Here is a 56922-nt window from a genome sequence, read left to right as displayed (position 1 = left end):
CTGCGTGGTTGGTTAAACCACGACACTGACCCACGGCAGGTTCAAGCAAGCAACGTGCGCACAGCACCTTAGATAGCTGGCCTTCACTAACCTTTGAATGCATACAGCATTAGAATACTGAGCGTAAATTGACAATAAGTTTATTTTTGTGGTTGGGAAAATACCTACAGACCTTTGGGGCATGGCCTCATTTCTGTTACAGACTGATGGATTCGCCCAGTTCATACAGCTAAATTTGTGCACCTTACAGATAATCCATATACAGAGCTTACTGTTACCAGAAGTACCACAGGGACAGTCAGGGGAGGTTAAAAAAAAAAAAAAATTTGATGCAGACTGCCAAGCCCCTGTTGCTTGTAGAGTATGTGCACATTTGCTGCACACTGCAAAAGCTCTCACAAACTTCCATCCGGTATCAATCACGTCAGCTGAATAAAACGAAACCAAATTTGAAAGCAAACAGTGCCACTTACTACGCAGCATGTCATGGTACGCGTTATCAGCAATGGAGAAGATGTGGGGAGGAGCCTCCGAGCGCCTCTTGCCTTTGTATGCAGCAACGACCTCCGACTTGTAGACAGGCAACCACTTGTAGGGATTTATAGTCACGCAGAATAAACCAGAATACGTCTAGAGAGGAACACAAAACAAGAGTGAAAAAAACCGCTCAAGGAATAAGAAAAAAAGTCCTAGTTAACCAAGCAGGACCTGGTGTTGCCAACTTCTGATTTGAGTTTGAATTCTGACTTGAATTTCAGCCTTTGATCTGAATTTCTAAAGCTAGTGGCCTGCTAAGTGACTTCCTATTGGCAATTGATATCAAAACTACAGATATTAAACAGTTTCCCAAAGGGGGAAAAGTATTCTCAAGATGACAGCCAGAAACAGCCCCTTCAGCAAAACAGAGGAGCAGCAAATAGACCTACGTCTGATTTTCTGCCCTGCTACCCCACAAGAGTTGTTTCCTCTTGAAACCAGTCATTACGAAGGAAAGAAAAGTGACAGCTTTCCTGTTTGAACTCCATTCCTAGGAGGAGAAACAATCTCCCATTATTAAGTTGATGTGAGCACTTTGGGGCAATTTCTGCTGGGTGTTCAAAGAGAAAACAACTTCATAGTGTTATTCCCCAAAGCTGTGGAGTTTTTTTCAGCTTTTGGAGAAACACAGTTGGTAAAAATCTACCTTTAAAGTCACTCTTTGGGCTTTCTACATCAGTTAGCTGGGGCCTGGTCATCCTGAGGAAGAATGAATTTTCGGCTGTAACCCCAGGGAATCGGTGTTAGCTGGTAACTTTTCACGTACTTAGTCCAGGTTGAAGGTAAAAATCTTCAAAGAAAGCCAGTTATTATATGGGCACAAGCACCATATGCATGCAGATTAATGAGCTTAATTACATTCTAAAAGTTTCAGGTGAAATCCAGGTGTCTTTCCTAAAAATAACATTAGACCTGCTCCAGAATGGCCTTGGCATGTGTCCTCAGTCCTATTTTCTACAAGGAAAAGAAAAACCCCAACCAAGTAAACGGATTAAGGCAAGATGACAAATTAAATTTTCTACCTATACTGATCTGCAAGCAAAGCTATGCTTAGGGCCATACATGTCCATACAGGGGTTATTAGAGAAATGCAGAAAATGTTTAACAATCAGAATTTAAATGGGAAAAAGTTGGATTTGCTCCTCTGATGAACACCGAAAACCAGAACAGGGATTGACTGGAAAATCTAAAGATTCCCCTGACTGATTTCAGCCACAATTGAATGCAGCAAACTGAGAGCCAAAGTTTGGCCTCATAAAATTAGATGCTACTGAAACTTGTTCTGGTGCTGACAGAAATTATGTTAATGATGTCTTGGGGAAGATACAGAAAGCAAGGGAAAAGGCCAGTGCGAAACAAGTCAGCACTGAAAATGAAGGGAATAAAATCACTGAACTAAAGATAGAAAGGCTCATACTTAAAAGAAGTTATGTGTGTACTCTAAGCTTGAGGCATTGTTTCTTAACAAGGAATCTCCATGGCTGGTATTGATACGGATTAATATTAGGAGAGGCAAAATAAACTAGGTTTCCCTAACGTCTTGATTGCTGACAATATGTCCCATGACACCCGTCTCCTAGGCAAGCAAGCAAAACCAAAGAACTAGACACCATCTTAGTCATTCAGTTTTGTCTGTCTGTACTCAGACACGAGCCAGCTCCAAGCAACTTCTTTCCCGAAAAGATGAGCAAGACCCTCAGTTTTGTGACTTATCAAAGTTGTAAACTGAATATGAAGAACACAACATGTTCAAACATGAAATCTGCGCTTGAAATGCAGATTTCTAAATATACCCGTGTAATGACCCTTACATAGATCATCCAGTTGCTGTAGCGCTTTCTCAGATTGTACAGCACAGACGCCTCGTTCAGATGGGTCAGCATAGCCATGTCCTCGATCATGTCAAATTTAGGAGGATTCATTGACTGCACGTCATCTTCTTTTATAGTAATGGTCTGCAAAGACAAATAAGTATGGCAACACTGGAAAACACTGGGATTTTCTGTTGCTTCACACACCTTATAGGAGAACATTTTTTTTTCCCCTGCAGAGGGAAGTCCTTCAGCTCAAACCCAGCCTATGCACGTAATACTGTTTGTTTTCACGGCTATCAGAAGAATGGGGGAAGGCTGACATGATAAAAGTAAGGAGCGCGGAGGTATATGGCTGCGAAAGGAGCCATGGGATTTATCTAGAGCCTGGGCTTTTACCTCTGGGCCCCAACCCTGAACGGGCTGGTTGCATACCTCTGCTCACACGCTGCTGTGCGGTGGCTGATGCTCGCTTACCCGCCACCGCATTGCTGTTTTGCCCTTGGCGGTTGTTCATGTGTCGTTCTGATATGGCATCAGTTACTGGGGCTTCCCATTCGCAGCCCATTTCATGAAAGAGGCAACTGAGCTTAAACTGGGACAGGTAATTTCTGGAGCTTGCTGCTCTGGCCTTGTTAGTCAGGGATCAGACAAAACCGGTTTTGTACCCTTCCATCTGTCGTCTGCACGGTCACTTTGCCACCGCTGGTTTCTGTAATTTCAGCTTCAACGTAAGCTTTCTTTTCATCGGGAACCCAACACTTCTTCTTCCCTGTGAAATTAAGGAGACCGAGGGTTCACAGCCTTGCGTCGAACAGCAACACCGTGCCTAGCTAAGCGAGGTTGCTGGGTTACTTTTTCCGCACCAGCGACACAAAACCTCTGGGACTGCAGCAGACCGGCAGTGCTGGGGAGCTGCCTGCCGAAGCAGAAGGCGTAGGGCTCCCAAATGTTGTCTCCCCTTTGAAACTACCACTTGGCTTCCTCTAGATCCTTCCAGCACAAGGTGTCAAAATATTTCACAAATGCTGGCTAAGCCTCAGCCTCCACGGGAAATCCATAATCATTATCACCAGATAATGTGCAGATGGACGAACTGAGATCCAAGCCCAAACTAAGGCGTCTGCTAAAAAGCCACACAGAAAATTGCGATCTGAGCGAGGAATAAAGCCCGCATTTTTTGCTTGCCAGCTATCAGATTTAACCTTATTCCTGCACATTCTTCTGAGGTTCGTCTTGAAAAATATTAATATTAGCAATATTAATAACTCACAGTGAATTATGTATATGGCTTTTTAGAGTTTGGAGTAGCTGCACTAGACTTTAGGTCTTTAGTTATAGCAATTATTCTGAATAGCGAAATGCTGTGGTTATTGGTGTATTTATACTTACTACTACACCTCAGGGCTCATACAAATCCATTTCATGAAAAATAAATTATGGGAAACTAAAAGCTAACATCAGATTGTCACACAGCCTGCAAATCAAACAGATGTACAGGTACAACATAACGAGACATCTAGTCAGGCCACAGAATCTCTCTCATTACAGGAACATCAATGTATGCCGTTTCTCTTTCAAATGGACAGCAAAGTGATCCCCCTTTAGCAGAGCAGTACAACTACACCTTGCTTCTAAATCTAGTTCATTACTTACTTACCATAAATTGGTAGATTATTTCTATTTAGTACTACCTGGGGGTTTTTAATAGCTCTGCAGAGTAAAGAAACCGGAACTTGGTTGAAGCAGCTACCTCAAAGAGCAGCAGCAGCAGCAGCACAGCAGCCACAACAGAGGCTTTGCATCCTGCTTTGCTCTGCATTCCCACAACTACACTTGGATGTAACCCTTATCCCTCTTAACCAGCCACCGGCAGCACAAAGGGTACTGCAACTCACCATCGAAGGCGACGGTCTGTGCCATCATCAGCTCCTTCTCGCTCTTTCGGAGGAAGGGAGCAGCCTCCCCGAATTCCGACATGTCCATCATCTTGGCAAAGGTTCAAGGTGGCACAGCTCAAAGAGGAAAAAGAAAGGGACCTGGTCTACCAAAGAAAGTAGGGGGGGAAAGAATCTATTTTGTGGATGATCTGAGGCAATACAAAACACTCAGCACAATGTGGCAGGTGGCTGATCAAAGTGATGATCAATTTGAAACGCAAATACCTAACACAGATTTGGGGCTGCACCCTTAGCTAAACCCTACCCTGGCTCAGCTTACTTAAAGCCAGCCAGGTCCTGTGTGCTTCAAAACCTCTGCACGGGTCACAGTTATCTCCACGGGAGAATTTAATCTCTTCTTTGTGGCACGAATAGTGCTTAAGAGCAGGAGATAAAACGGACCACTTGAAACTGTGATTTTAAAAACCACTTAGCGGGGGCCTGTTCTGGCCCCTTTCAAATTCGCCTAGAGCAGGCTCTCCAGCACGTCTCTCTGGGGCCATGCCACTCAACCACTTCAAGCATCGTCTGAGGCAGGCGTTTTCTGGGAATCATGGAACAAGACTTCACTGCTGCAAACTGAGACCTGCTGCAAGGGTGTGCGTTACACCCTTGGTGTGGCTCCAGGAACATATGCCCACGCTCGTGCTGGAGAAAGCCAGCACTGGAGCTGGAAGCAGCTCTGCTACCTGCAGCACACTCCTCTGATCGCACAAATTAGCATGTTAGAAAAACCAGGACTAACACGCCTCGGGGAGGTCCTGTGCTGGTATGGCTTCCCAAGTTGCTGTACCTCTCAATTCCCCAGCTTGGGTATTCCCCTGCAGCAAGGCATGGCGGAGGGCAAGTATACCTGCAGTATTGGTGCAAGGGCTTCATAGTTTTTGAGATTGATTGGAGCTTTTTAGTCCAGCTTAATATGTATACTTGTTTTCTCAAATGACAAGACCACGGTATTTAGCAGCTTTTTAACATGAAAGAGAGGGCAGGGGACATGGGTGTAAGTGAGACCGATTTGCTGGGTTTGTACTGCCAAGCAATTAATTTGATTGTTATGTATTCTCTAAAGTGATCGTACAGATACGGTTTTATATACATTTACTTTTTTACACACACACACAGAAATACTTACACACGCACACATACATAAAATACTCAAGGTGCTGTCCAGAGAACATCTAAAAGAACTTCCACTACTAAAAGGTGTACGCACACACATGCACACAATTTAAGAATTTCAGGGTTTTTTTTCTTTGAAGTCAAGGCACTGTTTTATTACTATTTGAAGCTGTACAAGTGACCCTCAGATATGATCTCTTCCTTTATTTTATTTACTGTGCAATATCCAGAGCAGCTGGACAAATTTTCAAGAGCCCTATCAAGACAGACACTGTAGTCTTTCAAAATCTAATTCAATTTCTTTCTAACAGAATCCTGGCAGGGATAAAAACTTTTCATCAACCAAGGCAGTTTTTTTTTTTCCAGCACATTCCTCCTGGGGAATGTAAAGCCCTAAGACAGCAGAGCTGCCAAACATTTTACATTCAGCCCTCTCCCGCTGCTGCAGTACGAGCTTGAGACCTTCTGTCATCTTCTTGTAGAGCAAAAACCTTCTTCCTCACAACTAGCCCTAACTTTTTCCCTTTTCAAAGATTAAAGGCCTACATAAGCACAACTATCGCCCATTATTTTAAGACCACCTGAGCTGACCAAAATTCCCAACTGGAGGCACAACTCAAAACTAGCATGGCAAAGTCTCTCTCCCATGGGAGTGTCTCTTAGCTCTAGTGGAGCAATGAAATTGCATCAGTTCATACATTTAAACAGAACAGCGTTAGAGCATGTAAGTGTCATTTCACATTAAACGTGCAAATGCCAGAGGAGCCACTCCAGTGTTAATCTCTAGGACTCAGGACAGATTCTCACAAGTCCTAATATACACTAAAGTACTCTGAATCACTTCTGTGCGACCTAGCTCCATTTGCAGACCTCTTAGGGACAGTCGCTCAGCTATCACCTTCTTATCTCATTTTATTTTTTTTCATATATATTCAGGGCCAACCACTATGGCAAACACGCTATGGTGTAAAGAAGCACTATGGCAGCTGGGAGAGAATCCCTTTTTCTTCAGCAGCCTCATGTGCTTGGAGTTATGACAGAGGTCAGAGCCCAGGCAGTGCACACCTTGCAGGTGCAGAGAACTCAGTGAGGCAAATCTGTTACCAGACATGAGAAATTGGGAACATTGCTTGGTTTATGGTCATAGGATTATTTTAAAAAGGCAGTATAGTCGGGAAAGACAAGGCAGAGCTAAAGACGTTCGCTTTCCTTTCAGTCTGTTCTAGCTAACAACAAAAGGAGCCGGCCCTTGTATATGAACTTTGGAAGATCCTTGAAAACACCTACACCCTGTAGAAAGCCAATATTGTTACACAAAGTTAAGTGGCATGCCCAGGACCACCAACAATTTGGTGGTGCGTTCAGACTTGGAAAGGAGGGACCTCATCTTTCTTTGCTGGGGCTGTTGGAAGAGCTACTGTAGTGCTAACGGGTCGTCCACAATAGCAACGACAGCAGACATCGCCTGTCTTTGAAAGGGAACCCAAGTAATTCTCCAAGGGTGTAACTCAGGTTGGATTAAAGAACTCCTTGGACCAACAAACTGCTTAAAATTGCAAACTGCATAAGCCATCAACCTCTGGTGGATGACAGAGAAGACAGAAAATATGACTTGCAGGTACTGGCTAATCAGTCCACCCAGATGCATAACTACAAGGGACCTGACACTTTCCTAAGCACTTATTCTACCTAGCTAAATGAATGCGCTGATGTTAGAGAAGAAACATATATTTGTCATCCTAGCATTCAAGCAGCATCCTACGATGACTAACATAGTGCTATATGTTTAGTGATATTACTACTAAAACCTTAAGCCACATGAAAACTTTAGTCACATCAAAACCACGGTACAGTGTTAGAGCACAGCTGGCTACCCGCATTTAGAAGTGAGAGAGGTTGGTACTCACCCTGGAGAGCACACAGAAAGTGTCACGGCTCCGCCTGGTCCAGGCTTTATATGCCCCTATCTCAAGGTCACTGGTGATAACTGTTTAAAGGCATCAGCAGTTTTCCTCCATGCCTATATTTGTCCTCCGGATCCCGGGTGAGGAGACAATGCCCGAGGAGGGGACACGTGTGGCTGCGCCCTGGCGAAGGGAGGGGGGGCAGGAATGTCAGCGGGGAGCGGCACGCTCCTCGCCGGCCGCCCCTCGCCACACCATTCTTGCTCCATGACTTCATGCAAGAAGCTTTTCCTGCCTCTGTGTTTTCACAAGGGCAAGTATTGCTTTTCCGAGTGCCTCAGAACTTAATTACCATGGGCTTGGGGGAGGGGGCGTGGGGTGGAAATTAAGACTATTCACGTGTAACTCCCCTAGAAAATAAAAATCAAAGCTTCTTGCGCAAGGTACAAGTGATTTTAAAGGGAATTTGGTTACGTGAACCAAACTGCCTTCAAGCAACAAAACTAGGATGCGAGTTCTCACATCCGAGTCAAGCACCTTAAATCCCTTTCTTGGGCCCCAGAGGATAAAAGCCAAGCCTATAGGCTCAGGTTTGGGATACACAGGTACTCCCCAGTTTATGAGCAAGGCAAGACAGTGAAGAAATTTAAGAATATATTGATTCTGCCTGGAAAGTGCATCACAGATAATGAACAAAGTAGGCATCAATTTTAGTGAGCGCTTTGCCTCGGGAAATTCATTTATGAGACTGAGTTTAAGCAATGTCTGGCCTTCTTATCGTAAACTAATTTTTCCTGTAAAACAAGTGCCGTAAGTAACTCAGGTCTCATTTCACTTCAACCCATTAATAGCAAAACAACTGACACATCCAGATTGATTTGCTTTTACCAGCATGGGTAGATATATAGGTTTCCTTTGGTTCTAGCATAAAGTGAATATAAAAGCACAAATGAAACTAAGTGTTGTGGGTAATGCTTGTTGGCCGCAAGGGAAGACAATATATTAGCACTTTAGAAAACTCAATTCCAAGGAAACAAGGGGGAGCAGGGAGGGAGCTTATCCACAGCTTCATCGAATTCTTAGATACCCGCAGGAGCAAGTGGTTTGGTTTGTGACCAGGCAAGAAGAAAAATGTTTGCATACTGAGTCTGCTATTTTTAAAGCTGTTGTCCTGATGACTGGACGGTGACAGGTTGCACAGACAAAGTAGATTTTTAAGAAACAGAGGGATTTATGGAAGTGATAGACTCAAAGACAGGAGATTGATGTGGCAGGTCTGAGGATCCAAGTGCTTTAGTGACCTGGTATTTTTAGCATTTGGGGAATGCAACCAAGAGACAAAGAATCACTACTGCTTTACCAGAGACGTGTCTACCTCCAGACACGCTTAAGTTGAGGAGAGGACCCTCTGCTAAAGCTAGGGGTGAGGTTTTCAGTCCTGGTCTGGATACATCTGTGAAAGGAACCTGCTCTTGAGCTGAAAAGACGTGGTGCGTGTCACACTCCAGCGCTCGACTGACTGTTGTGCTCTTCTCGCTCGTTTCCTTAGACCAGAGTCGCTTCCCATCCCTCCCAGCCTGCTGCTTTGGAGGTGTTCGGTGCCCCACAGCATGGATGTATGTTGATGTCGGATCTAACTCATCGCCTTTTTGCTTTATAGCTGGCGAAAAAGAAAATAGAGCTAGTGATCTCAGCTACATAGTGAACAGTGAGTGATTGTGTAAAGCTCAAGCAGATGCTCCTGATCACGTAATTTGAAACAAGGTAAATGGCATGCATCACCCAGATTTATGGATGCTGTTACTCTGCTGTGAAGACTGAGAATATGATTATTTCATGCCATGAGGGTATAACGCACCGATACTCTCTCCCTCCTGCTCCTTTCTCACATTGCCAGTAACTTACTTCTAAACACAATATTCCCATTACCACCTACTTTGCTTAGAAGGCATCTTTTCACAAATACACTGTTATCACTTACATTTTTTCTGTTCTGCAAATATTCAGCTTTCATCAGTCCTGCACGAACACTACAATCTCGCTCCCACGCCTCCCTTTTCTTTTTTGGGGCTGCAAACAACTGTTTCTGTAACTGATGCCAATGCAATTTCAATGCTTGTGTCACTTAGAAAGGGACACAGCCAGCACTGGTTCAAACATGATCAATTTATTTTCCTTGCTAGCCTGATGTGAATTGGTATTGCACATGTTATTCCTGCCTTTCTGGAGTTTATCTGCTTTGTCTTAATACGAACCAGGATTTGCAGCACATTTCCCCTAGATTAAATTTGTAACAGTGACAACCAGAGACATTTGTCTCTCGCAGGGGCTACTTTTAGAAAGGTTAATGCTGGTCACTGTTTCTAGGGAAACAAGGGACTTTGATAAGAAGCCCTTGCGACTAACCTATTTTTAAAAACATTACATATTAGAAAGGAATGCAATAACGTTTATCAGCTCTAGACACAGATAGTGTCAATGTTGTGGTCTTATATAGAAAAGTTGGCATCTAGGATCTGTAAAAGCCCAGTTATGAACCCTCTCTATTTCCTTAGAAAAAAAGATCAGCCAGCCAGCTGTGTTTTGACAAAAGGTGGCCTTTAGACTACTCTTAATAAAATGTGCACTGTAATAACCTGGCACTCCTGAAAAGCAAGATCAATGAGATAGAAGGATATAGATGTCCTTCTATCTAAAAGGTTCAAGATTTAGATGCTTGGAGAAAGCATCTTCTGGGTCAGGATCCTCTGGACTTCTCCATAAGCAAGCAGAAAGACTATCCCCTGTGAGATGCATCTAAGCAACTGTATCTAAAGAGACTGAGAACCTATTATCTACCTCAGGTTTTTTTTGGTCACTGGTCCCTGCTGTTGCAGTCTCCGTTTAAAGGACGAATAGGGAAGAGCCAAAATGATGTAGTCGGATGCTCTTTGAAAAAAAAAGGTCATCCACCCAAGAATAGTTTCAGCAGAAGAAAAACGTGAACATCGTACCCAGCAGCAAATTCAGGCCCGTTCTGTACCAGTGGATGTATTTTCTCTTATGAAGAATTATGGTTTAATTCGTCAAGCCGTTGATGCCCCAAAGAGAAACTGGAGGGGGAGAGAAGTTTAGCTTTTAAAACAGTTGCACTCTGCTACAACTCTAAAGGATAAGAAAATTGGCACTAAACAGTACATTTCAAGTGTGTTTACGACAGCTAGTTTCGCGTTATTAGAAGTGGAGATTTTCAGGTTTCTGCAAGCCTCTGTGCTCCCCCTGCTGCAGTGCACACGGCTAGGCAGTGGACGCACGCGTCTGCAACCTGAAGAGGTATCGGGAGCTTCTGTTCATGCTCCTTTCAGAATCATCATTTGAAATAGTTTCCTCCAATTCATTCTTTGCTGATAGCTACCGCGTGGTGTGATAGTATAAAGGAAATTTAAATTTCTCTGTGGAAAGCATCTGCTTTCATGCAAACAAGCCTGGGGAAATAATTTCTAAGCCACCAAAAATGTTTTAAGTGCCTTTTAAGCCACTGAAATCCGTGATCTATTGCTCTCAGTATGCAGACCCCTGAAACAGAATACCTCTTCCCGCTTTGAACAGCCTGAAATCACCAGCGACTGCGGAGAATTAACGCACGAAACCAGAAGAGAGAGTAGCTGATTTTATTAGCTTGGTAGCGCACAGCAGCCTCCGTCCCTCGGCCGCGCTGCCAGCAGGGCCCCCCCTCTCATCCCATGCCAAGCGCCAAGCGCCGGGCTGCATCGGCACGCTCCCCTCCTAACCCGGGCTAGGATAATAAACATTTCAGAGCTGTCATTGCTGCCTCTTCCTTGCTGACATTCGATCATTACGGTATCTTAAGAACGTTTAAATAGGTCAGGGTTTTAATGGGAGAGCTCGGCTTCTGGGAGCGAGACTGACAGCGCTTTGAGAGCGGATTAACAGCACTGATAAATCAATCTCAAACTGACTCACAGCCCTAAGAAAAATAGGAAGGTGAAAACAGTAAAAAGTGAGCCTAATTAAATAACTGGTCTCAGCTCTTTGGCTCTGGAGATGTGCCGGCAAAGGGAAAGAAGGTTTTTGTCATGTGCCTTCTCACTCTTCTCTCTCCAAAAGCTGACGTTCCCCCATCCCCTCTGTGAAAAGTTTTCAGTCTCCAATAATCTTGAGCATCCCACCCTGCCCATCAGGTCAGAAAGTATGTAATGGCGTGTTTTCAGAATTGCTGTGCATCCTTTTCCCGACTTCCACATATCCTAATTGCCATTAGCGTGTTTTGGGGTTTTTCCCCCCCCACCTTAAACAGCTCTGCGTTATCCATAACCACTGGGGGAAGGCAGGGAGTTAAAAGCCCTAATAATGCATGTAAGTAGTTCAAGTTAATCTTTTCAGTATTCATTAACTAAGCATTTATTTGCACAGCACGTCATTAGAATTACCGTAGCCCATTCACCAATGCTCTTATGCCCTTCTGAAGCTAATAGTCAGGATTATTTTAGCCTTGATCAATGCAGAAAAGAAAAAGAAAAATCCATAAACGTCTCTCTAGGGTTTGTGTTACGCAATCTGGCTTCAAAGACAGGGTACTTCATTACCCTGCTTCAGCCTGTGACTATGATGCACTCTCTCTGCTCAAGCAGCCCGAAAACCACATTTCCATTTCAAAGGCAGCACTGCCCTAAAATACTCCTAGGCCTTCAGACACAACATATTCTAGCTCGTGGTGCCAAGCTCCTGCAAGACAACTTGCCTTTCTTTGCCTTCTTTACACTTCAGCTTCGAGGATTCAGAGCCTGCCTTTCAGGTGTGGGCAGAGGTGGTACAGCCCTTGTTGATGGCCGCGTTTTGCTGCTGTGGAAGTTTTTTTTCCTGAGGAAGTGAGGGGGAAAGAAAGGAAAACATTCATGCCTTTTTAGACACAAGCGATTTTTCAATTGTTTGCTTCTGTAACTCTCCGAGTCGTAACTCGACTTTCTGTCAAGGATTGTTTGCTATCTTGTGTTTACCTTATGCCAACTGCAAACTGTGGTAAAAAATGCAGCGACAGTTTAATTGGTGAGATAATTGCCACGTGGGGATACTTTATTAACATTGCAAGTGCCGACAGAATAAACCCGATGTGATTGGCAGGACACTAAATAGCAAGAAGACGGTGCAGGAAGCAGGCTGTACGAGTTTTTCAGCATTTACATTCTGTAAGCAAAGACAAGACACACGGTTTGTTTCCAAGCACAGCTATGCCGAGCTGGTCACCTCTGCCAGGAAACTCAGTCAGCAAAGCTCCTTGAAAAAATAAGCCCAGTTTTTCTTTTTTTTTTTTTTAAATCTGTTTCCAGAGGTATTATTTTCTGCCATGAGCCCAAAAAAGCACAAGCCTGTGCTTCTCACATGGTCTAATGACTTGATGCTTCTTGTCAGTCAAATTTAAACACATCCAAAAATGGACATGACATCCTTCTCTCCAGCAGCAACATTCTGGAGCAAATGGCTTGTGTGTGCATGTAAGTATATATATATAAACACACGCATATATATTTATATGTCTGTGTGTATGTCTAAACATATATATACATACATATATATAGATTTATGTACGTGAAAACAAGTTTGTTTTCTAACCTCTCTGCTCCCAGCTATGATGCTCCATGCTTACAGCTTCATACTGAGTAAAATGAACGTTTTCGCTGCTGAACTGATCCTGCGAATTGGTGCTGTACTGCAGCCAGGCTGGACTCCACCACCGCTGCAGCCCCTCCGCTTTCACCACACCAGGCTCCTGCTACCCAGGCTCAGCACCAGCGAGACACAGAGGCTGACGCTAGAGCTGAAATCCAGCAAAAACCCCTGCAGCACCTTAGGCTCAGCCCCTCTTCTGCACAGGGCATTTCTCTTTTGCTGAAAGAGCACATCATGTCTAAGCCCAGATCGGTTTCTGAAAAGGCATGGCAAGGCCATATCAGAAAGGGGTGAGGTGCAGCACGCCGGGCTGCTGCAGACTCCCACTGCTTCAGTGCTCTTCGGGAAGGGCAGAGGTGGGAGTGCTGAGATGCCAAGAGTTACAAGAGAGAGGGTTGGGGAGGCCACGGTGAGAAAAGGCCATGCTGGACCACCCAGAGAAACCCACGGAGCCCTCTGGGGAGAAGCTGTGCTTTGCGCCTAAACCAAAACCCACCGAGACACCATCGCTGAGATCGGCCGGGCATTGCCTTTGCGGAGGAGGACCGCCTTTGCCACAACAGCGAGCAGCAGCTGAGATTTCCAGTGAGGTTACACGCATAACTCCCTTTAGAGTCACACCGGCTCCCCAGCAGCAACTAATCCTGTTGTAACGGAATTGATTTTAAATACTTTTTTTGTAATTGAAATACACATTTTGTCTTTACAGAAAAAAAAAAAAAGAAGGAGATGGGGAGAAAAAAAAATCAGATTATATGCTTGAGGCTTATTGCACAAAGCCAAAGTACCTGCCACATACACAGTTCTAGGCACTTTGGTCTCACACAATGGCCTAGAAAAGAAAAGGGAAAGAAGAAAAGAAATAACGCATCTGGTATGATCATGCAAAGCTAGACTGCTGCAAAAACACTGAGCAAGAATGGGAAATATGCCCTGCCTCAGTGGGGGCCTCTGAAGCTTCACTTTAAATACCAGTAGCTCAGTGGCATGAAAACACCAAACAGCTCATTTGACAGAACCACCACCCCAGTTGAGTAACTTGTTAAATTTTCATCAAAACTCACTCAACAGAAAACCTCAGGTTTTATCCAGCCGTCCCACAGAAACTTCTCACCACCAGCTCCGCCTATTCAAACCTATTCACCGAAAGAGCATTTTGGAATAGTCTTGATTGAAAAGCTGTTGCTGTACTGCTCTGTGGATGCAGATGGTTATTCATCTCACCTCTCTAGATGCTGTTCTGCAGGTCTGGTGCCTGTGCCTTTCCTCTGCTAGAGGAGAGAATGGGATCCTAACAATAACTGCTGCAGGGCAACAAAATAACATTTTTATTTATATAGCTATAGAAAGATGTATTTTTTTTTTTAAATCATCACTGATGTTTTTCAGAGAATTCAAATTTACAGCAGCAGTCTTAGCTGCAAAATTTAACACAGAACGTAGACAAAAATATGGGCTATTTTGGGGTATGAAAATATGCTATGGAAAAAAAGAAAAGGAAGTTTTATTTTTTAGGTCGGATTATTCTGCCTCTTGCCTGTCAAGATATACTGGTCCTGGTGGAAACTCTGGTCCTTCTTGTTGTACTGCAGTTGATGAACAGGGATTTTCCAGAGCAGAAGAATCTCCCCTCCCATCCTCACCCAACTGTGCACCAGAACTGCAGAGAAGGAATTGCAGAGCTTAAGAGCAGATGATTTCCATTGCATTGCCAACACTGTCTGGATGCCTACATTCATCCATTACTGACACACCTTCATACTTCAAGATCTGCAATGTATCCATCCACAGGAAAAAAAAAAAAAAAAAAGAAATTTAAAAAAAATCACTGTGATACGGAAGTTACTGACACCTTTCTAGGAAAGGGAAGCTGATTGAGGCAAAGGTAGGGCCTACATCCATATAAACAATGAGGCGTTTAATTCCCACTGTTTTCTCTGTGTGGAGTTACAAAGCTGATTACCTTCAGAGAAGAGGGACTAAGCAGTCTGTTCATCATCACGCTGTTGGACCAGGAAAAACCACCGGTCAATAAGGCTGTAAGTATTCGACAGTGCCCTCGGAGCAAGTCCCACTCTTCTTCATGGGGAAATGGGCTTTTCACCAGGTGGGTTGTCTCTTTCATGCTTACTTGGTTTAAAAAGTAGGAGGTTTACCTGTGTAAAAACTAATGGCAAGTCATTCTTGTCCAACCAGTTTATTCTGAATCAAGAACGAGAGTGGCAGATTTTAGGTACTGAAACTGTAAGGAGCAATAGCACCAAGTGGCACTATTGTTCAAAACAGAATAGGTGGTTACATTCAAAGATAATAGCAATGCCCATTATGTGTTAAGTTATATCTCAGGGAAATTTGGCTCACTCTTCATTGGACACAGAGACTTGAGTTTTAGCTACTTGCAGAAATCAGAAAACTGTCCTGAATACACCTGAACTGCTTACAGTTTTCTATTGCCACACAGGGTGTCTGTGCCTTAGCGTAAAAAGGAAGGAAATTGGAGTATGAGACCAATCAGTAGAATTTATTTCAATGAGAGAAAGAATCAGAAAGCAGACGTATAGATCCATTCTCCAGAAATAATGAACCAAATGCCATTTAAGACTGAGTCTAACAGCAGGCACTGACTCTATCCCATACCCATGGAAAGCAGACAGGTCTTACTGATTTAATCACAGTGTACGCATAAAGTTCAAAGAAAAAAACCACCTACATACTCCCTTAACCAGAAAGGACACGGTCTTTCAGACTGCAGCTTCAAGATGTGTTTTAGTAAGTGTTAAAAATACCAAGTATGAATGAATGTTTCTGTACAGCTTACAGAAAGGAGGTTGCAGAAGGACTAATGAAACGAAATCTTCCACACTCTTCCTATTCCCCATACCACAGCCTGTTTGTTAGCAGTAACAACGTGTGACATGTCACACCGGGCTCTGCAGAGCTGAGCTCCAGACCTCTGACACTAAATCACTGATAAAGTCATAACATGGAAAAAAGGGCTGTCCAAGTCCCTTCACAATAGCCAAGCTCTGGGAGTCAGCAACGCCCGCCTTAATCCAGCTATCTCTATTAAGTGTCTCCCACCACTGTTATCAGAACCAGAAGTGAAAAGGTACTGGCAAAGGAAAGATATTTTGCACAGTTCTCTTCCACTGGGTAGGGTTCGTGTCTGACTTCCACCGTCCAGCTCAGCAGCATCGGGCTGAGTGAGGAGCGCGCCTGAGCGCGAGGGCGTGCAGAAGGACCTCAGCCAGCCATGAAGGCTGCTCGTAACGGCGTGCATTCAAAGAGCAAGTCAAATGACAATCCTTCAATCATGCCTTAACATATTCATATCATTTAGTTTTCCTTAGCGTCACCTCCTTTCTCTCCCTGCCCTCATCTGAAGACAAGATGACCTAAGAGCCAGCCCGTAATCCCCCTCCACGCCGTTCTCTTTTTGAACTTGGGGGAAGCGCAGGGCAGAAAGGGAGCATCCAGAGAGCTCATCGCTTGTGGCTCTGCATTTACAAAACAAAGGCAACCATATATAGGCAAGAAAGAATAATTAGCAGGTATTGTTTCAATCTTACTCCTCCTTGATTCATTACTGTCTTCAAAGACACCCCCTTTCCCCCCCAAAATAAACCCCTCCTTGAAACAACAGGATGGGCACAGCACCTTGGATGTTTTTACAACCTGACAAAACATTTTAAGCACTGACATCTAGTTCATCATTCTCAAGATTCTGCACTTGTCATGTCTATCAGAATTTTTTTAAAGATCATCTGAAATACCAAAAAAAGAATCCAGCACTTGCTAAGACAGTGTCTTCCCAGCCATAAAGGATTAGGGCCCTTACATAAAAGAAAAGCTGAAAAAGATGAAAATTCTGCGTGAACTGATGATAGGAACAGATCATCAGTATTAAAAACGCAAATACACAGAGGCTATACCACCCTCCTGCACCAAGAGTATTTCTGATCAGCCAGTCTAAGTAAATCCAGCCTGGTATTTATTTATTCAGCTTGAAGAAAAATACATATTAAGGACAGAATTACAGTTAGGAATATGACAATGACGCTGCCATTAGCCTTCGACCAAGCATCACTGATCCCGGAAATTAAGAGATCAGATAAAAAGAAACTAAATTGAAATAAGAAACATATGGTTAGGGAGTTCAGAAAGTCTTAACGTTGCTGTACAGTGAGGACAGGCTGTGACTAAGGCATCTGAGTGTTTGTATTCCTACAAGCTTTTTTTAAAGCCGATTCCACCGTTCTGAATTCATTGAATGAGTAATCGCTAGCATTCATTCATTTTATCAGGCTTTTTCTCTTTTCTCCCCTTCAGGAAGTTCCCATTTCAAAATAACCGCGTGGAGACTCAGCGTGCAGCACCAGCTGGGGCTCCTGCACAAGATTTCTGCCCTTCTGGGGGAGCGGAGAGCCAAACAGCAGAGCGCTACGTTAAGGGCAGAGCTGCTGGGGAAGCATAAGACAACCAGTGGTCGCCAGTCCTCTCAAGAGGCTTGCACCTTTTTAGCACGACTTGGAGCCTCACAAAGCAGCCCCTTCCACTCACAGGTTTCGTTTTTAATTTGCAGCAGCAGAACTGGCTTGGGGCTTTTTTTTTTAAAGTGAGAACATGTACAAAGAAATGGTGTGAAGATCCTACTTTCTGAGTCCTGCCAGCACCAAACTTCTGGTGTTCTCTGTGGTTCTCCCTCATTCCCACCAGCTGGCAAGGTTTCAGTGGTATGGGGGACATTTCAAGCAGAAATATGCAAGCCACTCAACCATTAAGTCATTTAACCTTCAAAGACTAAAGCTAAGTGGCATGGATAATCCGCCAGTGAAAGTCTATTGTGCCCTGTCTCCCCCATAAGAATGGCATTTCAGCCGGTAAAGTGCTTGCCTGCAAATTATCTGCAGAAGGCTGGTAATAAGTTGCATTATCTCTGATATCACGATGGACCTATTTAAGAATTTTTAGCCCGGCTGTACTCTATACGTAACATTAAATATAGCCATTGCTAAAACCATGGCTTGATTATTAGCTGATTTCTTCATATACATGCAGGCAAAAGATTAAGATCATTCAGAATTCAGTAAAACCTGCAAACGCTTAATTCTTTAAATGACAATTTTTAATTAATTTGAACTCACGCTAATTAAAAGATTTGCAGACTGCAATGATCTAGTCCATTTTCAAAAGGCAGGCTTTACATCTGCAGAAAATATGCTCTATTTTCTGTTCAGATTAAAGATGCAGCTTCTACCTTAAGTGCAAAAACCTCTTCAGCCTTAACAGTGGAATTACAACTGACAGCAGGTAATAGAAGTGCTCCATCGGTGCGGGGTCTAAGCTACAAACCGTCTCTTGAGAATACCCAAGTCTACTCCTCCCAGTGCGTGAAAATCTAGGCACTGGAGACAGAAACAAGAGCTTTAGCCAGAGCCTTTGTGGTAACAGACTTGGCTTAATCCCCCTCACCTACCACACACTCACCTGTTTGTACAGCACTGTATAAAAGGGGAAACCAACCCAGCTCTGACAGCCACCTTGCAACACAATAAGGGAACTGTATTTGCCAGGTACCCCCCAGAAATGCTAGCTTCAGTGGATAACTTCAAAAAGGAAAGAAAACATTTCACTTTAATTTTGTAGCCAACGAAAATGAGGCTTGTGGTTGTGCTATAGATCTCTCCACGGCCACAGTTACCTTTACCCTCACCGATCAATTCCAATGATGTTTGACAAAGGGAAAGTGACTCTGGTGACAGTCCTACAAGTCAGTAGTTGGCTAGAAGCTGGACTCTGAAGCCAACATGGGCAGAAGTTGTTTTTCTCATATTCTGTACACCAGAGCCTGGGCCAACTATCATCTCCGTAATTTCCAAGCCAGCATCATGACATGCTGTTTCCACCCCAGTGGAACAACCTCCCCAGGGACGTGGTAGAGCTCCTATCACTGGTGGCTTTCATGACACAATCGGACAGGGTGCTAGATAATCTCATCTAGGCTCCCTTTCCCACGAAAGGTTGGGCCAGATGATCTTCTAAGGTCACTTCCAACCTGGGCTGTTCTGTGATCACTAGGGGCATAGAGATGAGGAAACTGAGGTCTCTTTCGTGTAGAGCAAAAGAAGGGCTTAAGGAGGACAAAGGACCCAATCCTACAGTGCATAAGTTTTGCTGCTTTCAGTGTGCGCTGCTTTAAATGCATGAAAGTCAGCAAGTCCTTGACTGGCATGAACAAAGTTGGATTTTCAGCACGACACCTTCACACAGCTGCTGGCAATGAGCTTCCTTCGTATACAAATATAGTTAATGTATACAGCAATTGTTGGCTTGATTTCTCCATTTAGAGTGAGTAATGCATATAGCCATAGTAACCAGCTCCTGCCACTGAGTTTTCCTTCTCTTCTGAAGTCAATTATTTATGCATGGATCTGTGAAGCGGAGTTTACATTTCTCCTGGTTGGAAGAGTAGGTGAGGGAGACCTGGCTCCGCAGTTCTGCCACACGCTGCAGAAATGACATGGAGTGACCTTGGCTATTGTTCTCTAAGTGGTTTTCCAGCATGTCACATGAATCTGTTACCCAGCTATCGACCCACTTGAGTCTATATAAACCAGCCAATATTCTCTTTGCTAAACAGGGTTATTAAAAACGCAACATCTATGTGCAGTAATATCTCCAAACAAATTTCCCAGTCACGGTATTAATAGTTTTAAGATGTTGGAAAACCGTCTTCAATGAGTCCATGGAATTTCACAGCAGAACAGGTTTGTAGCTAGCATTCACATCAGTATTCTGCCTGCCTAAATGATCTTGAATCTGAGGACGTTTAGCTTTTAATGTTTTAAAGATACAAGCATGCCAGAGCCTTTAACACAAGATAACAAAATCCAATTTCACTTGCTTAGATCAGCCTTTGTAAGTGTTGCTCGAACTCAAGTCCCAGATTTGATCTAAGCTTTATCCCTCTCTAAATGGGTAAAAATAAACACATCCTTTCTTGCCCTTTAAGGAGACAAAAACATTGCAAAGAAGGAAGTACATGTGTACTGTGAAGAACTGAGCTGAGTGGCAAAGATTACCCCAAAAGGTCATGCAGCAAGTACTGTAGTTGTTGAGTCCTTCATAATAAACAGTGGTGTTTATATATAAAATTAAAGATGCAGATGATAGCTTAGACTGCAGACCTGTTCCTGGAAGAAGGGAAAATCCTGCCTCCTTCCCCAGAGAGTGCTAAAGAGATTGCAGAGACCTTTGCATAGAGGAATAATATGTAGAGACTAAGAAAAAGCTCAAAGGTATTGTGATGTTTTTTAATTCTTACAGAGTACCTTACTGAATGAAAGGGAAGCTGGCTGTGTGCATGAACTGTGGAAAGCAACTTATTTTAGACAGCAGTAAACCAGGTTTGACCCCAATTGCTGAGCTTAACTTTACCTCGGGCTATGCACAAGTGCAGAAGTTACCAGAACCCAGCTGGCATCAGTAGCCCACTGAACCCCTTAGCTTATCCCAAAGTTGTGAGGCATCGTTGTAACTATCCAACAAAAAAATCACCAGCTTGTGGTATGAATGGTCATTGTTTAATATTCAGTCCAGCAGAGTTCTCATCCAAGCACATGACCTTGTTAGATTTGCCTGGGACTGACCATGTTTAATGAGTCTGGGAGAAATCCAGGAAAATGTTATCACTGAACAAGAGACTAACGCCAGACTTCAGCTACCTGATTTAAAAATTTTATCACACTTCAACACTGCAATGAATGGAAAATACTTCCCAAAGATTAGCGCCACTCCTCCTATCTCTCCTCTAATCACTTTCTACCTTAAGTTCTGAGAAATGAAATAATTTTGGGGAGGTGATGGTGGAGGGGACACTCCAGGTTCTGTAATGCAAGCCATCCCAATGCTTCTTTGCTTGTGGGGCAAAAGACACTCCTATGTCCTGCCTATCCATGGCTGTACTGTAATAGTATTTTTAATTGCACACATCATGCCTGATAGTAAGTGTCTTACAGAACTTAAACTTTCCCTCTTACTCACATAAAATACCAGTTTTATCTCAACAGGATATTAAGAAGAGCTAGAGGAGACGCAACTGAGTATCACCCTCCCATCAAACAGTGAAATCATCTCCTGGAGAGCTTCTGTACCTCAGGACTGGCACTGCTTGGGCTCAGCCAAAAGGCTTTTCAGCCTCTAGCAACGATCATTTGCAATCCTCCTTGTGTGCAGACTTTGTAAGTTAAGAACATTGTAGCTGCAGTTTAGGTCTAGCTTCTATCCTTTCTTCTCACCAACTCATGAATAAACGTGGCAGTTTATCATCAGGCCTTGAGTAGTTAAATTTATAATAAACAAGGCTTAGGGGCAGGAGGGAAAGGGGGAAGGAAAAATGTCATTTGAGTACTCCAGGCTTCAGAAATAGAACTAAAATTGGAGGCTGTGCGACCTCGCTTCAGCACCTGCGTGCGTAAGCACTCCGCTTCCAGTGATGTGATTAGATGCTATTTTTCCCCTGGGGGCTCTGCCTCATTCTGCATATGAGATAGGCCTGCGTGGGGAGGAAGGCGAAGTCAGGTGGTGAAGGAGGCACTGCTGTCTGCATGTCCCTTTTCACTCTGTTGCAGAAGCTGCCTTCTGTATGAGTCAGAAGTGGGAAAAGAAAGATGATTTTAAGCTTCAAGTAATTGCTTCCTGCATTAGCATGCCAGGAGGCTTCACCACAAAGTACCTGTGTGATGGCAGGCAAGCCATTTACACCACCCTTTAGACTGGCGACCACCATAACTCGTTTTATTTTCCATGCAACTGGGTTGAAATCCCCTGATTTGCATCGAAATGCTGAGTGGAAGTGCATGAAAGTACTGCGCGCCAGGGCTGCAGCCAAAGCCACCAAGAACCATTCTCTGGAGCTATAGAAAGCATATCTGTGCACGCACGTATACAGTCTTATGGACTAACAAATGGAGGCTTTCAACTTTTCACATAAGGAGCCCCACATTAGCAGTTTACCCCAATTTGCATCTTGATTCTCTGTTGGTAACATGGAGGTAATTGTATGTAGGTGCCATAATGATAAGTACCATAGAGAAATGAATGAGTGAGAAAGGGGCTGCACGTTACATATTTTATCTTCATCTGTTTCATAGCTACATATTGGCAAAGGTTCTTCACACATACACAAGTGTTCGAGCACAGTCTAAGAAGCAGGACGTGTTTGAGCAGTTCCAAGCTGCAGCCACGTTCTGCTCATGCAGGGAGAGGCGGGAGCAACCTCTGTTCTGGCACTCCACAGAGTCGAGTAGCCTGTTACCTCTGGGGGAAAAACAGTCACCTTGGAGGGCAGCGTGCATCAGCCAGCCCAGAGATTGCACTCTAAGCACACCATGCCTAAAAATATACAGCACTTCAAGCCACAGTCATTAAACAGGTGAAGAAGCGACAACAGCCTCATGCCGACAGGATGCTGTTCCCCAGCGCATTAACACTCCCAGGCCTCCAATAAAAACAACTTCTGCTCTTGCCAGTGAAAGGCATAAAGGCATTTACTTGGTCTTTGCAGAACACAAGCAAGACAACAGAACAATACCTTAAAGTATATTCTGAGGAGCTTTTCGTTGTCGAAGCAAACCGTTAAACTGATACCGAAACGAACACAATAGCTCTCCGAGATTTCTTGCTGCCTTAGAAAGCCACAACAAAGAAGTTGTATTGATTCATCTCATCCTGAATGTAAGAAAGAATATTAAAGGCTTCTTTTAAAACCTAGGTTCACTTCCAATTGCTAGATACATGATAAAAATAAACCAAAGACATTTTTCTAAGCTTTATCCTCAAAAGATAAAAAAGAGAAACAATTAAGGTACTTGATATGACATAAGCAAGCAGAAATGGCTCCTGACCATGGCCCCCACCCTCCAATCAAGATTAAACAAAATATATTGTAACTGAGCAGCACTGGATTTTTTTTTCCCCTGGGGCTTATCATAAGCCTCTGGATTTTTAAATTACAACAGCCTTATATTTCCTTCAAAGGTTATAGGACATTCTGGCTGTACTGTAAAACACAACTGAAATGCAACACTTGAGTATCAATATAAGCAAATAATACACCCAGATAGATTATTCTGGAGTAAAAGTGAGCCAAAACAACAGCTGCTTACTTACAAAATTAGTTTTTAATAACTTAATACAGTGCAAAACCCTGAAACACATTGATAGCTCAGTTACTCTGAAGAAAAATTTAACTAATATAGTATTTGCTCTCTCATGTAAAGGCTTAGCTATGTATGGGGAAATCAAGGGCTAGCCGTCTCTGCTATGTAGGAGATCCCAGCAGTAATGCCATGCAGAGATAACCTTTTCAAAGATGTACTTTCGCCCAAAGGAACAGGATCCTACAGAATTCAAGCAGCATGTATTAAGTGACAACCCACAGGCTGGAGTTGGAACAGAGACTCTGTATCATGAGCCAACCACATTAAAAGAAAACTGCAGTCAACTATTATACTACAGTAGCTTAGCCAAGGAAATCTGGGATTTTTCCACTCCTATCGATTTCTTTAGGATCTGGTGACACAATCCTCCCCTTTCTCTGCACTCTCCTTTCCTTATCCCAGAGCATGAGCAGTGCAGGGAACTTCCCACAGAAAAAAAAAAAAACAACAACTCACAACAATTGCACAGGCCATCTCCCTAGGCTCCCCATGTTGCAATGAGGAATGTGCAAGCCATCTTCATCACATTTCTCAAACATTGAAGAGTTCATTTCTGATGCAGAGCTTTAGAAAAGAGATGTTTCAAAGCCCTGCAAGCAAGCAGTGCTTTCAGAGTCCGTCTAAGCAACAAGATCTACAAGAGTCTGTCTAAGCAACAAGATCTACGCTCCTGAGTAATGTATGTTGTCCTTGGTTGTGTCTCTCCTTTCTTTAAAAGCCCTAGAGGTTTGCATCACACACACACACACACACGTAGTATGCCATGTTCAGGACTGGGATTGTGTACTGACTGAGAAGATACTTCAGATCATTCCCAAATATGCTTCAAGGTCCTATGTACCTTCTTCCTTCCTGCCCCCATAGATTAAATAAAGTTTTTCATTACCTGCTTTCCTCAGGTTGAACTAGCTATTAGCCTAAATGCTTCGCATTCAGCTTTACAAGTGTAAGGCTATGCGTGTTTGATACAACTAGGTTGAGGTTGAACACTTCCTATTGCCATTAAGACTTCTTGCCTAAACTGTGACCAATTTTGTCCATGCAGACCATTGTTTCAGACTAGGCCAGAGCCTACACTGCAAGACTAAAGTTCTGTGCTAGGTGAACCCAGATTTCATTCCTCCCAGCTGGGTGCCTTACCCCCAACACCTTTTTTTTTTTTGTTTGTTTGTTTCCCCAGTCAACATTGAGAATTCATAAGGCTAAAGGAGAAAGTTGCTGCCCCACTAGCTTTGTTATATTGTTTTCCCTCTTTAATGGTTTCTCAACAAACCTTCTGTTTAAAAGGGAAGATACTGGCAGAAGGAAGAACGCAGCATGCAGTGATGCTCTTACACATTGCTCCTGGAAAGATGGGGTAGTGGGGCAAACACCACAGAAGTTTTTATAGAGATACACCAGTAGATTTGTATATTTCCATTTCCAAAGTCACCCTCAGTAAAAAAAAAGATCTACTGTTATGAGCAAAGTGGCTGCAATATTTACTCAAAACCCAACACAGCCCAACAATAATGGGTTAGGAAGACACCTGTAAACTCTTTAATGGTAGCAACATATCATATAAGGGCTCCCATAATTCCAGAGCTTCCATTTTCAGACAAAAGCTAATGGCCATTAAAAAAACCCAACCCAAAACAAATCCAACCTTCTAGTCTCAAACTTGCATTTATAGTTCAGTTAGAAAGCCAGGCAGGCATAAGAAGAGACATGGAGGCTTTCTAGTCACATACACATGACTAACGCCGAACGTAAAACACATGCATGGATCCAGCTGGCTCTTCTCACTAATTCCCCTTTACAAGAATCATTCATAATAAGACAAGATATTCCAGCTGACCATCAGCTCTTCAGCCAAGACCACCAGTTAATCCCAGGTCAAAGGGCAACACATCAGAAGGGACACGAGGTTGTCCCTCAGGAAGAGTTTAACATACTGCAACTATGAGAACCTCAGGCATAGCAGATACAAACAGAAGCTGGACATAAAAATGAGGATCATATCTTGTTCTGTTCTGAAATGGATGCCCTCTTTGATAAAGGTACCTAATTTTTCCAGCAGCGACCAGAACAATCCAGACTGCCATTCAGGAGATGGGGAAGCACCTGACCTGGTTGTCAGGCATGGTCCGGGACTACCAGGATATTTACATCAACAGCTATACAGTTTTCAGTGTGGCAGAATTCAGCCTAACTAGTTATCCCTCATTTCTGTGTATTCCTAGGAAAGTAGCCAATTTAGATTGGACTGGGGTAGAGAGATATGAATGTGTCACTGGGGATATAAAACTAGCAGACTGTTCCCAATTTCATCACACTGCAGAAGGGAAATTGGTAAGAAAGAGTTGGAAAGGAGGCCTGTTTCAGACAGTGAACAAATCTGAAGATTTCAAAAGTAACCAGATGGGAATGCATGGAGGAGTTTATTTATATATAAACCAACTTTGCAAGGTTGAAAGCATTTTTTGTGAAATAAGTACTTGCCTAAAAATACTTGATCTTTGGCTGCTAACAATAAACTCTAAGAAAAAGGAGCAGGGAACTTCTCCTTACATCTTCACAAAAACACTTAAACCAAACCCATAAAGCTGGGCATCACAGTTTCAGTGGAGTTTGTCCCATTTTTGACCTGCACTTATTCCAGAAAACTGCACTGCTAGAGAATTCCTGGAGAACTAGACATGTACCTCTGAATCAAGAAAATTGTAAGTGTAAACAAGACATAAATCCTGGCCAGCAGTTAACACTTTTGGCACTGCTGAATCTGTAGCATAACTGGTTTTTAGACTTCTTTACTCAGAATTTTATATTTTGTTTACAGCATCTCTAAATAAATCCTACTACTCACAATCAGTGCTAAACACATCCTGAAAAATCTATCAAAGATCATATCAGCTGTTCATAATATTGTTTTAAACAGGCTTACCTACCAGCACTTACATTTAGGATCACTTCCTACAGCACAGTCATGCTTTCAGTTTGCTTCAGCTCAGAAGTCCTACCGTTTGGGCGGGGTGTTAACCTCATCCTGAAGTAAGAAAACTCCAGCCAAAGTTTCACAAGCCTGGGAGGAAAGGGTTTTTTGCCTACATTAAGTTGCATATGCTAGCACAAATACCACAGCTTAGATATTTTGACCACACCAATAAAAAAAAATGTTCCGTCTTGTTTATAACAGGGATAAGCATAGGGGGAGGACAATGACAGCATGGCAATTGGTTCAGGAAAAGCTTCAAGTTCCATCTTCTGTGCAGGCAAGGATGATCAATTGCACTTAATTCAAAAGTTACAGTTCAATTCCACAGCCTGTTTTATCCCAGAGGTGGGAAAAACTCCACTACTAGATGCAAACAGCACACAAGAAGATCTTCCCAATTTGAATACAAGACAGACTTCACCAGGCAAGAGCAAGTGGTAGGCACTGTCACTTGGAATCAGTGGTGAAAGAGAGGTGGAGAGATGCAGAAGTAGGGGAAAGGGAAAGCCTAAAATAAACCACTAGCAGGGAAGTAGAAAAAGATCAAAGAACGCAGAATCGAGACCAAAGAGAAGGAGAGTGGTAAGATGAAGACAACATACAACAGATGATGAATTGAAGACCATCAACTCCAAAGTGTTTACCATCTCATTATCCCCAAAAAAGTACATTAAAAAAATGAACTAGAGAGCACAGAAAACACGCACTACAGAAGAAGAAATACTATTTTTACAGCAGGATTGAAATAATGTACAAAGCTATATAGAACCACATGCTGAATGGAAAGCTTTCTCCAGATTATGTAGAATAAGGCAGCTACTTTCAGATAAGAAGTACTAGAGTGACCAATATTGAGACGTGAGGTTGCTCTGAACTAAGACAGCTCAAGAGTCTCTGCACTTATAAAACAGGCAATTGACAACCTGACGTAATACACAGATAATTAAATCGACTGTACTGAAGAGCTATTCGTTGTGCTGGTGCCAGCTACTCTCTGCACTAAATGAGGGAGCCTGTGGGGAAAGAAAAAAAAAGTCCAATAGCATATTGGATACAGCATGTAGCAAGAATATTAAAACTGTACAGGGAACCTTATTACAGAACTATTTTCGACATTGATAATATCAAGACACCTAAAAGCAAAACCCCAGAACACAGCTATTTCTCTGCATGAGTTAAGTGTAAAAATCTACAGGGTTTTCTACAGCGAAGAGCACTATATGCTTTGAACAAAATTTTAAACAGACATCAATTTATTTGCTAGTTCCATTAGCCCACTATTCATTACCAACTGGAAAAGCACTGCTAGGAAAGAACGCAGAAATGCTGTCGAAGTAGCTTGATGTGTCCATGCATTTATTTGCTATGCAACCTAACAGAGTTCAGCAACGGTTGGCTTAGAACAGCATACTGAAGCAGCACTTTTTTCCAGGGGAAGAAAAAACAGTATTTATACACCATGCTTATTACTGTGGATTTTATCATGTAAACTCCAAAGATTCATTTACCATTTTCTGGGGACATGAACCTTATTACTGCATAACCGTACTCTGGTGAGCAGCTTGATATTTTTGCCCACCCACTCCACCACTTGAAAACAAAGTCAGACCAGCATTTATCAGTTTTAGTAACATGCTTGACATTTCCTACTTTAATTTCTTTACATGAGCAGTTTCTGGCAGAAAGGGAGCAAAAAAAAAAATTTACTTAGCCTTTCCCCATGACCAAGAGATTTAATAGAAATGAACCCATGTCTGCAAATTTACTTTGACATTCAAATTTCTTAACCCATTAGACTGAAGTAAAAGTTTATGGTTAATGAAGCTTTCTTTCCCAATTGAGTTTGCAAAACTAACAAAACCCCTCACCTCAGCAATTCTGATAACACTTTTTTTTTTGACCTTCCTAAGCAATAACTGCATTTTATGCAAAAAGGCAACCAAACTGCATGTATTGTGCACAAAGTTGGCAGTCATGCCTATAATTTACCTCACTTAAGAGAATACATAAAACACAGAAAATAGAGCAATTATTTTTTTTTATTCCCCTGGTCTTCACAGAGACCAGAACAATGTTTTTAAATCTTACCTGTGGTTAAGTTATAAAAAATATAGGAACAGGTTAAAATAGATACGATTCGTCTGTATAATTGCAACAGAACGCACAAGCCTGTACTTAGACATGAGTTGAACAGATTCATTAAGACACATCTATTACACAACTGAAAAACTAAGAATCTCAGTATTTTAAAACCTAGCCATTACAAATTAGATACAAATAAAGGCAGTAATGCTACAGAAAAAGATATATATTAGATCACCCAAAGCTCTGGTAGTTCTATCAAAATACAGATACTAATGAAATAATTCTGCCAACTGCTAAAAGACATGTTATTCATGTCACATGTAAACTAAGGACAGTGTTCTGCCACTCAAAAACGTGCATCAAATTCTAGTACTAGTCTTTCATACGAAACTACATTTTTTTAAAAAACAAAAGTTACCTAAATAGTTATACTATGAACAGTATATGAAATCCTGTTGGTGTACAGCAGAAAGTGACAATGCTGACAATAGCTAGCATGTACCAGATAGGACTGTCAAAAAAGTGCAGATCTTTTTTAAAGAATTAAAGGAAGTGTTGTAGGATTAGGAAAGTATTATCTAGTATTTAAGAAATATTTGTACATTCACGTATTTCATTTTAGTATGCTTTCCCTAATTGATGCTATTTGCTGAAAAGTCATTCAGATGTGGTGTTCCACTTGCTCAAATTCCTATCTCCTCATAATTAGAAATGCCTCCACATATTTACTACATGAAGCACTTGCACCAATACGGTGATAAATACAGCTTTCAATGTAACATGTTCTAATTGATATAATCCATTTTATTTTTATGTTTGTATCTTAGACATCAGGAAGCAACACTGCACAAATAATAATGGTATTCAGAAGAGTCAAAATTAACAAGATTAAACTATAAAAGTGCTTAACCTATGAAGCACGCTGCTTGCCAGGCAGCCAATAGAAGAATATACAGACAAAAAAAGTTGACAGTGACTCCTGTTTTGCTTTATGTTTCCCTATATATATATATATATATTGGGGAAGGTTAGTCACCAACAAAAGTTGCATTCAGCTCCCAATACAGATGGTAACAGTTCTACTAAGTCTATCAGAAGACCTATTTGCTATATAGTTGCTCAGGTTTTTCTAGACCAAAGCTTCCACAATTACTACTTTTTCTTCTCAATTTATAGTTAAGCTACTTTAATTCTAGATTTTTTTTTTTAAGCCAGATAGTATGCTAGCATCAAGTTTAAAAATCTTTACATACATTCATACATATGTATAAGATACTAAAACCTTAACAGAGCCTTACAAAGTGAGGTTCACTGTTTCTGCACTTAACTTCCCACCACTTAGACTGTGAATCATTGCAATCATATTGGAGTGTTTGTTCAGTTCTTTCTTCTGTAGTTTTACAAGCGCTTCTTTTTCTTCCAAGCGTCCTTCCAACTGGGATTTTTGAACTTCCAGAGAAGATGCCTGCAGAAACAAACAAAATGTTATCATTTCCTCCATTATCAATTGAAAAACATACACAATACAGTGAAAGCTGAGTGGCCTGGTGATGAATTTAAGCAAGTAATTAAAAAGCATGGTTTTAAAATCACAAGCTTGTTTCAGAAATATCTTTCTTAGCTATACATTTGGTGCACATGAATGATTACAGCTACTGCCACACTTCAAAACGTTAGATGCCATGGGAAAGTACCAACCCCCATGTTATCATTGTCCTATTTAAGCAGAAGTGTCCACAGTTAAGCCATCCACATTTCATTTCAAGCCCCACACCAGTAAATATTTACCGAGAAGAAGGGAAATATTTGCTATATACTGGATAATATTGCCTGGAGAGATTAGACTTTGCTTCCAGAGAATGGAAATACAGCAAATGCTTTGCCAGACTGCACACTTTGTGATTGCTGATCAGTTTGCACATAAAATGAATCTTTGTCTTGTGAGTTTACAGGCAAGGACACATAAGTTGCACTGAAGTTTTGGGATTTTGTTTTGTGTTTTAAACATTACCTGGTTAACTTGGTATAGCCAAACTGGTCTCTGTTTTGAAAAAAGACACTATTTTTCTTAGAGATAAAAACAGATATTTTATAAGAATTTCAAAGATCAAAAAGAAAATCAGATGCATTTTGGTGCGTACATATGTAGTATATGTACCTTAATTCGGGACACGAGAAAGGTAAGAAAAGTAAGCCAATCCACATTTTACAGTAGTCAAAACTACTGAAGAGGAGTGTGCTACATTGTCTTATTGAATATTGCACTACAGGTGGGTTGTGTTTTGCCCCCCCCGCCTTCTTCCAAATGTTATGTACTCACACACCATGCCTCATATAGCCTCATTAGAATCAGACCCTATCTTCTATTCTTTTAAATTCAAGCTCAGCTACTCAAAACTCAGAAGGTATACAATTAAAGCTACTCAAAAGGTATACAGTTAAAGCTGAGATAATTTGTTCTAGTCCACTACATAGACTGCTCTAGTTTCTTTAGCCATTTTACCACTGAAATACTGATTTACCAACTCTATCAAAAATTCCAGTCTCTAGAATGCAGGTGCAAATAATTCCTTACCTTGATACTCAGTTCCTTCCTTGCTTGTTCCGTTTTACTTAATTCCTTTCTGAGAATATCTGTAGTTTGTTCCATATCTCTTTTTTCTTTCTGCTGAGCTGTCAGTTTTTCTTCCAGAACTTTTATTTTCTGTTGCAAGGCTTAAGAAAACAAACACATTAAAAGATGGGTTGGCAAACTTAGAAAAGAGATACTGCATTGCCTGGGAAACAAATTTTTTGGTTGTTTTTTTTTTTTTTTTTTTAAGACTCAACATGGCTGCTATTAATTGAATTACTGAGTAGTGCCACCTACTGCTAAGTTTTAGTGGTTGCTTCCAGTCATTTGCAGAAGAGTTAAAATTAAGCTCTTGTAATTTGCAGTTCCTACAGAAAATAGTTCTAATGGAAATGCTGCAAAAAGATCCTGAAGGGACACATGATGCTGTGCAGAGATTCAGTGAAGTCCATATATCACATTTATATATCCTTTCAAAAAACCCAAAAATCTATATTTGTTTCATTCAACTGTTAAATTATGTATCCCTGGCTAACTTTAAGATTTACAAGTTACTTAGTATGATATAGCTGCTTATCTAGAGCACTTAACAACAGTTAGTCCAGTTAGTTCTCTAGGTTCAGTGACCTTTAGATAAGCGACTTACTCGCTATTTTGCCATCTCTCTCCTGTAGCTGTTGCTGTAATTCTTTTCTGTGATCTTCGGTTTCTACCAACTGTGCAGCAGTCCTAAAGTTGCAGTGAAATAAATTTTAATGATCAAAGTGAGATATGCCACCATTTCTTTGTCCTAAGAAGCTAGAATGATTTTTGTATCATTTCCAATTGCTGTCAGGAGCTTCAAATCAACAAACTTATGAATTTGCAGGGTGTGAGTATAGATTTTATTTCCTTCCCCCCCCGCCATGAAACAGTCGTTTCCCTTCTCTGATCACGGACACATGGTAGAAACTACTGAAAACATTCATACCTGGAGCTTAAATACCAGTTACTGTTGCCTTTGATTACAGCCACAAAGCATTCAAAAATACCATGATAGAACTGAAATTGTCATTCAACCCAAGTCAAAATTCACTGCCACTAGCAATTGAGTATGCTGGGTTTTTAGCTCTTCGTATGCTCCTGAATCGACAATACCATTAGTAAAACCTGTTTCAGGTATTATCCATGCAAGCACATCTATCCATAAAGATTTTCCAGTACCATTCCGAACATCTTCCAGATTGTCTTGCAACACTTAGCAAAAACAACCATTTCATAAGATGTCACCATAGCCCATATATAGGTCTGCTGCAGTCCTCACTAGTTAGAGTGCCCAGTGCAGTGTGCCCAGGTGGCCAAGGCGGCCAATGGCATCCTGGCCTGTATCAGAAATAGTGTGGCCAGCAGGAGGAGGGAAGTGATCGTGCCCCTGTACTCGGCCCTGGTGAGGCCGCACCTCGAATCCTATGTTCAGTTTTGGGCCCCTCACTACAAGAAGGACCTTGAGGTGCTGGAGCGTGTCCAGAGGAGGGCAACGAAGCTGGTGAAGGGCCTGGAGAATAAGTCTTATGAGGAGCGGCTGAGGGAACTGGGGCTGTTTAGCCTGGAGAAGAGGAGGCTGAGGGGAGACCTCGTCGCGCTCTACAACTACCTGAAAGGAGGTTGTAGCGAGGCGGGGGTTGGTCTCTTCTCCCGAGTGACTAGTGATAGGACGAGAGGAAATGGCCTCAAGTTGCGCCAGGGGAGGTTTAGACTGGACGTTAGGAAAAACTTCTTTACTGAAAGAGTGGTCAGGCCTTGGAACAGGCTGCCCAGGGAAGTGGTTGAGTCACCAACCCTGGAAGGATTTAAAAGACGTGTAGATGAGGCGCTTAGGGACATGGTTTAGTGGGCATGGTGGTGTTGGGTTAACGGTTGGACTTGATGATCTTAGAGGTCTTTTCCAACCTTAATGATTCCATGAATAATATTTAGTTTCCATGATCACTTAATATATAGGTACTGTCATCTACCAGCATTATAGCTGTAACCCGAGTACTTTATACTCTGTGAAGCTAGTCTACTTTTTCCATTACTAGCTAGCCTAATTTCTAAAGTATACTCTAACTGCCATTTGCCTTGCCTATATGGCATCTGCTGTCACTCTTGTTTATCCACTTCCTATCTACCAGTTTCTAAGCTGCAGCCTCTGGCAAGAGAGGGGGGGAGTGTATTTCCATGATCTCCATTTTATTCATGGCAGTTAAAGAATATCTATAGAATAACTGTGCCCCTGACCTGCCTTTAAAAAGGGGCAGCTTTCATCAGAATATCTCCCCAGTTACGCTGAGCTGCATATTGCACCAGTGAAAGTAAGTATCCAAATTTATTCAGTAGCAAACTAATGTATTGGTAAGAAAATTTTTCCATTTGAATCAGAACTTAAGATAGCGATTTGGACTGTTCTGATTACTGACAAGGCAAGAGTCTGGAAGGATGAAATGAACTTTGCAAGTAAAACCAAGAATACCATTTTATTTCTAAACTGAACACAAGGCCTGCCTATGAGCCTATTTTAAAGATATCTTCTGCAAAATTAAGATTTAAATAAAATTTCTCAATTACAAACCCTATTCCCTTTGTTATGTTGGTGAAAGGTACATCAGACCTCTATTTTAAGGAGGAAAAAAAAAATCATATTTAGTCCTCAAGAGGACATAAGTAATGCTAGTTTTATGGTTGAGGAATGATGTTTTATATCACAGACAGAATACCAACCATCACTATTTCTAATATAAATTTTAAATGTATTAGTTTAGTAGGGTTGCTTTTCTTTTTCTGGTTTAGTAACATTACAGAGACACTTTGCAGGCTAAAAGGGAATATGTGAAAATCTTTGCGTGATAACAGCATTTAAGAATTCAACAACAACCAAAAAGACACCTCCTCACCCCCTCCTCAAATGCACCCAGGAATTGGGTTGTCTTCATTGCTCTTTTTAATTCCTACTGTTGCTGAAGTCTGTGGGTATTCCTCCCTGCCCCCAACCAACATGGGAGCAAACAAAATAAACCACCAAAGTCACTACTACGAATTTTCATCTAACATACACATATAATGCAACACTGAAGCATCTTTTGCTTCCTCTAACTCCACTTCTCGGATGTTACTTAAAGCACAATTGAAAAATTGAGACTAAAGTGCTGTTTAGTTTTACTGTTTATCTTTAATTTGCTTTAAAAAGACTGAATTGAACTTACCTGTCATTCTGCTGCTTGAGTGATTCATTTAGTTTCTTCATTGCTTCCATTTGTTTATTTAGTGAATTGCATGTAATCTGTAGATCTTTATATTGTCTTTCAGTTGCTTCATACCTACAAATGAATTAGGGGTTATGGTTGAAGAGTATAAGTACTTTTGAAGAGCTTTTACTTTAATAGTTTGTCAAATAAAGATACTTGACATCATGTGTGGAATCATCCCACTCAAGCTAAAAGCAAGGTGGTTTGGGGGGGGTTCAGTTGAGGATTTTTTGGTGGTAGCTTGTTGTTTGTTTATGTGTTGGGTTTTTTTTGTTTTGTTTTTTAAATGAACATACTTGGAGGAAGAAAAAAAAACCCAAGCCAAGCTTCAGTGGATCCCTTACATATGCTTAATTATTAACGATCAGGAAGCAACCTTCCTCCAATAGAAAACTCTTAGGAACTGACAAAACATACATATGCCTTTAGAAATTTGACATACACAAACTCTTATAAATTAGCTATTTGCAGTCATCTTTTAAGGGATCCTTTGAGTCAGTCTATGACCTCCAGTTGTCTGGTGATACTAAAAACTGAACATACTGAAGACAATGCAATGTGCATTTAATACAAGTTTATGAGGCAGATCTCATGCTCTAAGCAAATGTTTTTCTACTTTCCTACCAAACCAAAAATTCTCTCCCCTGATGTCAGTTATCTGATTGTTTTTAAGGAACAGTATATTTAAAGTGTGCAGATTGTTTAGAAAGCAAGTTTTTGCTTTATAAAACACATTGTAAGAATCAAAGTTATTTAATTCCTACTTTGGAGAATTTACAACTATTAGATACTAGATTGAGGCTGGTTTGTTTCACATAAATTAATCAAATACATTTTCACAGAGTGTATGGCTGCATACAATTCAAGCAAAAAAGAAGGCACTTCCACAGTGACCATACTAGATACTTATTCAAGAAACCCCATAATGGACAAAAGTTTTATACATTTTTCCTCCCTCAATGACTCCCTTATTGGCAGTAATATACCTTCAAAATTGCCTAATATAATGCCCGCACCCATTATTAAGCAAGAAACTTGCTCTCAATTTTATTAGCTTTTTTTCCTTGCTGACACCTAGTGACAAGACCAGCTCATGTCAGTTGAAAAGCCAAAGCTCTTTTAAGCCTTTATGCTTCCAAAGCATTTTCTATTTTCATAAATAGTTTCTATCTCTATGTACTTTGTGTCTCACATGTCCTTTTTTAGCTTTCTTTCCTAAAGAAATAATGCTTGTAAATAATTCAGGACACACAAGGTGCCTCCTTCCTCCCTACCTATTTTTACCTAATTTCACTCAAATTTGCTACAGAAGTGATCAAAGATGCAAGCTCCTACCTTATGCAGACATACTATATTGGCTGCTTCTCCAGACTATTTATAGCATGTCATCAAGATAGCATATAAGATCAAAGAAAGAAGCTGAAAGTATGGTATAACACTAATAGAAACTAAGCATTGTTAATTCTGTTTCTTAGAGAACAATGCTTCCTTTTATACAAAGTTCACACTATTTCCTGAACTGGACCTTCAACATCTACAATTTCAGTTCTGACTCCATTTAACATATTAACTTCTTGAATGACTTAAGTTAACCTCACTGACAAGCATATAAAAGAAAAAAATAATGAATTTTTCACTTAAAAACATGAAGTAGCATGTAATGGTACCCTTCTAATGTGCTTAGCCCAGTAAAGGGCTTCATCACTTTTTGAATATGAAGTATTTGCTTAGAGATCTTATGCGCCCTACCTCTGAAGAAGATCGACAGAAGATTTTTTCAGTATTTCATGTTCTTCAGCAACTGTTTGTAATTTCCTGTTGTGTTGAAAGAGCTGTTCAATATCAGTCTGTGCTCTTTCAGATTCTACCTGCTGAGCTTTCAGCAAATCATTAAGTTCTTCATTTTTTCGTTCTGCATCCTTCAACATTGCAGCAAGAGTTCTTGCCTTTGAGTGGAAAGACACCCCCCACCAAAAAAAACCCCATAATTAAAGCAATTCTGTTTCACAAATCACTTTGTAATAGGCTTATTAGAGGCCACAGATCTAACACTAAAATGCTATCAGCTACATTAAGAAAAGGATTTGTCTCACCGAATATTAACTACAAATTAATTTGTTCACTAAATTCCTTTAGCTCCCTTTATAGACAGTGTGAGAGGGAAGAAGAAAGTAAAAGATACATTTTAGCTATCGATTTAGTAATCTGCAGCCCAACCTTCATTACAACCTTTAAAGAACAGAATTGATTCTGAGTTTTCAATGCATACCTCAAATACATACCCCACAGAAGCAAGCTTTATTTGAAAGTTCATCTTTGACAAGTGATTAAAAGGCACAAACAGGAAAGTTCTTCATATAGCAGCAAATTCTATACAGAATTCTAGTAAGTGGCTTCATTCATTTTCAAGATTACTACCATTAAATTAACACTAATGGTTAACAAACAATAATCAGCACAGTAGGTTAGTTTTGTTGACTTTCTGTAAGGGAAAGGGCATTAAAGAAAACTGTTCCAAAAAACAATCCAGAGGAAAACAGGATGTTTATGATGAAAATTAAGACTGCCCTAACTTGCAAGTATAGCTTACAGCTAAGCAGTACAGAGTTTCCACACATGCAATCACAGTTAAAACTACCTAGACTATTACTCAGTCCCACCCCAGAGTCCCAGAAGGAAGCTCCTGCTACTTACCTCAGACTCAGCCTGGGCTCTCTGACATCGGTACTGAGCCATCAGCCTATCAGCCTGAGCCAGAGCTAATGCCTTTGCTTCCAGAAGGTCCTGCAGCCTAGTTTCTTTAGACTGTATGTGGGAAGAACATTTTTCATTAAAGTTTTCTGAATGTACAGACAGCAATCTACCCATACACATTAGGTTGTACTCACTGCTAATGCCGACAGCTTCTGCTCATAGACATCCATTATGTCAGATATCCTCATATCAGCAATCGGCTCCTTCATCTGTGGAAATGTTTTCCAATTACTGCTACTGTAAATTTATATTTACTTAGGTAACATGCGCCTAAAGAGCTCAGTAGTTTTGTGAACTCCACCTGTCCACTAGCTTTTTAAGATCTTATTTTTATACCTGGGACTGTCTGCTCAAATGCATCCACCTGACTTTTGTTGAAAGATCGTGAATAATTGAAGTATTTAGGCTGAACAGGATTCTTCTGCGGAAGACTATCAGTTCAGCACTACGAAAAGGTAACATCACTACTCTAAAATGGTTCCCCTTGGTCTAATCTTTGCTGGAGAATTAGCAGTCACCTCATAGGAGACCGAAAGTAATTTGCCCTAATATTAACAGCATGAAATGCACAAGGCTGAAAATCCTTGTTCATATTCTGTGGCCTTCTCAACATACAGATTATCAGAAGAGGCCCAGGAAAGTTGTTCTGAAAGGATACTATCGAGAACAGAACTTACTATGTTAAGCCACTGACTTACTAGAGGAGTAATATTTACTTATATTTACCATATATGGCACAAGTCCTAAGTGTTTATTAAAATATATGCCCAAGTCAAGTGAGAACACTACTTGGTGATTTCACGGTATTTTTTCTTAAGCAGTGCTACTATAACACCAGTTTTGAGCAGCTGTTCATATATGCTGATGCGTAAGCAAGTGCAAGCTATCCCAGCTGTTCATACAATGAACACCTACTGAAAAGCTACCAACTCTGCACCATTTTGAACTATCATGTAAGAATTTTTTTGCATGTAACAGTAGCCCCCACATAGCTCCAGTTCTCAGCTCATTTTCCTGTCCCTGAAGTAGGAAACAAGTAGTTTCTTCTTCTGCTTGCAAACTTGTCATCTCTATGTCCTTTACTACTATAAGAAAAGCTTCTGTAAGTTCCCTTCACTCTCTCTGTATAGTAATACTATTAAAAGTGTTTCCTCGATTATGTTTTTACACACATTTGAGCTTCACACAATATACGGAACACACAGAGGGATGAAGTACTGGATATCTTAAGTGAATGTGTATATTGATTTTTAAAAGAAAGTTCTACTTTCCTTTAAAGGAAAGGTCAAAGAAAACATTCACTCAACAATTCATCAACAACTTTCTCCCCTCAAAATTCGAAGCAGCTTTACAATCTGTCACATTACTGGAAGCTGCTGCACTAGTGCTGCTAGGCACCAGTGGCTGCTTTGACTTACATTAATACATACACAGTAGTGCACCTACAGACTGTCACGTGCAGTCCTGAAAAGGATGATCAATGGGAGCATCCAGTGGCAGAGTACTAAGTAAGCTGATAAAGACTCACTTGACCATTTTCACTATTATTCTAGCAGCTGACTGGAACTGGTAGCTTGCTTGGTTTCATTCTTATCAGTTACAACAGAGACACGAGGGTTGCAAAGCTAAAGCTAGAGGCAATGCAGATATCAAGCCGTTATTCAGGCACTTTCCCTTAATTTTCCCAATTTACATACTGTTCTTTTAAAGTCAAAAGAAAATAGGAGCAATAATCCATCACTCAGTCTAAAGCAGCTACAAAGCAACTAACTTGCTTTGAGCAGAAGAGAAAGAGGAAATATATTCAGTATCTGACAGCATGGCTTGCAAAGAAGCGCACTGTATGTCGTGCCTGTTTGAGTGCCTCATTCACAATGCATGTTGCTGCAGAGGGAAGCAAAAACTTTCTTCTGAAGTAATAATAGTGCCTTTTCAAGAAGGGCACAAAAATTGAACTGCAAATGCTAAAGGGTCAGCTACAGGCAAGAAAAGGAAAATGTTCGTATGCCTGTTTAGGCATCCGAGAGATGCACCATACTCTTATAAAGCAGCATATCATCTCTATTTTATCACATCTCTATTTCTTAGGAAGAGGGGGCAGGAGACTCCTTGTATGTGTCTCAGAAAGTCTAGGCAGTTGCAACTATATCTGACACCTGCCTCCACATCTGACAACTAGAAGAGTGTGGGCAACCCCACTGGAGAAAGGGGGTCTCAATAAGGAGCACAGCTTCTGATGCAGCACAAAATCATCATTGAATTCTGCTAAGGAGCTTAGTAAAAGGAGCACATTTTAAATAGGTGGGAATCTAAATTGAACTCAATTGATACATGTGCTATAGCCTGACACTTGCATTTTAATTTCTGTCCTCCCCAGTCAAATATTTAACAACAGTATATAAATTCTACTAACCTCTAGTCCAGAATGAAGTTTTTGTATTAATTCCTGAATATTTGAAGTTGTGGATTCATCACTTGAAGGACAGGATGAAGAACACCTCACGGAAGTAACACTGGTCACGGGTGACTGCATTTGGATTCTTTTTGATGTGTGCTCCATTTCTTGTCGTCTGTAAGCATTATTTGCCGCAATGCTTTCACCAAGCCTGTACAAACATAAAGGCTATTAAAGAAACAACCTGCTACAAATATCATTGCAAGGATTGAAGATGAGAACAATTTCATAATATAATTAACTTCTCTTTTGTTGAAAACAGACTATGGGGAACAGTCGCAGTTGCATTATCACACAACATTAAGATGTAGCATCAGGCACTTTCCCAAACTGTCCAGAAATACAGAAAATTGAAAAAAATGAAAGCCTGTCAAGGCTTTAGAAACAAATGCAGTATCTTGCCACAAAGGACATGGTGTTCAGCTATTCTTGAGCAGAACAGATCAGATCATTTGTCTCTTATTAGCCTGAGAAACAGGTTATTTCACATCATTATTCAACTTAACTAGGCCACTGTTTGTAAGTAGGAAGACTGCAAAGGTATTTAGTAAGGATTTTTATTAGGCATAAAAATAAGAAGATTGAATCATGAAAAGACAGAGTGCTACCAATAAACCTTAGTTTTTCCTTGTCTGCGATGCTATTTTACAATACTATATTAGGCACAGCACATTTCATTTTGTAAGTTTTAACCAACATTTAAGTATGCAGATAGAAGTGCAATCAGTTAAAATTCGTACAAGGAAGACAACACAAAAGCTTAGACATAAATAATTACAGTACCTATACTCCAGCATCTGTGTGTAGCTTGTGGTTGGCATTTTCAAGGCAGCTACTAATGACATGTTCCAAATCAGAGAATGAGAAGCCAAATGAGCTGATTTTTGAGGCACCAGCCAAAAAAATCTTTTCCTCTCAATAAATTCCTTAATTACTAAGTTATCCCAACCACTTCACTGAAGTGCTGTCTCAATTGCTTCCTAAGGGAACAGAGCCCATTTTTAACTTGCATTTATAGACATGTTATTTGGCTATTCCATTGTACAACTCCAGACATATTGGATTGTACAGATCCTTCATTCTCCTGCCAAAGTATTTGTTACTGGCCATTACAAAAATGTTTCCTATGTCCACAAAATCATGTGATCACAGAATAGTTGAGGTTGAAAGGGACCTCTAAAGATCATCTAGTTCAACTCTGCTGCTCTAAGCAGGTTGCCCAGGACTACGTCCAGTAGTTTTGACTATCTCAAAGGATGAAGACTCCACAACTTCTCTGGGCAGCCTTTTCCAGTGTTTGACTGCCCTTACAGTAAAAGTTTTTTTTCTTATATTTAAAGAAATTAAAAAGGTTTTTTACTATTTCAAGTTTGTGCCTACCTCCTGTCCTGTCAACGGATACCACTGAGAAGACTCTGGCTCCATCTTCTTTGTTCCTTTCCATCAGACATTTTTACACATTGATAAGATCCCCCCCGAGTCATCTCAAAACTAAGCAACCCCAGATCTCTTCAGTCTCACCTTGTATGACACATGCTCAAACATCTTAATGGCCCTTCACTAGACTCACTCTAGTATGTCTGTACCCCTTGTATAGGGGAGCCCAGACCTGGACACACCGCTCCAGATGTAGTCTCACCAGGGCTGAGCAGAGGAGAATGATCACCTCCTTTGACCTGCCAGCAATACTCTTCCTAATGCAGTCCAGGGCGCTATTGATCATCTTCACCATTCTTGAATACAGAAGTTACATTTGCTTTCTTCTAGTCCTCAGGAACCTCTCCTAATCACCATGACTTTTCAAATATAATCTGGGGTGGCCTTGCAATGACATCAGCCAACTCCCTAAGCACTCATGGATGCATCCTGTCAGGTCTCATGGACTTCTGTATGGGTCCAGTTGGTTTAAATGTTCCATAACCTGATCCTCTGCCACCCAGGGTAAGTCTTCCTTCCCCTAGACTTTCCCATTGCTCTCAGAGACCTAGGATTCCCAAAGGCAAATCATACCAGTGAAGACCAAGGTGAACAAGGCATTGAGTACATCAACCTTTTCCACGGCCTTTGTCATCAGGTTCCCTGCCCCATTCAGCAGAAAGGCACACATTTTTTGTACTCTGTCTTTTGCTGCTGATGTACTGGTAGAAGTCTTTCTTGTCACCCTTCATATCTGTCACCAGGTTCAACTCCAGGTGAGCTCTACCTTTTCTAACCCCATCCCTTGTATACTTGGGCACTTTCTCTATATTCTTCCCAGGTCATCTGTCTCTGCTTCCGCCCCTTGTATGCTTCCTTTTCATATTTTAATTTTGTCAGGAGCTCCTTGCAGGTCTCCTACCATGTTTGTTCAATTTTCTGCTTGTTAGGATGGGATGGCCCATTAAGGCCTTGAAGAAAATGATCCTTTGGGGAGGAGGGGTAAAAGGGATGGAGCAGGAGGGGGCAGGGAAAATCAACCAACCAGCTCTCCTTGACCCCGCTTCTCTCCAGGGCTGCATCCCATGGGATTCTTCCAAGCAGATCATGGGAAAAAAAGGCCAAGATCTGCCCTCCTGAAGTCCAGGGTTGTGATCCCACTTTTTGCCCTGTTCCCTCCTCTCAGGAACTTGAGCTTCACCATCTCATGGTCACTGCAACCAAGGATGTCACTGACCTTCACATCCCCAAACAGTTCTTCCTTGTTTGGCAGTAATTAGCTTCTCAATATTCTGTGTTAGGAAGTGGTCATCAATGTGCTCCAGAAACCTCCTGATTGCTTGTATCCTACTGTGTTACCTCTCCAGCAGATATTAAGGTGGTTAGAGTCCCCTACAAGGACCACAGCCTGTGAATGTGAGGCTTCTTCCAGTTGTCTACTTCTTTCTGATCTGGCAGTCTGTAGCAGACACCCACTAGGACATTGCCCATTTTGGTCTGCCTCCTAATCCTAACTCATGAACTCTCAGCTGGTTTATCTGTCCCAAGGCAGAGTTCCATGCATTCCCTCTGCTCTCTCATAAAAAGGGCACCTCTCCTTCCTCACCTTTCTGGCCCATCCTTCCTAAAGATCCTGTATCCATCCATTGCAGCACTCCAGTCATATGAGCAATCCCACCACAGGTCTGTGATTTTTACAGCCCTGTAATTGCATGCAGACTTCTCCTGTTTCTTCCCAATGCTGTGTGCATTATTTTGCAGGCATTTCAGAGAGGCACCCCACCTCACTGATTTGCCAGGAAGAGTATGAGGGCTTTTCCCCCACAATACTGTCCTGTAGGCAATCTCTTATTTATGTGCGTATTGGGGTGATGCAGCTTTAGCCTTATTGTGTTGATTGTAAGGTTCCTCCTGTTCACATAAACCCAAACCCTTTGTTTTCCAGCCCAGTTTACCACTTCCTTACTTGATTGTTGGTCATCTTTTCCCCTCCCTTGTCGCTTTTAGTTTAAAGGTCTCCTCATCAGGTTGGCCAGTCCGTGATCCTCAGTCTCATGCTCATGGAAACCAAACCAAAACTGTTTCTGACACTGGCTGCACAACCAATTTTTGATCTACAGAATCTGTCCACTCTTCCTCAAGTCCTTCCCCTCTCCCTGGCAGAATCAAGGGGAACATCACCTGTGCCCCCATGGCTTCCAGCCATCATAGGAGTCTCCATTTCCCAACCCAATAGGCATAGACTCTGTCTGCCCCTCCTTTGGTACATCTGGGGTCTCAGGCACTTGAAACTGCAAGGTCTTGAAGGATCTGGTCAATCTCTTCCTCATCATCTCTGCTACAGCAGGCTGCTGACCTCCAGCAGCTCCTTTACTTGGCACCACAGATCCTCAGCAACTGTACACCTCCTGAAGGCTAGAAGACTATCTCCTACTGCCCCAGCCTTAGCAAGAGGTCCCAAACACTCCCTGCAGCCCAAGATCTTGGGACCTGCATACCTCTTCTGAAACTCTATTTGGGTTGGTGCTTCAGCTTTCAAAATGTATTTTGTACCTGTTTTGATTGTTTACAGACATTCCTCTACTTAAACGACACGTGCGCCCCCCCATATTTCTTTCCTGCAGTCTACAGCTAACTACATATGTTGATATTATTGATATATAGTACTACTTGGTAATCATAAAACCAGCACTGATGTTTTCAGGATGAACACAGTTTTAGACTCTTATTACCGTGTTCTTATCACTGGCCTATTTTTGGGTTATGATAGAAAAGAGTATGATTCTACTGTGTGGGGAGTTTTTTGTTTGTTTAGTTTTGTTTGGTTTTTAAAGTTCCAGTTCATGCCACTATCTTTACAAACTTTCTCAAAAACAACCACAAAACCACAATGAGGCAAATTACCATGATTTGGTTAGGTCATCTTCCTTTATTTTTTTCCTCATATAAGTAATAATTCAGTCACTGTTCCAAGATAAGCTAGTTATGTTACAAATCTTTCACTCGGGAAAAGTGGCTTATATGCCAAAAAGACATCTGATCTGGAAGTCCTTTCAAACAATTCCCATTTTTGTTTTTAAAAAGCTCTGCTAACAAAAAGGGAAGAAGTTTCAGATTGGTTTTCCCTGTTTTATTACATCCACAGAAATAAGGACTCCATCAAATAGAGTTTCTCAATATTTTTTCCCCTACTTAGACCACCTTAAATACTACCTGAACTGCCATCTGCTTGTGTCTTATCCTATTCTGTTCTTTCTTCGAAGTTACTGCAAAAGGGTAAGCAAAGCTTTACGAACTGAAGTGTGACGTGTGACAAAGTTCAGTAGAGAGAGGAGAGAGAAATATGTCAGTCAGAATATTAGACACACTCTGAGTAGAAAGTTTCAAGAACAGAATTCAGAAAAATGAACCGTGAAGGACAGAAGTCAGTCACTACTATGCTTTCTAGGATCTGATGTTAATTGGATACCATCAGCATTTGAACTACTTCCTTTGGCCCCCAAGATCACTACTGTCTCTTAACTGCAGATATAGAAAAAACAAGACAATTTTTCTAAAGTTTCTGTCTCTGGTGAACTGAAAGTAATATGCCAAGAAACATGAATATCACTAAGCCCATAAAAATGTCAAATCCTACCAGACTACCACAAAAATAAACTTACTCTATGGCAGGAAAATCTGGTAAGGGTGCAGCCTCAAACAGTATTCCAAGTCCCACTTGGACTTGCTCTCTATGGTCTGATATTAAAGCAAACGTCAAAGGCATAATCAAGCGTTGATCCTAAAAAAGAAGCTACTTTGGTCAAAACAAGATATAACAGTCAACAACAAAAAAACCACCCAGACATCACAATATCAAGGCCTACAAGCACAGAAGTGTTTTATTCAAAACTTAAGCTACCTTCTTAAAGTTTCCATTGACTTCAGGCTCAGAAACTTAGAAGGGTAAGAGAAGTGATTTTTACACTTTGGAGTATTTAGAAACATGTTTTCCCATTAAAGCCAACACAACAGGTAAAGAGACTACTTAATTCTTTCAAGTTTAAGTGCTTGATTTCCATCATCAAGGGTCACAAGCTTAAGTTTTATAAGGATTTCCTGAGGACTGAGAAACTCATTGCTACTCATTAAGTTACACAATTCCCGTTCTTGGAAAAAAACCCTCCAGAAGAGCACAAAGTGTTTGACTATCTGGATTACTTTTCCACCTACAAAATAAATTGTTAGGGTACCTTCTGACCAATAGTTACCAAAAGCTGTTTTGACTACGCAAAGTCACAAATTAGATGTATATATTTAATAGTAACCAACCCCACAAATAATTATACGGTTGTGATAACTTTTTTCTAGTTTGCTATCTTTAAACTGCAGTCCTAATGCAGTCTTAAAAGGATAATTCTTACCAGGCAGCTGAAGTATGATTTCACATGCATTACTGAAATAAATGATTGGAGTAAAAGCAAACTCTCTTGTTTTGCCACTTCAGAGATAAGTATGCAAAACATTCAGAACTAAAACTACTGTAGTGCAATGACACTTTGCTTCACAGATATGCTTCCTAAGACATTTTAAAATCATACCTGTAAAATTTTGTAGAAGCTGACCTCCATACCAGGTACGTCCTGCTTCAGTCTGCTCATAAGATCAAGTGTTTTCAAAATAATATCAGCAGCAAGTTTGCTTTTATAAATAGAAAAGCAAAGTGGGAGGGAAAAAAAAAAAGTAGAGTGAGATTTGTCAAATCAGCACTGATGAATAAATTCAGTCAATTTAAAAAAAATGAATAAATACCTTCACAAAGAAATTAAATATGTCTAGCAAGGCAACAATGCTAACACCAAGAGAGATCACCAAGTTCCTTGGACATGCTTCTCCAGCATGCCAAGGATAGCAACAGTGAAGACCAAAAAAACCACTTTCAAGTTGAAAGTGAGGAGAGTTTAATTGTAGGTCCAATTATGTTTCACTGTTTTTTGGCCATATAACTCTTAGTTATATCGACATTCAGGTTAATGACACTGAGCTGAAGGAATGTATATTCCATTCTCAGTGCAATGATTCTCTCCCCCTCCCAATACGTGATATTTTTGAACTCTGGTTGCATAAAATCAAAATGAAAGATTAGGTGCCATGAGGAGTTCTGGTAAGCTTCAACTTGGATAAGTTTGAACCACTGCATGAGGTTTAAGGTCATTGTTCCACATAAGTGGATCTCCAGCTTATGCTGAAAACAATATCTGAATGTTTAAGCTAGGTTTTACCCATTGAACTGACCAGCAACATTACTTTCTATTGCCAAAAAAATACTAAGTTTGATTTAAAAATAGTATCCATTTACATGCATTTAAATGGTACCTTTCAACTACAATATACTTTCCATTAGAACAATATCATAACTGTCATCAAGTCTTGCTAAATTAGACTTTAGATAAATTTATGTGCTCACCACATTTTAGAGTCCACTACTTTTGTCCCAAAACCAGTGTCAATCCCACTATAGGTAAATTGGTGTTCTATTAGAGACATGCATTGGCTGGCAGTCAGTACCTTCGAGGCATGCATTTTCAGTATGTCATCTCTACAGAGCAGTAGACTGAGTTAAGAATAAACTTAATATACCTATGCTTAGGTATTGGCACCAAAAGGCAACATTTTCTAATAACAAAGAACACAAAGCACAAAAGCCTCCAAAAACGCTTTTAAAACCCAACTACATAAACCACTTAAGTCATGCTTAACTCACAAGCCAAGTAAGCTTCACTTTTCAATTAAAACACACACTTACTTGGAAACAGACAGGTAAGGGAAACCACAACAAAATGAGTGGCATAAAGAAAGATGATGAACAAAAGGCAGCGAACAATCAGTCCCTAATGCAAGAACTAGTTCCCTAGGAGTGAATTAGCAAAGCGACTTTTTCACAGAACTCAGCTTAGATGCAGGACTATGTCCTGTAGTCATGTCCTCTTTACTACGTGACACTGTGGACACTAAGGACTCCAAGAGGAGTGTAAAGCCATATCATTCCATGTTATTTTTCCTCATTTCACTGATTTAAATTTATATCATATTTGGCTGGGTGCTGCACTTGTCTTAGCTAGGTGAAAATACTAATACTGATCAAGAAGATGGCCACCCAAACTCCTCTTGCAATTTCAACAGAAAACACTCATCTTCATTTTTGATCTGCAAAGTTCTTCTGTACTGTTGAATAGCCACCACATTTTACCCTGCACCACTGTATTACACAATAATTTCACAGCAATTAGAAATCTACTTAAGGTCTTTCAAGAAGACAGTCCTAAGTAAAATTAGGGCAGTTATTGTCATTAAAAGCTATTAGACACAAGATGGACATTTCTTCTAACATCTTAGAGCAGATCATGGTGGAGGAATAATAAATTAACTGCCAATAGGCACATAAAAAGGATATTTGTCAGGACATTAATAGTCTTGACCATTCTTTCACACTTTTTCTTCACTAACAGCTCATCCACAATCTGTTCTGGCATCTGAAGATGATCAAGAAGAACAGGCAGCAAAAGATCCACAAAGTGTTCAGCTGAGGCGCTGTTCCCAGTATTAATAACATCCTGTAATAAATACATTTTATGTCAATATTTAAAGCTACAGAATAAGGAAGCCAAGCCTCCTCTACCCCTTCCTCCACCAGCCTGTCTTGTAGCTTTCCCAGCCTCTTGCTATTTCAGACTGCTGATCAGTATCATACTGGAGGAGGAAGTTTACCAAAAGCACAGAAACAGCAGAAACTTCCTCACTTCTACAAGTCCTAGAAAGTAATTCTTTGATAGCTTTGTATCTACCTCATGAGTTCATGAACTGCCATATCTTCCACTTAACTTTCAATGCAGACATATTTCTAAAATACAGCATGTCTTTAAAGAAAAAGTTAAAAGAAAAGTTGGTTTACAGAGTATGGAATTCTAGAACAGGAAGAATTTTATTTCAGGTATATTTTTACATGCTATGTTTCAAGGAAGATGCTAATACTTGTTTAAAAAGCAATTAAAAATATAACTGCTAAAACTCAATAAAGTTTAAAGCTGCTCTTTAAACTCAGTTATCAGTCTTGGTACCTCAAAAATCTCTTTAAATAGTTGCAATGCTAGAACTGAACAGTCTTCAGAGCCGTCCAATGGTTGGTTTGACAAGTGCACCAATGCAACAGATGGTTCAAAAGTCTTTGAACGAGTCACAAATCTGGTATTTCCAGAGACTGGCAAGTCAGATGGCTCCAGTATAGCCTGCCGCAGGGTATGACGCAATTCTATCACAGAACAGAAGGCAAGCAGCAGTTCTAAGATCTGTGTGAAGAGAATGAGAGTTCAAATGCTTTTAAATCAAGTACTTACAGAGAAATTGCAACTCACATAGGACAAGTCTAAAAAGATATGTAAGTTCTATGCAACTCCCTTTAGCACTTTAAAGTTTTCTGAAGAATAGTTTTCTTTCCTTAAAGCCAAGTCAGCAGCAGAAATACAGTTCATTACACTAGTGAAGGCTTGTGACAGTTAGTATTCAATGTATTGCTTTCCCTTCTTTCTTAAAAAGCATGACTGCTGGCTAGCAATCTAATAAGCAGTAGAAATGTGTATATGCTCAGAATGAAGAAAGCTATGGAAGGCAAAATATGCTGGGACACGAATAGATGCACACGTGCATACTCAGAGACAAAGAGGAAAGCACCCCGGAAAGCTCCTTGTCAATATAATCCTTTCTAAATAAAACCAATAAACACCACCAACAACAAAAAAATCACATACACAGAAACATTAGCATTTATCATTTACTATAATGCAAAACACTTTCATGAAAAAAGCTTAAAATTCATTTCACAGATGTATTTAGCCCAACTATTTTCACAACATTTCATATTTTAGCCTTTAGCAACAGCTGGCCAATTTTTCATTTATGTAAAGTGGCAGTGAGACAAAGTTGAATGCAACAATTAACTGCTTAACTGAACGTGGCATCTATTTGTTCAACTAATATGAAAGAACTTATTCCAAAGTCTTTGAAATTAGCATCATGGTTCCCTGATCATCAATTCAAAGTCTGAGTAGTATTAATTCAAGTTTTAGCCAATGAAGTGGGGTACATACCGCATTTCTCATAGATCCCAAAGTTTCTTCTTAGCCAAAGCACAGAAAGTGCTTATGTTGGCTTTTTGCCTTTATGTCTGTTGCCTGAAAGCAGACACACATGATCTGGCAAAAACCCCAACCATTACAAATTCAACCTGACAGCCTTTTGAACAACTAGAAAATATAAACTTGATGAATACCATAGGTCACTTAAGAGTCCTGAAGTCAATGTATTTCATGATCAACCCTCATACACAAGGAACCTACTTATGACTGCAGAAGTGGAACTAGATTAGGAGTTGTACCCTCTTAGGCTTAAACTGAAAAAGTATAAATACCTTAGATGATGAATTAGGATCCCTTCCATGAAGAAGATCTAATACTTGACCAAGGCATGAGGTAAAGTGCTCATATCTATGGCATACATAGAGGAGAAAAAAAAAAAAATTGGAATTTCACTCAGACATTTATACTGAGTGATGAATGCAAACCTTACCCCCAAACACTTCCAGGTACAGTGATAATTTTGATAACATAATTTCTATCTAACATAGACTAAGCTTTAAAAATATTCTAAGAATGAAAGCAAAATCCTTAAAACAAGCTGAGATTTTCCAGCTATTTTTACTGCTAGATTTAGATTCAAATTCAGCAACTAAATTCTGCTAGCTGAATTTGCAGAACAACTAATCAAGCCCTCCACAGAACTACTCGGTAATGCTCTCCAGTAAAATTATTACAACTTCAACCATACTACTCCACTTCAAGATAATATAGGCCTCTACAAGGCAAGATAGCTATTCATCAAGTTGTCTGACCACCCATACTGTCCAGACAAAGAATTACTGAACACTACTATTAAATATTCCTTAAGTGACAATGAAAAAACAGATTTTGATTCACACTTCTGTGTGAAACTAGTAACACAAGAATCCTTTAGTTTCAGGTACAGCTGTTATAATCAACTAGTAACACTCAAAAAGCACCTAGGGAATTTTTTTCCAATGTTTCGTTCAGAATACAAATAGCATACAGCAAAGGAACTGAACAAGAACTTAGGAAAAATATCCTGTACTTTTAGTAAGTGAAGCCATACCTGGTAAGATAATCTGCAACTTTGGGGTTCTTCAGAAGATCCATGAGTAGATCAACAGAGTATTTTCTTGTTAGAGTACCATCTCCATTTACAACAATATTGAATATTAACTGAAATGTCTGATGGATATTTCGAGCATGAAAGAGCTGAAAGGAAGAAAAAAAGTTATGTATGGGCACGTACTTACTTTGCTGGGTCTCTTTCTTATTAAAACTAGCTGGCATTAGAATTTTATTTTGCCAGTGACTATTAGTTTTATCTACAACTTAAGAGTAGAATAGACTTCAAAGTATCACTTACTTTTTCTCCTACTTCTTCATTTAAAGTAAGGCTTGATAATACTGAAAGTGCAAACACAACCATAGTCAAACTACTATGGGCCAGGAAACTTATTAAGGTACGATAGAAACTCTTCACATTATTCTAAAGCAAAAAGGAGAAACATAGGCATTATACATTTTATTCTGCTCTAGAAAAACACCAAACTTAGATTGTAGATATTTTATAAATAAGCCATACAAATAATGAGTAATAATACAAAAAAATTAGAATGATAACTGTTCTCTAGGAAATTATTTTAACGTTCTACTGCACAATACTGCTGTTGATGTCAATGACTAAATTCTCTGTTGAACTTGTATAAGGAAAAAAAAAACAAGGAAGAAATTCCATCATCATTTTAAAGAAAGATGAGAAAGTAATTTTGCTAAAGTGTCTAACAGAAAATAACCACTGAAAATTGACCCCATCCCTTCTCTGCTCAGTGATCTGATCTGACAATAGTTCCTTCTTTCCTCCCCTTCCCACCTTTCTTCCAAGGTAAACAGTACAACATTCACTGCCATGTAGATGAATTTGTTTTTCTGAATTGAAAAACAAGTTATGTTTGCACTGATTTATGAAGAGACAGGAACTGAGTAGCTCAGATATGGATGTGTATTTGAGGATTCAAGGGCCCTGACCTGACATCAAGATCAGTGGGATTTTATTGATATATCTTTTAAAAGGCAGAGCTCTTTCTTGGCCAAAGTTAAAGCAGCTTACCAAAAATCCAACTACAGTCTTTGTATGTTAACAACATTTAGTTTTTCTAAGGAAGAATGCTCAAATCTGAAACTCATCTTTCATTTGCAGAGAACAGTTGCAGAAACTGAATGCATAACACAAGCTAGTGCAACAACACAGAAATGTAGAGAAGGAAAGAGAATACCCAGTTTCCTGTTCTACTGGTTATTTTCTCCAATATGGGAGAAACAACCGCCAACTTGGGAGAACAAACAGGTCAGGGTTATTATTACCACAAAAAAAGCACGTACGAAATACTAAGGTGATTCCCCACAGTCAAGTAACTCTTTTGCCCTGAAGCCAGAGAATCATGCCACAAAAACAAAACTCTTACCAAAGATTTTATTTGAGTTTGAATAGACAAGTTGTGACGACAGAGATTTGCCAGGAGTCCTAAACACGGTATCGTTAACTCATCTTCAGTGGATTGACTTAAAAGAAAAGTCCAGAAATTTAAACAAAGATATTTTTAGTAAAGCATCCAGAATTTAGTTACAAGAATTTGTTTGTGGTTGGTTTTTTTTTTTTTTTTTTAAATTAGACACCATTCCGCCAAGCAAAGCAAAATTCAGATTGCAATCCCCATAGTATGGGCAGTTTTTAACTGAGCACATCTGTAAAAAAAAACAGTATCAGAGATCAGTACCATCAAAGGACGTTTATTGCAGGTGCTTTTAATAGGCATTAGATCTCTTACAACACTTGCACAGAATTCGTATTAATTTAACATAAGCCTGTTCCTAATGACAAGCACGAATTTTCTCCTGGCTTTTCTCTTTGTTAGCTCCTGCTCCCGGGGGTGTTGGTGTGGGCTAAGAGGCCAATTAATATTCAATCACCCAAAGTCCCACAATCACTGCATTTGACAATCTGTAACAACATGGTTTTCAAAGAAAAATCTCTGTTAACTTCAGAGCAAAAATGCCACAGCTCACTCTGGAAACCAGGTTAGTGCAATACGCTAACGGCCTTCAGAAAGTTTAGAAACTTAGCTAGATATTTCCCATGAGAAAAGACAACTGAGTACACACTTACACATGATGCATGAGAAATGAAATTAATTCATCGATGTTGGCACCAGCGCAAAAGACTGGAACATTGTAGGTTAGCTTCTGCAGCAACTGAATACTCTGAGGAAATAAAAAGCTATTCACATATGTCTTTCCTATAGCATCTCACTGAAGAATGTTACAAGTTACAAAAGCTGAAACTGAAAGAACAAATAACAAGACACCACAACTGAATTAATTTTCAGACTCTAATAATGTTAACATAACAATTACAGGAGCTGCTGCAAGCACAGTGAGTCATGTCCTACCACATTGATGTACTTACTAAAAGCCCAAATAGATGAATAAGGTTTTATTTTGACAGAAGAGTTACCTTTTTAGCCCCTCCAATTCTCCCCTTTGCCTCGTCAGCAGGTTCTCTATTCTGCGAGAAAGGGGCTTTGTCCTATTGAAAAATCTAGAAGTTTCACCAAAATCCAAAAAGCACTTTGCAACCTCTTGTGGAAATTATGTTTATAGGAAAACAGGTTTGCTGTAAAGACTGCCAACAGATCTAATGGTAGTAAAGTCCTTCATACAGCATTCTTTTGGCACATAACATAACTGAGTTAATATGAAATTAGCCAGCAACTAAACACCACACAGCCGCTCACTCACACCCCCTCCCCCCACCCCCCCTGCTTCTGGTCAGATGGGGGAGAGAACCGGGAGGACAAAAGTGGGAAACCCCGTGGGTGAGATAAAAACAGTTTAATAATTGGAATAAAACAAAGTAGAACAGTAGTAATAACAACAATAATAGAATATACAAAGCAGGCAATCCACAATGCAACTGCTCATCACCCGCCAACCAATGCCCAGCCCACCCCGGAGCCATGATTCCCAGACCACGCCTCCTAGTTTATATACTGAGCATGATGTCATATGTTATGGAATACCCAGTGGGGTTAGCTGTCCTGGCTATGCTCCCTCTCAGCTTCTCTGGCACCCGGTAGAGCATAGGAAGCCGAAAAGTCCTTGACCAGTGTAAGCACTACTTAGCAACAACTAAAGCATCAATGTGCCATCAACATTCCTCTCATACCAAATCCAAAAGACAGCGCCACACCAGCTACTAGAAAGAGAATTAACTCTATCCCAGATGAAACCAGGACGTATACTCAAACATGACAAAAATCACAGCATAGGATAGCAGCTGAAACAAAATATCACCATATAAATATCTGATATAAGAACTTAAAGGTCTTATAATTGGATCTACTTGGTGACTACAAAATCTCTCCCACTGACTGCCAAGTCACCTGGATCCCTAAGCCTTCTGGTACTCCTAGTGCTTTGAGAAATAGACAAACTGAGAAGTGTTCTTTACTGAATGCTTGACTCATTTTCCACAGATCAAGGGCAACAGAACTTCTAGCAAATTCATTTTCTGTTTTCCCTTTCCAGAAAAGAGATGTGACCACAGGTAGCCAGCAAGTACTTGCTGAAAGCTCAGAGCCACATATGAGAAAACCTGTGCATATTAAAAAAAAAAAAAACACCAACAAAAATTTTGCCCAACTTTACTGTTTAATGCACAGAAAGGACAGGTTAAAATTGATGAAGTCAAACTGTGAGAGATCATGTATTCACAACAAAACCCCCTAATAATAATAATTAAAAAAAAAAAAAAAATCAATAATGTCTGCACTTGGCTCCTAAAAGTAAGCTTCCACTAGCACAGCCCCCTTGCATTCACTGGCAGATAGCACTGACCAGAGGGAAGTAGGCATACATGCCCTGCAAACCTCCCATGAGAACCAGCAGCCGCAGCTTTCCTTTCACTCCTTCACAATTACCTGTCAAAGTATTGATTAGACAAAACAATCTTCAGGCTTTTGAATGAACATTAGGAGAAATAACTAAATACCTCAAGCGGAAAATAACCTTCCAAGCTCTCAAGCAGTGATTTCTTGAAATAATATCAAAAACAGGTTTTTGTTTGGTTGTTGGCCTTGGGGTTGTGTGTGTGTTTTTTATTTTTTTTTTTTTTAAATTAGAGCAGGTGAGAAGCACAAGAAAGATTAAAGAGAGAATACAAAGTGTTAAAATCCTGTCATACTAGCCTCATACAGCAAATAAAATACATAGCTAAGATGAACTTTCCTTCAACACATTATTTCAGATAGAGCTTTTAAAGAGTTATTATATGCATACAGTATAATGTATACTATGCAACAGTAGCCAAATATTATTAAGCATTAGTTCCTGTTACCTGTAATAAGACTGGGTCGCTAAGATTAGTAGAACTTCGACGAACCACTCCTGCCAGCACGCTGGTCAGATTGTAGGTATCCTGAAGAGCTTCTCTAGTCTCATTGTCTAAAGCTAGAATTTAAGAATTATTAACAAAAACCGTATCTAATAGCAAAAGCAACTGTTGTATTAGCTACCAATCTAAGCAGAAGCCAAAGTCTTTGACCAGTTTTTCATGTATATTTCACAAATAACTACAAATAAATCACAGCTCCTATGCACCTGCATTTCTACTTTACTTCTGAACTTACAGTTAATTGAAACACTAATACTTTTCCTTAAGATTCTTGGACACTGAACGAATGGCCTACCTCCTACCTACAAAGTTTTAGTTCTTTGAGATCTTGAAACCTCCACTTAAAAGGCTTTAACGCTTAAAATCACTGATCTCAGTTTCTTGCTTCACACTATGGTGGGCAAGTAGACTAAAACTGATACCTTGATAGTGTTATCTAGCAATAGTTAAATAAAAAAAGCCAGTTTTGCTTAGGCAGTGTTGGAAAAGATGTAGCAAACACAGATAACAGGTAAAGCAACACATCAGTTGGAGGAGGACTAATTCTTAAAGTTTTCCAGATCCAACAGGTTGGAAAAGATAGTCAAGAACCCCAGCAACAAATATATTTTACAGTAGCTGCTTCAAAAACATAAAAGGAAGCTCAAAGAGGCTAAAAACCCCAAGAATCAGAGAAGATAAACAAGGTGTCATCATAAAGGACTTAAATCTTGAATAACTACTCATACATGATGAGCAACTAAGCAGTGAAGGGATAATTTTTCCCTGTATGTGTAACCTACGTATGCAGGTTATGGTGAGCACAGAGTTCCCTAGACAATGAAGTCCTACTTCTGTCAAATGGGGGAAAAAAAAAATGCATCTCAAGAAACACATAAGAGGCAGTAGAACCTATTTCATAATTGGGAAACTTGGTGCACACAGGCCGACGCCATTGGAGAGCCCAAACTGCCGGCCAGCAAACACTCCAATGGGAGAGGTATACTGAGGTGATGACAGTTGTTGATGTACCATGGTTTCTCCCTATCTTTGCATCCCCTACGCAGGTTTCTTCACTTCATTAAAAAAGGCAGTCTCTTCAAGCTCCAAAAATCAAGGACAAGAGAATAATTCCTCACGCTACTCATTGAAGAAACAAATTCTGACAGGCACGATCATTGTAATTTCACAGTGATGACTTCAAATCTGCTTCTCATGGTGATGTAACATCTTACCTGGTCTTGTATGTACTGTCAGGCGGCTCAGCCAAGCACTCCACTACAATGAAAAACACTTCATCTTTCACACCTTACGCTTCTCCCAAGAAGTTCATCACCCATGCCACAGAATCAGCACCTGTCTTGTCTTCTCTTTCCCAGACCAAAGATAAAAAGTTCAGATGCAAACCTTACCTAGCTGTGATAGCAAAGTAACCACAGACAAGGTTAGAGATGGGTTTATATTAGCATCCTCGAGGAGTTCTACTAGGCAACTGAGACATTCACTCGGTAGAATCTGGTTTGAAGCAAATAACCGTGTAAGCTTCAGTCCAGAGATAACCTGGAGATAAAGGGAGAAAAACAACCTTAATTACTCAACTGCAACAAAGTATTTAACACAGAAGTCAAAGCACAGAGTTGTATTAAACAGATTTTGCCCTCTTTGACAAACCAAGAACGTAAGTGCCACTCTAACAGGACCTTTGTATTCACATTTGCTGCAAAAAAAAAAAAAAAAGCTTTTAAAAAAAATCTGGTTTTCATTCCATTGGATGTGTTCCCTTTACTCTTAGAAAGTACCAAGTTTACATTGTGATCATTTATAATATATTGGGGCTTCTTTTGTTTGCTTGCTGACAGCATTCACAGTAACAGCATTCTTTCTAATCTCATAGCTATAGCAGAGCAACACTTTGTATTTCTTCACGCATTGAACAGAATTAATACAGGTTACTCTTCCTACATATGTTTTAGCATAGAGAAAAGATAGGGTTTATTTATTTTGAAAGAACAACCAAACAGATTGCTCAACACAAACATTTAGTAATCATCCTTCAGCTCAGCCCAACAGCCTGCTTTCTAAAGACACAGACAGGAACCCAAAGGTGCCACTCTGCAGGAAGGTAGTGTAACAGGTAGTGCTGCTTTGGGAGCACTCTATACTTGAGATGAAAAAATGGAACCCGAGTTCAGGGAAACCTATATCAGAAGATGTTGAAAATTATACACCTGCGCATCAATACAGGTAGACACAAGTTATACTTGCACAAGAGAGCAACATAATGTTGTTTCTGCATATCCCCTGTATACCTCTTTACAATGGATACAGAGAAGAAAGCTAAGCCGAATACTGACTCTTATACAAGAGTTTTAGCAATTTAAAAAAAAAAAAAATCTGTATTTGAAAAAGGTACCTTGCAGATTAAGCATTCAGTCAATGTGTCAATCTCTCGTCATGCCAAGCATGCCCACGGCAAGGGTTGTACACAAGGTTCTACCTGGAGGTCAGGGAAATGGACAGGCCTACCCCTTAGCAGCAAGCACCTTTGATTATGTGTTGCATGAAACTGGCAAACTCCAGATACAAGACCAGTTCATCATTCAAACCCTATTTTTAAGTTGTAAAAATAAATGATCCTT

The 56922-nt window shown here is 40.4% G+C and overlaps 2 protein-coding genes across 2 annotated transcripts; both read right to left on the bottom strand.

Moving 5' to 3' along the window:
• Positions 1 to 473: 473 nt before the first annotated feature.
• On the bottom strand, positions 474 to 4337 carry LOC104075209 (myosin-7B-like; the record flags this gene model as incomplete). The annotated part of the gene is made up of 4 exons (XM_009575638.1): positions 4247 to 4337; positions 3017 to 3120; positions 2349 to 2492; positions 474 to 630 (listed from the first exon to the last, which is right to left on the bottom strand). Coding segments are annotated over exons 1-4 (496 nt in total), but the record flags the coding sequence as incomplete, so codon positions are not given.
• A 25061-nt stretch (positions 4338 to 29398) lies between these two features.
• Positions 29399 to 55868, bottom strand: KIAA1524 (KIAA1524 ortholog; the record flags this gene model as incomplete). The annotated part of the gene is made up of 20 exons (XM_009575637.1): positions 29399 to 29722; positions 30833 to 30972; positions 31476 to 31558; positions 34051 to 34164; positions 35842 to 36038; positions 36787 to 36897; positions 36981 to 37055; positions 39260 to 39452; positions 44380 to 44498; positions 45298 to 45397; positions 46164 to 46305; positions 47151 to 47310; positions 47815 to 48042; positions 49161 to 49236; positions 49919 to 50064; positions 50219 to 50341; positions 51318 to 51414; positions 52019 to 52113; positions 54248 to 54360; positions 55696 to 55868. Coding segments are annotated over 20 exons (2656 nt in total), but the record flags the coding sequence as incomplete, so codon positions are not given.
• Positions 55869 to 56922: the final 1054 nt, after the last annotated feature.

Source organism: Fulmarus glacialis, unplaced genomic scaffold (assembly GCF_000690835.1).
Source record: "Fulmarus glacialis isolate BGI_N327 unplaced genomic scaffold, ASM69083v1 scaffold12404, whole genome shotgun sequence".
In the NCBI taxonomy this organism is placed as follows: domain Eukaryota; kingdom Metazoa; phylum Chordata; class Aves; order Procellariiformes; family Procellariidae; genus Fulmarus; species Fulmarus glacialis.
The sequence above is the reverse complement of the archived record's forward strand: the minus strand, read 5'-3'. Positions and strand labels throughout refer to the sequence as shown.